The 72,089-nt window shown below is 42.9% G+C and overlaps 1 protein-coding gene across 4 annotated transcripts; it reads left to right on the plus strand.

Moving 5' to 3' along the window:
• The first annotated feature begins 6,765 nt into the window (after positions 1 to 6,765).
• On the plus strand, positions 6,766 to 37,276 carry TLE5 (TLE family member 5, transcriptional modulator). Of its 4 annotated transcripts, none has more exons than XM_063455473.1 (7): positions 6,766 to 7,100; positions 7,884 to 7,981; positions 16,752 to 16,815; positions 29,017 to 29,061; positions 34,804 to 34,866; positions 35,456 to 35,530; positions 35,889 to 37,276. In XM_063455473.1, exons 1-7 carry the CDS (start codon positions 7,053 to 7,055, stop codon positions 36,105 to 36,107), a joined length of 612 nt encoding a protein of 203 aa, XP_063311543.1. In that variant the 5' UTR covers positions 6,766 to 7,052; the 3' UTR covers positions 36,108 to 37,276. The 4 variants fall into 4 exon arrangements, with proteins under 4 accessions (XP_063311543.1, XP_063311544.1, XP_063311545.1 ...); XM_063455474.1 differs by having other exon boundaries at positions 6,768 to 7,100; positions 35,892 to 37,276; XM_063455475.1 differs by having other exon boundaries at positions 6,769 to 7,085.
• Positions 37,277 to 72,089: the final 34,813 nt, after the last annotated feature.

A 72,089-nucleotide genomic window follows, 5' to 3' on the forward strand; every position in this document is an offset into this window, starting at 1 on the left:
TTAAAAGAGCTTAGTGGTGTACTAGCAAAACAATTAACATATTTATTTAACCAATCATTGTTAACAGGAGTAGTCCCAGAAGATTGGAAGTTAGCGAATGTTGTGCCCATTCACAAGAAAGGTAATAGGGAGGAGTCAGGCAACAATAGGCCAGTAAGCCTTACTTCAGTAGTGGGGAAAATGATGGAGACCATGTTAAAGGATAGGATTGTTGAACATCTAAAAACACATGGATTTCAAGATCAGAGACAACATGGGTTTACTTCAGGGAGATCATGCCAAACTAATCTTATTGATTTTTTTGATTGGGTAACTAAAATTATAGATCAGGGTGGTGCAGTAGACATTGCTTACCTAGATTTCAGCAAGGCTTTTGACACTGTTGCACATAGAAGGCTTATCAATAAACTGCAATCTTTGAGTTTGGATTCCAATATTGTTGAATGGGTAAGGCAGTGGCTGAGTGACAGGCAACAGAGGGTTGTAGTCAATGGAGTATATTCGAAGCTTGGGCTTGTCACCAGTGGGGTACCTCAGGGATCTGTACTTGGACCCATTCTCTTTAATATTTTATTAGTGATATTGCAGAAGGTCTTGATGGTAAGGTGTGTCTTTTTGCGGATGATACTAAGATATGTAAAAGGGTTGATGTCTCAGGAGGGATAAGCCAAATGGCAAATGATTTAGGTAAACTAGAAAAATGGTCAGAGTTGTGGCAACTGACATTTAATGTGGATAAGTGCAAGATAATGCATCTTGGACGTAAAAACCCAAGGGCAGAGTACAGAATATTTGATAGAGTCCTAACCTCAACATCTGAGGAAAGGGATTTAGGGGTGATTATTTCTGATGACTTAAAGGTAGGCAGACAATGTAACAGAGCAGCAGGAAATGCTAGCAGAATGCTTGGTTGTATAGGGAGAGGTATTAGCAGTAGAAAGAGGGAAGTGCTCATGCCATTGTACAGAACACTGATGAGACCTCACTTGGAGTACTGTACACAGTACTGGAGACCATATCTTCTGAAGGATATTGATACCTTAGAGAGAGTTCAAAGAAGGGCTACTAAACTGGTTCATGGATTGCAGGATAAAACTTACCAGGAAAGGTTAAAGGATCTTAACATGTATAGCTTGGAGGAAAGACGAGACAGGGGGGATATGATAGAAACATTTAAATACATAAAGGGAATCAACACAGTAAAGGAGGAGACTATATTTAAAAGAAGAAAAACTACCACAACAAGAGGACATAGTCTTAAATTAGAGGGACAAAGGTTTAAAAATAATATCAGGAAGTATTACTTTACTGAGGGGGTAGTGGATGCATGGAATAGCCTTCCAGCTGAAGTGGTAGAGGTTAACACAGTAAAGGAGTTTAAGCATGCGTGGGATAGGCATAAGGCTATCCTAACTATAAGATAAGGGCAGGGACTAATGAAAGTATTTAGAAAACTGGGCAGACTAGATGGGCCGAATGGTTCTTATCTGCCGTCACATTCTATGTTTCTATGTTTCTATAATTAAAAAAACAAACAAACACCTAAATAATCTCAAAATGAAAAACCAGTCTGGACCTGATCAAATTCCAGCAATTGTCAAAAATCTTAGAAAAATGTGTCCATACTGAACTATGTGAGTATTACCAACAATCAAACTATCTGACCCCTGATCAATTGGGCTTTCGCCAGAATCACTCCACTACAACTGCCTTCTTAAAAGTTTGCAATGACATCCAAACTGGCATGGGACAAGGAAACCTAACTGGAGCTATTTTCCTTGATTTTGCCAAGGCCTTTGACACAGTAGACCATGACATTCTACTGCACAAACTCAAAAACTCTGGTATTGGTGAGTGTTTGCTAACCTGGTTTTGATCATATGTATCAGATCGCTCGCAATATGTGTCCATTTCTGACAGCGACTCCCTCCCTCTCCCAGTCACGTGTGGTGTTCCCCAAGGTTCCATTCTCGGCCCCCTACTATTTACATTATTTATAAATGATCTGCCTAATGTCTGTAAATCCTCAAATGTACACATGTACGCAGACGACACAGTGATCTAGGTGAGCAAATCCGAGGTACCGCAGCTTGAGGCTGTGCTCCAATACCAGTTTACAGAGGTAGAAAAGTGGATCGCAAAAAACAAACTCTTCCTAAACACTGACAAAACTGTCACAATGCTCTTTGGAACAGTACCTAAATTACACAATATCCATCAAAACAAATTCAAATGGCACACTGACTGCAGTCCACTCTTTCAAATACTTGGGTATGATGTTAGACCCAAATCAATCTTTTGGCCTCCACATACAAAAACTATGAAGCATCTAAACTTTATCCAAAACTAGGTGCCCTGTACAGAAACAAATCCTGCCTAAGCCCTACAGTAAAGGAGAAGATTGTACAGCAAATGCTGATGCCCTGATTATGGGAATGTAGTATATGCATCTGCACCGCAATCCCACATTAATAATCTCAATACATTGAATAACTCGCTCTGCCGATTTGTGCTACAATGTAATTACAGGACCCACCATTGTGACATGCTAAAAGAACTAAACTGACTGTCGCTTGGAATATATTGTGTATTAATATTGTTTTTGTATTTTATTGTACCATAATGTATCAATGCAATGTTTTGTGGACTCAGGGCATACTTGAAAACGAGAGAAATCTCAATGTATCTTTCCTGGTAAAATATTTTATAAATTAAATATTTTATAAATAAAATAACTATGTATACACACTGACACACACATACTCACAGATCCACACAGACGTTCAGATGCACGCTGACACTCACAGATACACACTGACGCACACATACTGACTGTCACGAACGCACCCTACTTCAAGAGTGTGTGTGACGTAGTTGTGGTGGTGAAAAGGTTAAAGCTCACTTTTTGTCTGCACTAGACTGGAAATAATGACAAAATCCCCCTTAGCACCACCCACAGTTAAACATATTAATATTACTATTACTATTTTAACTCTGCCACCACCAAGACAATTTATAAATGCCTTGGTCCCCCCAGGTAAATCAATAATAAAAACCCACCAAATATTACTTAGCACAATATCTATGTAATTGCAAAATACTAATTAGCCTCTTCAGGTAACGTGATTATTAACCAGACAAAGGCAGAACTTAATCAATGAAAGTTTATCATGAGCAAAAAAATAGTCACAGTGCATACACAAATATAGATGAAAAACAAATTATTTACACCAACAACAGATAAAAACAAAAAGGATAAAATAACAGAAGTCCTAATTACTCACTTAGGTTTTCAAAGTAAAACTTCTGCCAAGGAGGTCTCTGGCAAGGAAGGATGATGGTGACTTACTCAAAATTAGATCTTGGCCCCAAGCAAGTACACCAACACCCCTCCAAATCATTGGATATATACCCTGTGGATTATCAAGTCTTGCCCAGGGATGGAGGTAAGGCTTACCTATAGAAATAATAAGTGACCTCCTCCCTTGTTCCAGACCAACCTCAATCCAAATGGAAACATTTGACTATCTTCTCTTATGTACCTGCCACAGAAATAATAATTGCATCTCTGAATTTTTTATTATTCCCCCATTCTATACATATGTTGCATGCCTTACTGGCGACCCCACATGGCGGACATCACAATCCCTGCCACACGGTTTAGGTTGTGCCACTCATTCACCCAATGGGCTCCTTCATTGCAGCCCCAGCGGGCAATGCGGTCGCAGGGGTCCGCAGGGCGGCAGGGCCATCTGGGGGGAGTTGTGTGTGTGTGGGGAGGGTGCTGTGTGAAGGGGGAGGAGTGCTGTGTGTGGGGTGCAGTGAGTGTGGGGGGTAGGGGTGCTGTCTGGGGGAGAGGAGTGCTGTGTGTGTTGGGGGGGGGGGTTGCTGTGTGTGAGGGGGTGCTGCAGGCAGCAAATGTGTGTGTTTTTTTTTTCAATAATCCTGACCTATACATAAAATCTTTATCCACCCCTGCCTTCTTCTTAAGGGGGGTGGAGGGGGACACAGCCAGCTCTGGTGGACCGGTAAGTATGTGTCTGGCTGCAGCTCCCCTGTCCTCCTGCGCAATGCTGTGTGGCGCGGCAACGCTCCACACAGCCTGCTTGTGGGAGGAGCGATCTGCTTTCCAGATTCCTCCCCCTGCCTCCAGGTCCTTCCGATACGAAAGCAGAGTAGGCGCCTGCCAGCGAATTCTGACGGTGACAGTCAGGACCGTCTTTAAGGAGGGGCAAACGGGGCAGCTGCCCTGGGCCCAGTTACTCATGGGGGGCCCAAAGCAGCTGCCCCGTGGGCCCCGCTGCCTGCAATAATTTTTTAAAATATTTCCCGACCTAATGGGCCCGCGGTGCTAGTATTGCGGCTGCACCGGGGCCCGCACACTAAGGGAGCCCACCGGGTGGCCCGTACCCTTAGGGCCACCCAGTGAGCATGTTCCAGCAGGGGTCCGGTCGGCGCTGTGGCCCTTTAACAGTGTGACCGGGCCCTTGCTTAACGGCTGCATGGGAGGAAGTGACGTCCGCAAATTACTTCCTCCCACCTCACAGACATCGGGCCGCGCGGGAGGCTGCTGAGCCAGGATCCAGTGAGGAGGGGGAGCAAGCAGAGCCAGACTCCCAACTACCCCAGCCAGCACACTGGACCCCAGGGAAGGAAGCCTCTTTCAAAGGTAGGAAACTGAAGAGTGTCTGTCTGTCTGTGTGTGTGTGTGTGTGTGTGTGTTTGTCAGTATGTTTGTCTGTGTGTCAGTATGTCTGTCTGTGTGTGTCAGTATGTCTGTGTGTGTGTGTGTCAGTATGTTTGTCTGTGTGTCAGTATGTATGTCTGTGTGTGTGTGTCAGTATGTTTGTGTGTGTCAGTATGTCTGTGTGTGTGTGTGTGTGTGTCAGTATGTCTGTGTGTGTGTCAGTATGTCTGTGTCAGTATGTATGTGTGTGTCAGTATGTATGTGTGTGTGTCAGTATGTATGTGTGTGTTTCAGTATGTCTGTCTGTGTGTCAGTATGTCTGTCTGTGTGTCAGTATGTATGTGTGTGTGTCAGTATGTATGTGTGTGTGTCAGTATGTCTGTCTGTGTGTCTGTGTGTCAGTTTGTATGTCTGTGTGTGTGTCAATATGTCTGTGTGTGTGTCAGTATGTATGTCTGTGTGTGTCAGTATGTCTGTGTGTGTCAGTATGTATGCCTGTATGTATGTATGTCTGTGTGTGTGTCAGTATGTATGTGTCAGTCAGTATATGTCTGTGTGTCAGTTTGTATATCTTTGTGTGTGTCAGTATGTATGTCTGTGTGTATGTCAGTATGCCTGTGTGTGTCTGTATGTATGTCGGTGTGCCAGTCAGTATGTCTGTGTATGTGTCAGTATGTATGTCTGTCACAGTGTCAGTATGTCTGTCACAGTGTCTGTGTGTGTGTGTCAGTGTGTATCTGTATGTTGTCAGTATGTATGTATCTGTGTGTGTGCCAGTGTGTATACCTGTGCATGTACCTGTATGTAGCCAATGTGTGTATCTGCATGTGTGTCAGTGTTTGTATCTGCATTTGTCAGGTTATGTATCTGCGTGTCTGTATGTTGTCATTGTGTGTGTCTGTGTATCTGTATGTTGTCAGTGTATCTGCGTGTGTGTCAGTGTGTGCATCTGTGTGTCTGCATGTGTGCCAGGTTGTGTGTCTGTATGTGTGTGTCAGTGTGTGTAAATGTGTCTGTATAGCTGCATCTGTATGATTGTGTATATCTGTGTATCTGCAAGTGTTTCTGTGTGTGTGTGTATGTGTATCACAGTGTGTGTGTTTGTGACAGTGCATGTGTATTTGTGCATACATCTCAGCATTCAACACTACACGCAAATACACACCTGCATTCAAACTTCAACACTACATATAAACACACCTCTTTTTTTAAACAACAAAATTATATATAAACACACCAGTGTATTCATAAACCAACACTACACATAAATGCATACTTGCATTTAAATGCCATCTCCACATACAAACACACCCCTACATTCACACAAACATACTCCATACAAAAACATGCTTACACTCAAACACACAAATACTGCTCAGTGCTAAATACAACCCTGCATGCATGGGAAAATGGTAGCGCCCCAGCTGTCAAAGCATTGTTGGAGTTGCATGACAGATGGGGATCTACCTTTTGCCCCCTCTTGCCCAAAATAATTCATGCACCAGAGCCCTCTCTAATTTACGTCCGCCTCTGCGTTGGGGTGGGGGGCATGATTGCATGCCAGGGAGGGGACGACAGGGTTCAGGGGGCCCAAGCAAATGTTTGCCCAGGGTCCAATCCATATTAAAGACGGCCCTGGTGACAGTGTCGCTTTAACTCACGTCACTCCCAGTATTTTATTTCTTTACTTCTTACAAATAGTTATATTTGTTAGCAGTGTGTTATTTAAATTATAGATTGTAAACTCATTTAAGCAGGGCCTACTTTACCTCTAAATATTTTTAGATATCTATGATTGCAAAGTGCTGCAGAATATGTTGATGCTTTAAACTTTCTGCTAATAATAATAATAATAATAATTTAAACCTTGCAGAAAGTGGTTTCACTCTCATCACTTTTACTTCTGCAACAAATATTTCTTTTTTTTTTGTGCAGTTTGTTATTTAGTTTCCATGCCCCAAGGAAAGAAGGAGAGAGGCTGTATATTTAGGATAGATACAATATATTATATTATCTAGCCTTCACACTATTCTGTTCGTTTTGGTGGCGGCCAGCAGGGTGAGCTGTGGGTTTGTTTAGCTGTAACCGCCATTAAACAAAAGGATCTCGAGTGCTGTGAGCTCGTAGCCCGAAAGACATCACTGGGACAGGCCGGGGCCTGAGGGCAAGGGGAGGACCAGGATCAAGACAGGCCAAGAGCGGCCAGGGTGTGGATCAGGCCAGGGTTTGTCAACATTGAAACCGGGACAAGAATCCAAACAGGACGAGTGCCAACCCTGAGTCCGGGCACAGGATCAGGAGAGGCCGAGCCCGGGAGCACTGAGCCCGGCTAACACATCAGGAAAGACCGGGGCTCTGGTGGGATATGATGTTTCCCCAAAGCAGCAGCCGGCACTCGGTGAGGCCTAGCAGAGTGAGAAAGAGATTATACATACATATATATCGTACACAACACGAAGGCTGCATGCACTTATATAATGCTAATTGTTCAGTAGCACCAGCTTATATATTATAATATATATATATATTTTTTTTTTTTATAAACTGGATTCGCATATTCAGATTGTGGCAGTGGTAAACGCAGTTAGGAATGTGTTAAAATAATTACAATAATTAGAATTTTGAGCAAGATGCATACATTTCAGTAAATTACAATCGATCTAGTATGACTGGTATATATAGTACTGTCCTCGTCATGGTAATTGCTCCATAGCCATGCTCTCTATAGTCTGTGGGCGTTTTGGTGTTTTACACGTTTTCATGTATATACATGTCCATTATTTACAAAGTCCATCGATTTTTTTTTTTTTATATATATATCAATCTCTCTGTTTTAGTGCAATTAAAATGTGATGCAAAGGGTTGTGATAATGAAAATAGACTAGGTCCGAAGCAGACACTGCCTGCATGTTTAGAGTAGCAAACAAACACACAGCATTTTTGTTGTGTTTTTAATTCCTAGAAGCATAATCAAACCCTTTCCTCAATGTAATTGCTTTACTTCAATTTTCGCACAGTAAGTGATTCTGGTAGTCCTCTTTCCATATTACAGTTAATTTGGTACCGCTGATGTCAAAAGCCTGAATAATGCTACATGATCTCTTGTGGTGTTCCTACTAAGCTGTGAATTCAGGTTTGTATGTGTATGGGAGTGGCAAAAATGTGTTCAGTCTGACATATTCTCTTTGGTCCCTAGGGCTCTTCTCACTTGCCCCAGCAACTCAAATTCACCACCTCAGATTCTTGTGATAGAATTAAAGATGAATTCCAGCTGCTCCAAGCACAATATCACAGGTAAGACCAGATTAATTTATTTAGAAAATATTTTACCAGGAAGGATACATTGAGATTTCTCTTGTTTTCAAGGGTTCACAAAACATTGCATTGATACAATAGGGTACAATAAAATACAAAACAATATTAATACACAATATATACAAAATTTAACATAGAACAGGTAAGAAAAGTATACATTTAACATAACATATAACAACATATAAGAAACATTTACAACCTCATTATACCTTATAACAGACATACACTAATGTTCTCTCAGATCCATAATATACAGTATTGTTGCATTCTAAACTTCTGTATTGCACTAAAGCTTTTACTGCTTTCTTGCAGTTTTTATTTTCTTTTACACTCTTGTAACTTTAGGGAATTCTTACACCCCACCACTGAATTATTTTCCTAGCATCTTCTTTCTCTTATTGTTTTCCCTATGGTTTTAGTACTGCTGAAATGCAAAAAAAAAAACATTTGAAGGGACACTCCAGGCACCCAGACCACTTCTGCCCATTGGAGTGGTCTGGGTGCCAACTCCCACTACTCTTAACCCTGCAAGTGTAATTATTGCAGTTTTTTTATAAACTGCAATATTTACATTGCAGGGTTAACTCTACCTCTAGTGGCTGTCTACTAGACAGCAGGGGCGTATTAGCCGCGAGGCAAACAAGGCATTTGCCTTGGGCGGCATTTTCCAGGGGGCGGCAAAAAACGCCGCCCCCAAATGCCCAAGGCAAATGTCCTGTTAGCCTTGCGGCTAACAGACATGCTGGGCTGGTTGCTGGGCGGCCGGCGAGGGAGCTCTTCCCCTGAGCTCTCTGCTCAGCTCCCTCGCGCGCCGCCCGCAGAGTGAGACTGGGAGCCGGAATATGACGTCATATTCCGGCTCCGCCTCCCAGCCTCACTCTGCGGGCGGCGCGCGAGGGAGCGGAGCGGAGAGCTCAGGGGAAGAGCTCCCTCGCCGGCCGCCCAGCCTGCCCGCCAGTGCCGTCCTGCAGCCACTTGACCACCAGGGAATTGGAGAACCCCCCCACCCCCAGCATTCCCAAAGGTAGGGGAGGGGGAGTAAATTTTAAAAAAAAAGTGTTAATTTGTGTGTGTGTGTGTGTCTCTGACTGTGTGTGTCTGATAGTGTGTGTGTGTCTGATAGTGTGTGTGTGTCTGATAGTGTGTGTGTGTCTGATAGTGTGTGTGTGTCTGTTAGTGTGTGTGTGTGTCTGTTAGTGTGTGTGTGTGTCTGATAGTGTGTGTGTGTGTCTGATAGTGTGTGTGTGTGTCTGATAGTGTGTGTGTGTCTGATAGTGTGTGTGTGTGTCTGATAGTGTGTGTGTGTGTCTGATAGTGTGTGTGTCTGATAGTGTGTGTGTGTCTGATAGTGTGTGTGTGTCTGTTAGTGTGTGTGTGTGTCTGTTAGTGTGTGTGTGTGTCTGTTAGTGTGTGTCTGTTAGTGTGTGTGTGTGTCTGTTAGTGTGTGTGTGTGTCTGTTAGTGTGTGTGTGTGTCTGTTAGTGTGTGTGTGTGTGTGTCTGTTAGTGTGTGTGTGTGTGTGTCTGTTAGTGTGTGTGTGTGTCTGTTAGTGTGTGTGTGTGTCTGTTAGTGTGTGTGTGTGTGTCTGTTAGTGTGTGTGTGTGTCTGACTGTGTGTGTCTGACTGTGTGTGTGTCTGACTGTGTGTGTGTCTGACTGTGTGTGTGTCTGACTGTGTGTGTGTCTGACTGTGTGTGTGTCTGACTGTGTGTGTGTCTGACTGTGTGTGTGTCTGACTGTGTGTGTGTCTGACTGTGTGTGTGTCTGACTGTGTGTGTGTCTGACTGTGTGTGTGTCTGACTGTGTGTGTGTCTGACTGTGTGTGTGTCTGACTGTGTGTGTGTCTGACTGTGTGTGTGTCTGACTGTGTGTGTGTCTGACTGTGTGTGTGTCTGACTGTGTGTGTGTCTGACTGTGTGTGTGTCTGACTGTGTGTGTGTCTGACTGTGTGTGTGTCTGACTGTGTGTGTGTCTGACTGTGTGTGTGTCTGACTGTGTGTGTGTCTGACTGTGTGTGTGTCTGACTGTGTGTGTGTCTGACTGTGTGTGTGTCTGACTGTGTGTGTGTCTGACTGTGTGTGTGTCTGACTGTGTGTGTGTCTGACTGTGTGTGTGTCTGACTGTGTGTGTGTCTGACTGTGTGTGTGTCTGACTGTGTGTGTGTCTGACTGTGTGTGTGTCTGACTGTGTGTGTGTCTGACTGTGTGTGTGTCTGACTGTGTGTGTGTCTGACTGTGTGTGTGTCTGACTGTGTGTGTGTCTGACTGTGTGTGTGTCTGACTGTGTGTGTGTCTGACTGTGTGTGTGTCTGACTGTGTGTGTGTCTGACTGTGTGTGTGTCTGACTGTGTGTGTGTCTGACTGTGTGTGTGTCTGACTGTGTGTGTGTCTGACTGTGTGTGTGTCTGACTGTGTGTGTGTCTGACTGTGTGTGTGTCTGACTGTGTGTGTGTCTGACTGTGTGTGTGTCTGACTGTGTGTGTGTCTGACTGTGTGTGTGTCTGACTGTGTGTGTGTCTGACTGTGTGTGTGTCTGACTGTGTGTGTGTCTGACTGTGTGTGTGTCTGACTGTGTGTGTGTCTGACTGTGTGTGTGTCTGACTGTGTGTGTGTCTGACTGTGTGTGTGTCTGACTGTGTGTGTGTCTGACTGTGTGTGTGTCTGACTGTGTGTGTGTCTGACTGTGTGTGTGTCTGACTGTGTGTGTGTCTGACTGTGTGTGTGTCTGACTGTGTGTGTGTCTGACTGTGTGTGTGTCTGACTGTGTGTGTGTCTGACTGTGTGTGTGTCTGACTGTGTGTGTGTCTGACTGTGTGTGTGTCTGACTGTGTGTGTGTCTGACTGTGTGTGTGTCTGACTGTGTGTGTGTCTGACTGTGTGTGTGTCTGACTGTGTGTGTGTCTGACTGTGTGTGTGTCTGACTGTGTGTGTGTCTGACTGTGTGTGTGTCTGACTGTGTGTGTGTCTGACTGTGTGTGTGTCTGACTGTGTGTGTGTCTGACTGTGTGTGTGTCTGACTGTGTGTGTGTCTGACTGTGTGTGTGTCTGACTGTGTGTGTGTCTGACTGTGTGTGTGTCTGACTGTGTGTGTGTCTGACTGTGTGTGTGTCTGACTGTGTGTGTGTCTGACTGTGTGTGTGTCTGACTGTGTGTGTGTCTGACTGTGTGTGTGTCTGACTGTGTGTGTGTCTGACTGTGTGTGTGTCTGACTGTGTGTGTGTCTGACTGTGTGTGTGTCTGACTGTGTGTGTGTCTGACTGTGTGTGTGTCTGACTGTGTGTGTGTCTGACTGTGTGTGTGTCTGACTGTGTGTGTGTCTGACTGTGTGTGTGTCTGACTGTGTGTGTGTCTGACTGTGTGTGTGTCTGACTGTGTGTGTGTCTGACTGTGTGTGTGTCTGACTGTGTGTGTGTCTGACTGTGTGTGTGTCTGACTGTGTGTGTGTCTGACTGTGTGTGTGTCTGACTGTGTGTGTGTCTGACTGTGTGTGTGTCTGACTGTGTGTGTGTCTGACTGTGTGTGTGTCTGACTGTGTGTGTGTCTGACTGTGTGTGTGTCTGACTGTGTGTGTGTCTGACTGTGTGTGTGTCTGACTGTGTGTGTGTCTGACTGTGTGTGTGTCTGACTGTGTGTGTGTCTGACTGTGTGTGTGTCTGACTGTGTGTGTGTCTGACTGTGTGTGTCCGACTGTGTGTGTCTGTTAGCTAGTGTATGCGTATCTGTCAGTGAATGTGTGTGTATTTAGAATGCGGGGCAGGGGGGAAGGGTTGGGTGGGGGTGGCGCGCGTGCGCGCGGGGGGGGGAGGGGGTCTGAGTTTTGTCCTGCCTAGGGCAGCACAAAACCAAGATACACCACTGCTAGACAGCCACTAGAGGGCACTTCCTGACTCATAGCAAAGATTTTCTTTGCTAGAGCGTCGCTGGACGTCCTCACGCTGTGTTAGGACCTCCAGCGTCGCTCAATTCCCCATAGGAAAGCATGCGCGGTGGGCCGACGGAGTCAGAAGGAGGAGCAACGCGGAGGAGGAAGCAGCGACGAGGGACACTGCCTCAGGTAAGTTACTGAAGGGGATTTCACCCCTTCAGCAACTGTCTGGTGAGAGGGAACCTGCAGTGCCAAGAAAACGGATTGTTTTCCTGGCACTGGAGTTTTCCTTTAAGGGTTATGGTTCCTCTCCTCCAGTATAAGTAGTCAATCTATTTTAACATGGTTTGACTTCTTACCCAGGGATTGCTGTGTGCTGCTCCCTGCCTCCTCTCAGCTACTAGGAGAGCCAGAACCTCATGCTTAGGAGCTTCCATTACCTGTCCTGAGGGTAAGCGCTGCAGTGCAAGGCCAGTACATTGGCTGAGACTGTCAGCCAAACACCTCTCACAAATAATCTAAACCCTGCACCACCAGGCTTAGTTCTGACATAGTGCTTACGACCGTCCTGGAGGCTGCAGTAGAGGTAGTGAGCAACGCCCTTGCGGAATGCACATAATCAATGGCTGTAGAAATTGACAAAAGTTGATGGTGAAGCTCAGCCTTTTGTTAACTTTTCTCAACTTCTAGCACAATCAAAATTAGTTTTTCTTATCTGTATATTGCTGTGAGAGAGCCGCTTTAAAAGTATCTACAGGGGGGCGGAGCCTAGCTGTAGAGCTGTACAGACGTGTTCTGCTTGAGCTCCTGCGGCTGGCACACTAAACTTGACAAATATGCCAAGCCAAATACCTACCAGGCTGCAAAGTCATACCAAGCTTGTTCCTGACACGCTGGTGGTTCCGGGGATGTCTCTCACAGGACTCTCCTCCACGGGCAAATACGACTCGAGGCTTTGCGGCCTACCAGTTACCGGACCGAGGAGAGACGGCCGCTCTCCCACGGCTTTACCTGGAGGTACAAACCGACTGATGTTGCCCCCCCCCCCCCATGGACCGGCGGGGGATATCCCGGTCCTGCATGGCATGCTCGACACAATCTGGCGGCAGACACTAACCACACGGAGCAAACGGCTGTCGCATCCCACAAGCGGTCACGATCCCCATGGGCGCCCAAGATGGCGGACGCACACAGTCCACACACTACAATGCTCCCCATTAAGTGGACACTCCACTGACTGGACGAGCTGTTTGCCCGAATCTGGGCCAAGCTAGAAAAGCGGGTGACAAAAACGCAGAGACCAACACACGGGGGCACCCGAAGGGGCGTAGGTCCGAGAAAGAAGGGCCTACAAAGGAGCGCAGAACATACCCGACACGCTACCAAAACCAAGTGCAACCCGCATGGACCAGGGGACTTGGGGGTATTCACCCAGCAGCTACCCTCATGCAGATGGAGAATCATCCGCCACAGACGGCGTTCGAGCACCAGGACCCTCCGCCGCCCACGCGGCGAGTGGGACTTTGACTCACCGAGCCCCCAGACCCATGGCTCAAAGATACCGGCCCTTAAACTGGCCCAAGACCGAAAGGGCGAAGTACGTTGCCCCCTTTACTCAGAAACCCTGGAGAAGCCATCGGCCCTCAGCAAGCACTTACCAACCATGGGAGTCGGCTGATACCGGACTGACTAACTGCAGCGAGCGGCCGCTGGCGGCACCAACCACCGAGAGCCGTGCAATATATACAGGACTAAGAGTTATTTTCTTGAGTGACTCTACTGTTTTATGCAACACACTAGCAACCTTTATTGTTGGTTTTTATATGCCTCACACGCTTAGTCAGCCACTATGTCACACTAGGCTTGAGCCTGCACTCTTTTAGACCTCCTGCCTAGACCCACAGCTCAACCTGTTTTAATGTGCCAGTACAAAGGGTACTTTCCTAACACACCTCTGACAGACAGGCCAATATACATGGAAAGTGCTGGGGAATAAGGGGCCTCACAGTAAGGCTGACCAATCTTATAAGCCATACTACAAACTACCACCATTATACACATAACTAACTCGACCAGCCAGATGTGCGGTTCACCTGCTTGTTAGTCTGCCTCTCACGTACACCATGCATCACATTCACCCAGTATATACGCATATATAGTCAGCCAGTATCGCCCTAAGAACCAGTAAAAATATAGACTTCTGCCTAGCATTACTCAGAGACATAATTCTGTTGATATAATATCATATACTACAACAATGCTGTAACTCCATTAACGGTCAGCTACAATTGAGCACGGGCATATATATAACCCAATCCACTCGTTTTTTCTTCCACCATATATTGTCTAATCCAAGTATTGGTATTTTCTCCTATACAGTTGTATCCCGTGTTCCTTTCATTATACCCAGCACTGAAGGGGTTAAGCAACTTCAGTGACTGAGCCCCGCCCACTCGCTTCGTCATCACTGACGAAATGGGTACTCACCTATCAGACGATGGTCCTTTTTATCCAATAGGAATTCATGCATCTAGATTTAAACCAGACGCAGTGTACCGGCCGGTTCCCCTCTGACGAGCCAGGTCGGGCGAAACGCGCGCGTCAGGGTGTCCTTCAGTACTTCTCCTATGATTTAGAGGGAAGCACTGGCACTAGCGACCACGCTATTTTTCTAACTACATTGAATTTTGCCTTTATTTTGAAGCTCTTAGTGTGCCCATGGACCTTTATTGCAGCACACCAGTAGTTAGAATCTATTACTAGCTCCTCTTTATCTTGAGGATAGATATCTCTACCGGTGGGATTAGATTTGAGGTGCCCTCGAAGGCACAGTGTCCAGCGTTAGCAGCAGGGTTACTCTGTCCAGCAGCACTCTTGTTTTTTAACCTAGTGTTACTAGCTTCTGCACAAACTATTTTGCTCCGGTATAGGCATAGGACTCTATGTGATCGAGTGGGATTATTGTTAGGTGCCCATGAAGGCACGGGGACTAGCTTTTCCCTCTCCTCAAAGAAAACTTACTAACATTGCTTTTTTCACCGTATAAAGCAAATATATATACGAAGGTATACTTAAGAGACTTTGTTTGATCGAGTGGGATTATTGTTAGGTGCCCATGAAGGCACGGGGACTAGCTTTTTCCTTTCCAATAAGACTATTGTATTAATACTGCTCTGCTTACCGCACAAAGCAAATGGTCCTTTGAGGATTTCGTTATGGTGCAGATAGCTAACACTCTACGCTATATTTGACCATTTACGATTTCGGGCTGCCGATATCAGATGGACAGCTCTACCACTGCCACTGCTATAATATACGCTTAGACAATAGGTCACGAAGTTGCTAACTACCAGTTCATGAATAATTACTAATTCCAGTTACACTGTGACATTATACAGCCGTGACTGCCACTAACTTTCCGTATGTACGGGGAGAAAGTGCTCCTTTCTCTTTCTATCCCCACCTATATATTCTTCACTCAGGACTGAGCCTTATCATACTGGCCTGGTCCCCCTACTTTATACGCACTACCTTGTGCTGCCGCAAGAAAGGTTTTGAGATTTTCTCATACCTACCAAGCGGCCTGGGGACCACTCACCAGTCCTGATAATATTTTTACGATATAGATATATAGGTCCTGGCTGAGATTCTTTCTTTTTTCATTTTTTTTTTTTCATTTTATTTATTTATTACACCTATGTTGGGTTTTCAGGTATCACCATTTTAGGTTTACACTTTTGTACACTAGCACGTTGTGGTTTAAATATCAATTAATAAAATGTATTTGTTTTTCTTTGCTTAATTTGCTGAGCAATTGACCAAGGGTAGACGTTGTCTTACAGTTGAATACTCTGTATAGCTTACCGTAGCCCTCTCTGAATCTACGCATATTTGAGCAATGACTCAGTATACATAGGTACACTTTTTGCCCTCTTTTTGCTATGTTACTTTTGGGGTTACCCCCCGTTCTCTAAAAGTGTACTTTTCTTGTGGCTCTTTCGTTACTCCCTGTTTGTTCTAGTCAGCCAGTATAGCTTGTTCCCGCATCACATATTTTGTTGTCACACCACTGACTTTTGCTCTGTTTTTTCTTGACAATCTAAAAATAAATGTGCAACTATATCCTGTGCCACAACTGTTAAATCTTGTTTTATTTGGTACATGCTACTGCTGTAGTGGCAAGGCATGAAAGCTTGTAATAACTCTTGCACGAAAAAATAAAGAATTTAAAAGAAAAAAAGAAATACTAATGCAAAATACAACCCCCCATTTAAAAAAAAAAAAAAAAAAAAAAAGTATCTACAGGACTAGTTTTATTTATCAGTATTTTTTTATTGAGGTAATTGTATAAAAATACAGAGTAGGCTTAGCAAGAAACGTCAATGCAAAATTCAAATTGTCTCAGTTGCACAAAACCGGTCCGTAACTAATTTTTAAAATAAAAATCAGAGGCATATATAGGTGGAGTAGTTGTGCAGGACTAAACTGTAAGATATACAATCTTATAAGCGTGTAGTCAAAATGAATAAATCAGGAGGACCATGCTGGAAAAAAATAACAAAAAAATACACGAATTGTGTAAAAGTAAAGAATCAACCGCCTCCCTCTCTTTGAGTAGATAGGCCTTTGTAAGATCCAGAACAAGACCCTTTGGGTCTGCAATAAGTCAAAAAAAGAGGTACGGTAAATAATTTTAAGAGTGCTGTATGCTCTGTTTTGGTCATAGCTGAGGAGCTCCTTTAACCTGTGCCCTGCTCTATTGGTAGTCAGCCACCACCTTTTTTTTTAACCTCCTGACCATACTACTCTCTTAGCTATGTAGAGCATTTTGTAATATGAATTTTGTAATCATATGTGTGCCTGTCTTTTTTTTTTTTTACATTTTAGTTTGAAGCTGGAATGTGATAAACTGGCCAGTGAGAAATCTGAGATGCAAAGGCACTATGTCATGGTAAGTTCTGAACCTGTACACCTAATGGAGAATGTAATGGGGATATTATTTTTGTGAAGATGCAAAAGTGAGCTAATCAACAACCCCCTATCCAACCATGTTTCAACAAACACATATTCGTAGGCTTTCCATTATATTGAACCTTTACTTTAATGATCTCTATAGTTCCTCCTAAATATTTGGTATGTTAAAATTGCAGTAAAATGTAATGGCTGGAACCATCAACACACATAGAACCTCATTCTGATCGATCTGCCATTTTAAGTCAGCCTTCGACTGAGGCAGTTTTTTTTAACTTCAGATCCCCTGTTGCAGAAAAAAAAAATATTGGTGGATTAGCTCAGATCTTAGAAAGTGACTTAAGGGAACCGTCGAGCAGCATAACTTAATTGAAATAGGTTCTTGGTGCCAGCTTACCTTGAGGAGATAAATGTTCATAAATGGTTTAAACCCAGAGTCTTCTTTCCAGCACTGCTTAACTCTCCCCTTGTCCTTCTGCATACCTGAGACAATTCAAACAAGAAGCCTCAGACTCCTGCATACAGGGGATCTGCTGTTTTGCTGAGAGCATAATCTGACATTCAAAGCCAGGGGTAGGCAACATTTAGCACTCTAGATTTGTCGACTACATCTCCCCTGATGCCTTGCCACCATTATGTGTGTAAGAGCATTATGGGAGATGTAGTCTACAACATCTGGAGTGCTGAAGGTTGCCTACCCATGCTGGCATAGCCAAATGGTGCTAGAGAAAAGACTCTGGGGTTAAAATTGTTAAGGTGTCCAGATATCCAGAGTACATTTAAATAACCATATATATATATTTTTTTTTAAACATTGTAACATATATTTTTGCTTCCAGTGCTGTGTTCTGTGCTGTTTGCTAATGAAACTACCCCTTGTGCTTGGATTAATAGGGATTAAATATTAAGAATTGTGTGTTAACTTGGATGTTTGAATACTAGAAAATTTAAATATTGGTTATATCTTAGTTGCATAAACAAGTGAATATGTATGTGGATCAAAATCTGAATGGTGATTCTGTATAAACGGTTTTGGAGCAAAGTTCTGAAAGTGAAGCAGTCAGCAGTTACATTTGCTTGTTTTATTTGGTAATTGCCCAGTTTTTAGCATTTTGTCTTAGGGTTGTTCTCTATAAGTCTGTTAAGTCAAAATGATTTCTCTTTCCCCCTTTTACATTTTGACTTGGAAACTCAGAATTAACCAGTATTTTAATTTTCTAATATTCATACATTCAAGTTAACACACAATTCTTAATATTTTTTTATATATGTGTGTATGTAACCAAGGAGTTGGCCTTGACTACCAAATACCTAATAAACATTGTGGCTGGCTTATGGAATATTTGATCATATAATGTAACCAAACCCCAATTATTTAGATCTGTAAAATTTGACATCCTTGTTTAGTGTGTGTGTGTGTGTGGTAAGTGGATAGTTAATACACTACTAAACACAAATACACACACCAGTCAAGCCATAAGACTTGCTTTTCCCTCAGGAATTTCACTTTAACAGTGCTCTCACTACTGCAAGTGATTCTGGGTAGGTGTATGCAAATGAGCTCAACAAAGAACCACTTTATATATGGATTTCTTGAAGTATATGTCTGCTGTATACAACAGCTTTGAAACACAACTCAAGAAGAGGAGCAAAGCCAGTGATCCACTCATGGACAGCTGGTTCATTGTTAATGCAAATCATCAGCATGAAGTTGGTTACTGGTTTGCTGTTGAGGCTTGGTAGTGCTTGAGAAGCAAAAACCAAAAAGGTTATGGTGGGGAAAAAAATGTGATTGAAAACCCCTTCCACCTGAAGTCTGTGGATAGTCAATGCAATGTTAAACAAAAATCTGACACCAGTCAAGCCATGCGTCTTGCTTTTTCCACAGAAATCACAAACTTGCAGTGATGTTACTACCACAAAGGATTCTGAGTGGGCATATGCAAATTAGTTTAACAAAGAATCACATTTTGTATCAGAGTATTGCAGTATGCAATTATACCTTTTTTTTATTGGACTAATATAACATTCCAAAGACAAGCTTTCAAGAGTTTTCCTCTTTTTTTTTTTTCCTCAGGTCTGAAGCAATACTGATCAATTTGATAAAGTTTAACACTTAAAGGGATCCTATAGTGCCAGGAAAACAAACCTGTTTTCCTGGCACTATAGGCTCCTGGAGTTCTCCCCTCCCACAGGGCTGAAGGGGCCACTTACCTGAATTCGGCGCTGGGTCAGGCTCCGAGTCAGCCGGCGGGGGAGACCTAATGTGCATGAGTGGCAATGGCCGCACGCGCATTAGACATCCTCATAGGAAAGCATTATTCAATGCTTTCCTATGGTTAAAAATGTGACGCTGGAGGTCTGTCGGATAACGGACCAAAAGTCAGTTTGGGTTCTGGAGTCCCTCTAGTGGCTGTCTGGTAGAGAGCCACAGAGGGCAGACTTAAAGCCGCATGTAAAATTAGCTGACGTAGTCTGGGATCCTGCAGTGTCCCTTTAAAACAACTGATGTTGGACAAAAATAAAAGGGTATCATTGCATACTGCAAGACTCTGGTATTTTGGCATCCTGTCTACTGGACTAATACGTAATACGGCTAATCCAATCTACACTACTGTGGCAGATATATATACACTTCTCAAAAAAATAAAGGGAACACAAAAATAACACATCCTAGATCTGAATGAATTAAATATTCTTCTGAAATACTTTGTTCTTTACATAGTTGAATGTACTGACAACAAAATCACACACAAATAAAAAAAATGGAAATCAAATTATTCAACCCATGGAGGTCTGGATTTGGAGTCACACTCAAAATTAAAGTGGAAAAACACACTACAGGCTGATACAACTTTGATGTAATGTCCTTAAAACAAGTCAAAATAAGGCTCAGTAGTGTGTGTGGCCTCCACGTGCCAGTATTACCTCCCTACAACGCCTGTGCATGCTCCTGATGAGGTGGCGGATGGTCTCCTGAGGGATCTCCTCCCAGACCTGGACTAAAGCATCTGAAGAGCACAGGGCACCAGTTGAGAATTTGCCAATCTTGGTCCTGCACGGTGTTGGGCTGTAAGCATAACCCCCACCTGTGGACGTCGGGCCCTCATACCACCCTCATGGAGTCTGTTTCTGACCATTTGAGCAGACACATGCACATTTTGCAGGGCTCTGGCAGTGCTCCTCCTGTTCCTCCTTGCACAAAGGCGGAGGTAGCGGTCCTGCTGCTGGGTTGTTGCCCTCCTACGGCCTCCTCCACGTCTCCTGATGTACTGGCCTGTCTCCTGGTAGCACCTCTATGCTCTGGACACTACGCTGACACACAGCAAACTTTCTTGCCACAGCTCGCATTGATGTGCCATCCTGGATGAGCTGCACTACCTGAGCCACTTGTGTGGGTTCTAGACTCCGTTTCATGCTACCACTAGAGTGAAAGCACCGCCAGCATTCAAAAGTGACCAAAAGATCAGCCAGGAAGCATAGGAACTGATGAGAGGTGGTCTGTGGTCACGACCTGCAGAACCACTCCTTTATTGGGGGTGTCTTGCTAATTGCCTATAATTTCCACCTGTTGTCTATCGCATTTGCACAACAGCATGTGAAATTGATTGTCACTCAGTGTTGCTTCCTAAGTGGACAGTTTGATTTCATAGAAGTGTGATTGACTTGGAGTTACATTGTGTTTAAGTGTTCCCTATATTTTTTTTCTCGTGTGTGTGTGTGTGTGTATATATATATATAAAACAATCCGATCTCTGGCACTCACCATCAATAGGTATATTTAAATCCAATCCAAGGTGCTTCCAGTGCTCAAATAGACAACAAATAAATGGAGCACTCCGCAGGTATTTTTAAAATGTGAATTAAGCAAACATCGTTTCGACCCTCCTCGGTCTTTATCAAGATCAATAACAAGACATGAAATACCTCAATATATATCAAAAAATAAATAAATGGCTTAACAAAAAGGTGTGTGATAGTGCCCATCAGTGCTCCCGAGCCCAGAAGTGATTAACCATGTGCGCATGCACATTCTCAGAATAGCGTGATGCGTGCGTTGACGTCATCGGTAATGACCGCCTACATGCAGAAATGAATTAACCCTAATGTGCTCCAGAGACGTGAATTCTCCACCCCCTGTGGAGTGATAGACATTAAAATTTTCCACCAGAGTGTGCCCTGCTGGAGTGCTTGGTATATAATATCAGTACTGTACAAACACAATCACTGGTATACAGCCCTAATGGGTAGATGAGCAGCGTATACAGATTAGCAGGATCAGTGAATAACATATAAAACGTAAAAAAGTAATGACATCCATAGATCAAAATAGGACAGAATGTAAAATGGAGAAAGACCAAGTTGAGAAAGAATGTGTATAGAGTATGTGCAAAGTGGAAAAAGGAGAATATAAATCAGAAATCAAGTGAAGAAAAAAACAGTGAATACAGCACAGCAAACTATGCAGATCCCACCGGGCATTTGCCCGATGGCCAGTCCGGGCCTGATAGTGTTCCTCTGCCCCTTCAGCATCCACCTGCAAGACTAAAAGGGTTAAATAACCTGTTAAAAACACAACTTATTCAAGTGCCAAGTCCCTCGGCGATTGCCCTGTCTCCACCTCGTCTGGGGAACCTAATGTACGTAGGCGTTGAGCACCACTCCAGCAGGAGGGTATTGAATCGATGCTTTCCTATGGGAATTTAGAAGACACATGCAAAGTCTTAAAGGAACACTATAGTCACCAGAACAACTGTAGCTTAATGTAGCTGTTCTGTTGAGTATAATCATTCCCTTCAGGCATTTTCATGTAAACTCTGAAAAGGCAGTTTGCTCCCTAGGGACATCTCCAGTGGCCCCTTCAGAGGGCCACTGGTGGTGCTTCCTGGGGCAGTGCTGCATAGTGTGCAGCACTGCCATTCAGCATCTCCACGCTTTGCATGTAGAAGCTGAATTTTTATCATAGAGATGCGTTGATTCAGTGCATCTCTATAAAGGAGGTGCTGACTGGCCAAGCTGGCGTTTTGCCCAGCGTTCATCCCGCCTCCTTGCTTATTTCAGCCATCCAATGCTTTTCCTACGGGGACCGGCCTGCGCCAGCTGACCTGCGTGGTGCTGGAAATAAGATATATTTTCTTACCTTTTCAGGGAGGGGAGGGGGGGAGCAAGCCACCTAAATGGTGGTTTTAAAACTATAAGGTCAGGAATACATGTTTGTGTTCCTGACCCTATAGTGTTACTTTAAGGCAAAAGGTACAGTGCACTAAACTCATCAATGAAATGAAGGGTTCTGGGTACCTGTAATGCCCCTTTAAACTTGGATAGGAGTGTAATTCTTGAGCTCTTTCCCCCAAAAAAATTTCAGACGCATTATACAATGAGCGACCCCCTGCAGAACCAGCGAAAGGAGACTGGTCCATATTTAAAAGTCTCTTGTGAAGCCAAAAACCTTGCAACTAATTTAGGTATGCCTTTAGTTTATCCCCTTGGAGAATGCTCCTTTTCCACACTCCCTCCCCGAACTCCCTTTGTTCAGGGCAATTAGCTCTTTAATTATGACTGCCAAGATGTGGCTGCAGATGGTTAAGCAACCAGCAATGCTCCAGCTCTATATTAACCCCTGAGGGCATATACGGAAACCTTCTGTTTGTATACAGTTTAATGATCCTTTCCTCCTGAAATCTACCTCTGGGGACCATGGTATTTAAAGCCGAAACACTCCTTCAAGAGGCACAATTTACATTTGGAAAAAATGCCATTCATCTTATTACTTTATGATTACATTGCTTATGTTAAGGGGTTAACCTAAAAAAACTGAAACCTTTTTAATCTCTTTCCAAGACTTGGATGAAGGGAAACTGGTGGTTGAGTAGTGCATAGCTGCTTGCCAACCCCCCCTCCCCCCTTACCCCTGATCAGCCCTCCTCCCTCCTCAAGTTCCCTCAGCAGGTCTCCTGGCTTATCCCTCTCTTGTGGGGTTATCCCATTCATTTACTCTGCCAGACAGCTGCTTGTTACAAGATGGGGCGGTAAGAGTGTGTGGAAAGGGTGGGGGGCTTCAAAGGGCTAGGGCACAGTGTAAATCTGCCTAAAAATCTTTCTGGGACTTGTAAGACAAAGAGGTCAGACACAGTGGTGGAAGAGGAGGGGACCAGCTTTTCAGTCAGAGGACACAATATTTTAACTGTGTCCTACTTAACAAGCAAATACAATGTGCTGTAAGCTACAGATTGGATGCAGTTATCTCAAGGTTGAGCTTTTATCCTCAAAAAAGAAACATTAAAAGAATACTCAAGGAATTAAAAAAAAAATACTTTAGCTACACTGAACAAAGTTAAAAAAGCAACACTTTTTTGTTTTTGTCCCCATTTTTCATGAGCTGAACTCAAAGATCCAAGACTTTTTCTATGTACACAAAAGGTCTATTTCTTAAATATTGTTCACAAATCTGTCTAAATCTGGGTTAGTGAGCACTTCTTCTTTGCCGAGATAATCCATCCACCTTGCAGGTGTGGCATATCAAGATGCTGATTAGACAGCATGATTGTTGCAAAGGTGTGCCTTAGGCTGGCCACAATAAAAGGCCACTCTATAGTGTGCAGTTTTACTGTATTGGAAGCGTCTGGGGGGGGGGTCCAAAAACCGGTAAGTATGTGATGTCACCACCATTTGCCTCACGCAGGGCAACACATCTCCTTTGCATAGAGTTGATCAGGTTGTTGATTGTGGCCTGTGGAATGTTGGTCCAGTCCTCTTTAATGAACGTGCGAAGTTGCTGGATATTGGCAGGACCTGGAACACGCTGTCATATAGGCCGATCCAGAACATCCCAAACATGCTCAATGAGTGACATATCCGCTGAGTATGCTGGCCCTGCAAGAACTGGGATATTTTCAGCTTCCAGGAATTGTGTACAGATCCTTGCAACATGGGGCTGTGCATTATCATGCTGCAACATGAGTTGATGGTCGTGGATGGATGGAACAACAATGGGCCTCCAGATCTCGTCACGGTATTCTCTGTGCATTCAAAATGCCATCAATAAAATGCACCTGTGTTTGTTGTCCATAACATATGCCTGCCCATACCATAACGCCACCACCACCATGGGCCGTTCGATCCACAACGTTGACATCAGCAAATTGCTGTGAAGAGAACACCTCTCCAAAGTGCCAGACGCTATCGAATGTGAGCATTTGCCCACTCAAGTCGGTTACGACGACGAACTGCAGTCAGGTTGAGACCCCGATGGGGAGGACGAGCATGCAGATGAGCTTTGTTGAGACAGTTTCTGACAGTTTGTGCAGAGATTCTTTGGTTATGCGAACAGATTGTTGCAGCAGCTATCTAGGTGGCTGGTCTCAGACGATCTTGGAGGTGAAGATGCTGGATGTGGAGGTCTTGGGCTGGTGTGGTTACACGTGGTCTGCGAATGTGAGGCTGGTTGGATGTTCTGCCAACTTCTCTGAAACGCCTTCGGAGAAGGCTTATGGTAGAGACATTTAATTTATGGGCAACAGCTCTGGTGGACATTCCTGCAGTCAGCATGACAATTGCACGCTCCCTCAAAACTTGCGACATCTGTGGCATTGTGCTGTGATAAAACTACACATTTTAGAGTGTCCTTTTATTGTGGCCAGCCTAAGGCACACCTTTGCAATAATCATGCTGTCTAATGAGCATCTTTATATGCCACACATGTGAGGTGGATTGATTATCTTGGCAGAAAAGTGCTCACTAACCCAGATTTAGACCGATTTTGTGAACAATATTTTAGAAAAATAGGCCTTTTGTGTACATAGAAAAAGTCTTAGATCTTTGAGTTCAGCTCATGAAAAATGGGGGGGAAAAACAAGTGTTGCGTTTATACTTTTGTTCAGTGTATTAGTGTACTTTTGTATGTTAAAAGTTCTAATGACCTTTCCCTTGCTTTAAGAAAAGGGGGATATATCGTGAGTGTGTGCATATGTATGTGTTTAGGTGAAGCCTGGAATTGTGGGAGTTATTACCTGGTCTATTTAAACACAGGGCACCTTTTACTATCAGCCACCATGGTATGGTTCAGATTCATTATGGACCTTAACTTCTGGTTCTGGTCCAAGAATTGGCATCTCACAGCACACAGCTCAGCCCACTGTCACATTCACAAGATTCTGCCTACAAGATAGTGTAAAGCCAAGGTTCATCCAAACTTGTTCGGCAGCAACTAACTGTAAGTTATATCATTCGTGGAGCCAATTGAATACAGATTTACTCTGTCGCTATTTAGACCACCAGTTTGTGATATTATGCTTCCAACTAACATTCTGCCAATTTGTGTCCTAACAAGCCTAGTTTACCCACCACAAGCCAAGCTACTCCTGTTTCCCACAGATCAGAACACAAAGGCCTTAACGTATTCCCGGGTCAGTCACAGATATGTAAAAACGTAAATGCGTGTAGCTGCAGTTTCAGCATTTGTAGGTTGTTGCATGTCTGCTCCATCTACTTCAGACCGCACGCTAAATCCATGTGCCAAAATATTTTATTCCTAAAACATTGACTGACTGAAGTAAAAATTGACACCCTAGCTATCTACCTTAACACTCACCCCTCCACTCACTTTTTTCTCGTCATGGGTTTCATGGAAGGCTTTCATACTGGTCTCATTGCAGTGCCTACAGGTAACATTCAGTGTATTAACCTACAATCTGCCTTACAAGATCCAGTCACAGTGGATACACTCATACAAACATTCTTTAGCTATACTTAACTTGAATTCCCTTATTCCCTCAGAAGAATTTTCAGCCCATTATGCCACAGTCGACAATGCTATAAAAGGAATCTTGAAATCTGGGAAACCAGCCTGGCTAGCAAAAACAGACAATTCCAATGTCTTCAAGTCTCTCCCCATACATCTGTCCCTGTGATATCTACACAGTATTAAATGGAGGGAACAATACAATTTCACCAACCATCTTACAATTGGGGCTAAGAGCAGTCCTAAACTGTTCAACATCTTTGCTGCAACCCTGTGTTGGTGCCTCCTAAATGTTTGTAATTGTCCAATTGGACCTAACACCGTAGCTCAAGCATGTTGTTCGATTTTCTTTGCTAACAAAACAAAACCATAGGCCCCACCACAAAGTTAATATTCCTTGGCATATGCCTTGACTCTTTGTCGATGCAATCCTGCCTGCCCACAGAGAAGATTCAGTGTATATGAGCAGGTATAGAATCCTTCCTTACAAAAGGATATTGTTCACACACAGATCTACATAATCTTCTTGGTTATTTCACCTTTGCCATGTGGATTATTCCACAGGGTCGCTACTTTATATCAAGGCTACTCTGTCTATTGCCAGGATTACCTAAAGATGACTGCACCGTTACACTGGACATACAAATCAGAACAGGCCTGACCATGTGGCGAGACTTCCTTTCACACTGGAATGGGAAGGTCGTGTTCATCCCCCCAGCCAACGGTTCTCATGTTATCTGGACTGACATTGCAGGCCATACAGGGTTTGCACAACTATACGAGGACAGATGGTTCAGGGACCAATGACCCACAGAGACGTTACGTTTACCCTCATTTAACAAAACATAGAAACATAGAATGTGACTGCAGATAGAACCATTCTGCCCATCTAGTCTGCCCAATTTTTTTAAACTACTTTCATTATTCCCTGGCCTTATCTTATAGTTAGGATAGCCTTCTGTATATCCCACGCATGTTTATACTCCTTTACTGTGTTAACCTCTACCACTTCAGCTGGAAGGCTATTCCATGCATCCACTACCCTCTCATTAAAGTAATACTTCCGGATATTCTTTTTAAACCTTTGCCCCTCTAATTTAAGACAATGTTCTCTTGTTGTGGTAGTTTTTCGTCTTTTTAATATGTTCTCTGCCCTTTTTTGAAATTCATTCTTTTGTAGCCGTGGCACATACTTGGGTGTATTTATGGAAAGGGAAACTTGTTAAATGTTATTCTGACAACATAGCGACCTGCAAAATTATTCACAAAGAAAGTCCCTCTTCATTAATTATAGTGATACTGCACATGAAACTGACATTGCTAGCAGCAACACTTCTACCAGGTTTGCGCGTACATCCCAGGCTGCCATAATACAACAGCTGATGCCTTGTCTCGTTCTAACCTACAGCTATTCTTCTGAACTAGTCCGTCACATGGTGCATGGAAGATCATTAGCTCAAGCTGCCCTGTCAGCAAATACTAGACATTCATACGAACGAGGACTCTATATTTAATAACTTAATTACCGAATTTTAGATCAGCAACCTGTTCACCCTCGATACAATGGTGGCATTCACTTCCTATTGCCACCTCAACCTAAAATTATATTAAAATACTATAAAACAATCTCACAGGCGTACAAAATCATGTACAAAGTGTTTTTCCCAGCCCAAAAAAACTTTTATGTCCTAACCAATAAAAATGGGCCACAATTTAGGGCACTATCAAAGTTGGATACTAATCATTTTGAAACACAAATTAGCTCCATAATCAAAACCGCTATATACATAGCATTCTACGGTTTCTTACACCTCAATGAACTTGCCAATAAAAAAATTACTGGTGCATCCCAATGCCTCAAAATGAATGATCTTACAAAAACAGGGGATCATTATACACTTACCTTGCGACCGTTGAAAACAAATCAAATGGGACGGCCACCTACAGGCATACACCTACCAACAATAAATGGTGCCCAGTAAAAATAATGCATCAATTCTGTCATTCACTAACAAGTCAAATTGGGAATACACATCTGTTACTGTTACACAGTAACCCGCTTACAACATTTAAATTTATCTTGTATGTCTGGACACTATTTGTTAAACTTGGCTGCCACCCTTAATCATTTTCAGTCCAGTCATTTAGGATTGGAGCAGCATCTAATAAAAATGTCCCTGTACGCATTTTTAAAAGACTAGGACGATGGAAACCTATACCATATAACAGATATACTAGATTTGCCCTCTTTATTTACAGGCCTACCTGAATGCCTGTTTCTGCACACCACAACCGGCTTTCACTACAACAAATTAACACTCTTTCTCTGCCTTTTTCCCTGACAATAAATCTATATATATATTTTAAATTACTTTAAATTTTAATACAGCCTACAAGAAAAATGGTTTAATTTTAAATCTGATCTTACAGCATTGAATTTTTACTTTCAAAGTTCTTATCTCCTGCTCTGTTAATTGAACTTTGATCACACACGAGACTCTTGCATACACTGAATAGAGCAGGACATAAGAAACAATGCACAGTAAGGGAAGCTAAAATCTTTAGGCATCATTTTCAGGAAGTGTATAGGGAGACTGCATGTCCCTTTTAATGCATTATCTGCATAATGTTTTAAACAAATGATAGTCACTTTTAGCCTGGAGGGTCTCTGAATTTGCCACTGATTGTAACGTCTAAAGGTAAGAACTTGCTCCAGCACACATTTGCTGCTAGTGATGCTATTATTTCCCATTTAGTAGTAGTAGTAGTAGTAGTAAGCACTCTTCTTAGCTTGCCCTGGCATAGCTGATCATTATCCACAATTTTTGTGCTACCACCGTGCTTCTCACTTTATATATATATATATATATATATATATATATATATCTATATCTATATCTATATATATATATCTATATCTATATCTATATCTATATATATATATATATATCTATATCTATATCTATCTTGGCTCAACAAAAACATGTCACTCGTACGAAGAACCCCCTAATGTCGACCCTTTCTTAAGTATGCTGCCTAATATACTTTCCTACCAATTTACATAGTTTTTAAAATGTAACTGGTACTGAAGTACCCTATAGTTAATTTAGAAATATCTCATGTGGAACACCTACTGTGGGTTGAGAAATTGGATTTTAGACAGAGCAAGTACACTCAAACCAGAGAACTCATTTCAGGCACCTCTGTGGTTCTAATTTGACTCCCTTGCATTCAGACACAGATGTCCTTAATTCTTTGCCTGTTGAGGCTTCACTGAAGACCTCTGTTTTAGAGCCAGTGATCTACATATTTAAGCTTGGACATTCTGCCACTAGCAATTGTTATATGCAGACTTGTGACAACCTGGGCTGATCTGATTCACTGCCTCTTTAACATTGTCATAACTGTACTTACCTAAACTATTTTCTGTTTTCGTTTTAGTATTATGAGATGTCTTACGGCCTGAATATTGAAATGCACAAACAGGTGAGCAGCCATTAATCTTAAATAATAAAAGATGTGAGCTTTTGTTTGTTACTTGCTGTTTATTGCCAATGTTCAGACGCACTAGTTAATAGATTTATATTAAATACCCACACATGTAGATGTGTTGTGTTGTTTGCTTGTTTTATTTGCTTTTTGCTTTTCATGTACCCGACACCCAGTTATAAGCATTATGGTTTTGTTTATTTAATCACGTTCCTAGCGAATCAAAAAGGGTTAAAGGTTGGACACCATAGGTGGTTGTTCAGATAAGCTCACTCAGGTGATTTTTAACATCAATACATCTCTGACCAGAACACCATGATAAAGAATGAGAATGTGAAACAACTCAGCTAGTTAACCCCATCCTGTTAGGAGTCATCCACAGAGAGGACTTTTAACACCATTAGGACAGAATGGAACATCCTACCCAGACTGACATATGCTGTATACAGCACTCAGCGTGAGTGCTGTATGCTGCTCTTTAAATTGATATTTAGAAGGTTGTATGCTGTAATGTGGCGAGAGCAGGTTTAAACCTGTGGATAAGGTGAGAGTTAATGCTGGATTTTTATTATTGCATCAGGTAAGAGTTATAACTAAAATGGAAATATCTCTGGATATACAATATTTCAAGCTGAAACCCTGTACTTACAGATTCTTCCCACCATGACAACTTATAAAAGCAGTTGTTGTCATGGTGGTTGGAGTAAGTCTACAAGGGGTTAATTAACAGGCAACAGTACCTGTTCAACCCTCATGGTCAAACTCTCTTCATGGCTTGCTTATACCAGTGCTCCCCAACCTTTTTATCGCCGCGGACCGGTAAACGTTTGATAATTTTTCCGTGGCCCGCTTGTTTTGATTTAATAAGACAAAAAAAAAACCAAACAGTCACATATATTAAAAAAACACGCAGACACATACATAGTCAGAAAATCACAAACACAGTCACATAAAGACATAGACTCAAAATTGTGTGTATGTGTGTGTGAGGGTGGCAGTGTGTATGTGAGGGTGGCAGTGTGTGTGAGAGTTGCAGTGTGTGTGTGGGGGGCAGTGTTTGTGGGGCAGTGTGTGTAGTGTGTGTATGGGGGCAATGTTTGTGGGTCAGTGTGTGCAGTGTGTCTATGGGGGCAGTGTTTGCAGGGCAGTGTGTGTAGTGTGTGTATGGGGGCAGTGTGTGTGGGGCAGTGTGTGTAGTGTGTGTATGGGACAATGTGTGTAGTGTGTGTATGGGGCAGTGTTTGTGGGGCAGTGTGTGTATGGGGCAGTGTGTGTAGTGTGTTTATGCAGTGTGTGTATGGGGCAGTGTTTGTGGGGCAGTGTGTTTATGGGGCAATGTGTGTAGTGTGTGTATGGGGCAGTGTGTGTAGTGTGTGCATGGGGGCAGTGTTTGTGGGGCAGTGTGTGTAGTCTGTGTATGGGGCAGTGTTTGTGGGGCAGTGTGTGTAGTGTGTTTATGGGGCAATGTGTGTAGTGTGTGTATGGGGCAGTGTTTGTGGGGCAGTGTGTGTAGTGTGTGCATGGGGGCAGTGTTTGTGGGGCAGTGTGTGTAGTCTGTGTATGGGGCAGTGTTTGTGGGGCAGTGTGTGTAGTGTGTTTATGGGGCAATGTGTGTAGTGTGTGTATGGGGCAGTGTTTGTGGGGCAGTGTGTGTAGTGTGTGCATGGGGGCAGTGTGTGTAGTCTGTGTATGGGGCAGTGTTTGTGGGGCAGTGTGTGTAGTGTGTTTATGGGGCAATGTGTGTAGTGTGTGTATGGGGCAGTGTTTGTGGGGCAGTGTGTGTAGTGTGTGCATGGGGGCAGTGTTTGTGGGGCAGTGTGTGTAGTCTGTGTATGGGGCAGTGTTTGTGGGGCAGTGTGTGTAGTGTGTTTATGGGGCAATGTGTGTAGTGTGTGTATGGGGCAGTGTTTGTGGGGCAGTGTGTGTAGTGTGTGCATGGGGGCAGTGTGTGTAGTCTGTGTATGGGGCAGTGTTTGTGGGGCAGTGTGTGTAGTCTGTGTATGGGGCAGTGTTTGTGGGGCAGTGTGTGTAGTGTGTTTATGGGGCAATGTGTGTAGTGTATGTGTGGGGGCAGTGTGTGTAGTGTGTGTATGGGGCAGTGTTTGTGGGGCAGTGTGTGTAGTGTGTTTATGGGGCAATGTGTGTAGTGTGTTTATGGGGCAATGTGTGTAGTGTATGTGTGGGGGCAGTGTGTGTAGTGTGTGTATGGGGCAGTGTTTGTGGGGCAGTGTGTGTATGGGGGGTAAGGAGGGTAGGGAGGCTTTTTTTAAATTTATTTAATTAAAATTAATATATTCATGTCCCCCCTCCCTTCTTACCTTTACTGGGAGGAGGGGGGACATTTCTTAGTCCCTGGTGGTCCGGTGGTGGTGAGGTTAACTCTAGCCCAGTTACAGGGCTAGAGTTCACTCTCGCGAGATTTGGAGCGTTGCCGTGGTTACCGCGGCAACGCTCCAAATCTCGCGAGAGGAGGACCCGGAGGAGCTGCAGGTAAGAGCTCCCAGGTCCTCTCTCACTCCCTCCCCTGCCGGCTGTCAGTAATGTGCCTGCAGACCGGGGAGGGAGATCTCTGATCTCTGATCTCCCCTCCGGTCCGCAGGCACATTGCAGGGCTGGCACTTGGGCAATGCCAGCCCTGCATTAGCCGGCAGGCTCGCACACCCCACACCCCTGGGCGGCCCGGTACCGTTTGATCCACGGACCGGTACCGGTCCGCGGCCCGGGGGTTGGGGAACACTGGCTTATACCATTCATATTTTCGCGGTTGGAAAAAAACATACAGTTAAGCTATCTAAAAACATTATTTGTATCCTATAACGTGTATTTGAAAATAACTAATTCTTTGTCAATCCATCATTGTAAAATATAGTTTTTATTGACACATTTCATGCAAGCTGCCTTATATCCCATGATCCAGAGTCTGGAGTTCCAGTTTATTTTCATCACTATCCTACTGAGATATTGATAAAAAGAAAACATGAAAAAGAAACATTGGTGTGTGTTATTTTCTTGGTTCAGTGGTATTTATCATAGATTTGTGTATAGGCAGAACATGTTTCCATAATGCCAATGTGTGAAGTACTGTTGACGTGCTGTTGGAAAACTCTGTAAGAAGAGAACAAAAAGGCTGCACAAATCCATAGTCTTTTTATTTTTCATTATTTTTCATTTTTTCATCATGAGATCCAAACTTTTGATGCAATGAATTGCACTTTTGCCATGTGTTAATGCTGCCACAAAATATAGAATAGCAAGATTTTTGCAGAAAGATATACAACTTAACTTTTATTGTTAAATTTAATTTAAAACATTTTATATTAAATAATAGTTTAAAAAAAGTTGTTTACAAGTCAACTTATGGAGTTGGTGTGGAACCTTACTCTAATCAGCCGTTCATAGTATACTAAATGTCTGCATAATATTGTACTTTATGTCCTAATACCCAATTGCAAACTTAGTATCATTCAAATCCCTTAAAGGAACACTATAGTGTCAGGAATACAAACGTTAGAATGGATGATCTCAGCCAACCTAATGCTTTAAGAAAAAAAAGCATTGGGAGGCTATTTTGCGTGCGTGGCAAAACACAGCACTGCACCAATCCGCATCTCCTCATAGAGATGCATTGACTCAATGCATCTCTATGTGGAACGTTCTGTGTCTCCATGTAAAGTGTAGACGCTGAACATCAGTATGGACATTGTGCAGCACTGACCCAGGAAGCACCTCTAGAATGCCGTCTGAAATGGCAGTGTTTACATTAAAGAGCCTTCAGGGACATATTAAATACACCAGAACAACTATATTACGCTGTAGTTGTTCTGGTGACTATAGTGTCCTTCTAAACCAAGGGTTTACATTATCACCAGGCCACATTGAGTAAGGAAGAATTGTGTTGGGCTGCACATAAACCATGTAATATTAATTTATGTAATAAAACTTCAAATGCCCTTTTCTTCTGATATTTCATTTGTATAGTAGAGAACTCCCTTATTTGTTATCCTATGTGTAATTGCCATATTTAAGGATACCAAACTAGGGATCTATCTACTAAAAAATACACATAACCATAGATATATACACACACACAATCACAGACCTGTACACATAATACACAAACACTATCCCAGACCCCCACACACGCACAATTACAGACCTATGCACATAATCACAAATATAAATATAAAATCAAGGACACACAATCACAGATAAATGCAGACTTACACATAATCACAGAGCCACACAAACAATGGCATATATACGTCTTGGCCAATCACACCTCTTCATAGAGAATCAATGCATGGCTGATCAAATTTCAGGGTCTCCATGTACAGTGTAGAGATTCTGAACTGCCCCAGGAAGCACCTCCATTGGCCACTGGATTTGTCATTATGTGGCAATTGAAACACTGCCAGTGTTTGCATTAAAATGCTTACAGTGAATGATTATACTCACCAGAACTACATTAAGCTGTGGTTGTTCTGGTGACTATTGTGTCCCTTTAATTTATTTATATTCCACACCTGTTTTTATTTTGGGGAAATTAACAGACCACCCATGTTTGTATATTGCTACTGTTCTTGATTAGAGTGATATACCACACGTATACCTAAAACATCCCTAAATCCTACCCCTCCTAATCCATTTTATAATCCCACCTCAGAGGGATTCCCTTTGTTGGTGTTACTGACATCAGCAGAGGCATTTCCCAGCTCACACAGTAAAGAGGGCTTTGAGATTGCAGCATGAGCGGAGTCATTTAAAATCACCACTGCAGAGAGCGATCACAAATTAATTTAAAGGTCTATGTGCCATTCTCACTTAGAGCTCTGCACATAGCTAATCTGTCCAACAGGGGCCACTGATATTGGCTTATTTCACCTGGGAGACTCGTGTATCAGAAGGTGGCATATACTGTCATGTGGTCCTTAAGTGGTTTAAAAATTAACTTTAATAGGGATTCAAAGTTAAATTGTGTGTTACAGTTTAGTAATGGATAACTCTAAGCAAAAATCTTGATGTGTTTAGCAGCTCAAAAACAACTAATGTGCCTTCCCCTTCTTAAAAACTCACCAAGTATGTAATAAATGTGAATGGGTGGAGTGCTATAAAATTACAGTATGTACATAAATGGAACTTTGTGCATAATGTTTCAAAAAGATATGCAAACTTAAATACTTGACTACCTTTATTTACCTTGCTCTGCAATGGTTTGTGGGATAAGATCAGACCTCATAGAGCAGAATGAGATACTCTTGATAGAGCCTCTTCCAAGAGATGGAGGGGTTTGCTGTCAATAGAAATATTAAAAGGTAATTTATTTTTTTTGCATATTTGTAATTCATTATCTCTATATAATACATACGTGATGGAGTGATTTTTGACAGTACCTTCCATTTAATCATGAGCGTAACGTCGGCACACTACATTATGAGGACCTGAAGCATATTTTGTTCACAATGGTAAGTGATAGCGTAATGGAAATTCCTTCACTCAGTCAGTTGTGTTGTTGAGTACAACTACAGCCCCCAAACAAGCCAGCAGACATGTTTTCCACTTTACATTGAGATGACTGATGGTTTAACAAGTTTCTCCTTTGTAATGGATCTGGGAAAGTATTTTATAACATGACTTATATAATTTTGCTACCAGATGGCCAGTTATTTGTTTATTTGTTGCTTAACTGTAAGCTGGTTATTTTTTTCTTTTCCTTTAAACAACGTCTTTCCTGTCTGCTAGGCCGAGATTGTCAAACGGTTGAACGGAATCTGTGCACAGGTGTTGCCTTATCTCTCACAGGAGGTACGTTGCACCTCTTGGATGGAGTGGACAAAAATTCTTTACAAACATATGTTGTTGCGTAACTTGCTTTTCCAGCCTGGTCTAATTCGTTTCCCTTCCTGCCATAAAGCATAACATTTTATTTGATCAGTATATTACACTCTTGTTGCAGCTCTATTGCTTTCACAGACATTCCACTCTGAAATGCTCTTCCTTCCTGTACTTTGTGAGTCTGTCGATGTGTGTGAAGGTTTATCACATCCCTCTTTCCTGTCTCTCAATCACTGTTTATATTTTACTTATCCATTGTTTCAATTCTCACAAGCTTATATAATCCAGCAGGGCCAAGTGTTTTAATGTAAATCATGTGTTCATGGGAGGCCCACATTAGAGTGCATTTGCAGCATGTGATGCCTGGTAATACATTTAGGTATTTTGTTCTTGAATGTGTTCCATAATTTTAGAACATTGACCCAGAAACTGCTATAGTCACAACTGTTTTCCTTTTACTGCAGTTTGGTGTTTAGTGAATAAGCCTCTTTGTGTTTTGTATGGCATTGGGTTGAATGCTAGCACATATCAGTTTTTAACTCCTAACCTCTCTTCCTAGCATCAGCAACAAGTCCTGGGAGCCATAGAGCGGGCAAAGCAAGTGACTGCTCCGGAGCTGAACTCAATCATCCGTGTACGTGAGAGTGCTATAGGATTGCTGTATGGTTGAGCAAGGAGGAAGGATTGGAACCCTGCTCTAGTGAGAGGATCAGACTCCTACTTCCATATTTTTGTCAGCGTCACTGTATCACTTCTAGGAGGTTTCTACTCTGTTTCTTTAGGGATGGCAGGTGCTGACCCCATAATCTGTAGATCCCCCTTTGTCCTGGACACACCTATTTTACCATAATTCTCTTCTGCCTGTTTTGACCTTTTTAAAGTTTCTCCCAGTCCATGATATGTCACAGTGTTCCATCTCAGGCCATGCAGGAGCCACAATCCTGTCTGACATATTTTTCCTTTTGTCTTCCTTCTCTTCCCCTTCTATACAGCAGCAGCTTCAGGTGCACCAGCTCTCCCAGCTCCAGGCTCTGGCCCTCCCTCTCACACCTCTGCCAGTAGGATTGCAGGCACCCTCCTTACCAGTTAGTGCCGCCAGCGGCCTCCTCTCTCTGTCTGCGCTCGGTTCCCAAGGTCACCTCCCCAAGGAAGACAAGAATGGCCACGATGGTGATCCTCGGCCTGATGATGAGGGAGACAAATCAGATTAAACAAGAAGGGAGGTTTGATGGATAAAGGTGCAGCGCAGCAGTAAATCTAGCACAGCCATGTGGTTTGGCAAAGTGCAGCGTTATCCCAACATGCACTGGAGGAGCCTCTGGTTGCCTAGTGGTTTGTGAAAGCAGGGAACTGGCAGCCAGGGGATTAATGCATATATAACATGATAGTATATGTATATACATATATATGGATAATACTGCGAACTGTATTGTAAATCAGCTGATAATACTTTTACTGAAAGCACAAACCTCCCTGATTTTATATATAATTTTCCCTTTCCATCCTTAATTTTGGATAACAGTGTATTACATAATAGAGTAGTAGAGAATAACACCTCCCTGATCTTGTGTGAGATTTGACAAATATTAACCCTTTCATACTAGACTTGAGGGAACACATTGCGTTGCAATGCACAGCATACCTCTTTGCCGCTGAAAAGGTTAAGAGCACTTGCATAGCTCACATGCACGCTAAGCAGATATTTAGGATCAGCTGAAAAGGCTGTTGTGGGTTTGAAATGTTCAGTGTATGTGATTTAGAATTCTATATTTTCTCGCTCTTTCTGCTGATGTGAGTTACTTAAGTGTAATGCTTGTGCACGGAGTGCAAAGAATGTTTATAAACATGCCTTGCATAAAGGTAATTGGTCGTACAGATACCAAAAAAAAATAATTTCCACTCTTGCTGCCAGATGAGTGTTGCAGCTTGGTTAGCACCTGTATTTACGAAGTAGCTCCTTTACAGTAGAGCGATGGGAAGTAGAAACACACTTGTCTAACCAGAGAAGATTTGTGGTTTTTCGAAAAACTCATTAAAAAAAAACTCTTATTTCATCTCTTAGTCTCTCTGTATCACAGCGCTGCACCTTTTATCCTAATACCTGGAGGCAGAGGGAAGGTGTTAAATTGATCTTGTCTCTCTATCAAGTTACCCCCTGGAGGGTTGGGGGTCAGCACCCTTTAATATATCAATAAGGTAGCTTGTCCAAGGCCAGGTGTGTGCTCTGTATATAGTGTGTAGAGAAGCTCAAATCATTCCCCTTTTCTTTCCCATTTTTTTGTTTTTTTTCTTTTGGTCTGATTTAATGACCCTGTTGATATTCTGTGTGGAGGGTGTGACCGTGCCTTTTTCAATAAATTGTTACAATGCCTGCTAATAATCGATGCCTTTTTGTCTTTTATGTAAGTGTTTGTTTCTAAAAGCGGAAAATACAAAAGTTTAATAGAATTTGTGCAAGATATGAGATGTTTGAAAGTGGCTTAAAGTGTGTGTTCATTGCACCGTCAGATAAGCCCAAGAGGGACTTACCTAGTAAATGTGGAAGAGGAAATGAAAATGAGATAACTCTACTGGAAATGACTTGTTTATGGAAGGGTAATGGCCTAACCTGTTAATCGGATGCTTTGATTTCACCACAAATGTCACTTCCTTGTTCTAGAAATCTAGTATCTATGCAGAATTTAACCCCTTAAGGACACATGACATGTGTGACACATCATGATTCCATTTTATTCCAGAAGTTTGGTCCTTAAAGGGTTAAAGGGATTCTCCAGTGCCGCAAAAACATATTCGTTTTCCTGGCACTGCAGGACCCTGTCGTGCCCCTCTACCTCCCACCCCCCATCCCAAGTTGCTGAAGGGGTTAAAACCCCTTCAGTGACTTACTGGAGTCCAGCGCTGATGTCCCTCGGCACTGGTCAGTCTCCGCCTACTCTAAGCCTCAGCCGGCGGGGTAGACCTAATGCATACGCGCATTACACCTCCCCATAGGAAATCGTTATTCAATGCTTTCCTATGGGGATTTCGGCGACACTGGAGGTCCTCACATAGCGTGAGGACGTTCAGCGTTGCTTAAAACACTTTTCGTGTTCTATGAACACGGAAGTCCATCTAGTGGCTGTCTGATAGCCAGGACTTAACCCTGCAAGGTAAATATTGTAGTTATTGAAAACGGCAATAATTACACTTGCAGGGTTAAGGGTAGTGGGAGTTGGCACCCAGACCACTCCAATGGGCAGAAGTGGTCTGGGTGCCTGGAGTATCCATTTAATGAGCTGTTCCAGTGTCCTCTCAAAAGTTCTTTAGCTTCTGTTTTATTTTGACATGTTGCAGGAGCACGATTCATTTCTGCAACATGACAACATCCTTTTGACTATCCAGGTGCTGTCACTGTAAACTTTTCACATACAAACCATAGCAATGTCATATAGCCTCTCCAAGCCAGTGTTACCTTCAGTGGCCACTCCTCAGATGGCTACGAGAGGTGCTTCTCGGGGCAGTCACTGACATTCGGTGTCTCCACTCTCTGAATGGAGACACTGAACTTTCCTCAAAGAGATGCATTGATTCAATGCATCTCTATAATGAGATACTGATATGCCAGGGCTGTGTATTGCTTGTTCTGGCTCTGCCTCTGTTCTGCCACCTTGACAAGCTCAGCCAATCCAATGCTTTCCTATGTAAAGCATTGTGATTGGCTGAGATCAACACTTCTGATGCTGTCAGCCAACCAGGCAAGATTTTACTATTTTCAGGGGGGCTAGATAGTGTTTTTAACACTACATGGTCAGGAATACATGTTTGTGTTCTTGGTACTATAGTGTTCTTTTAAAGCAGGGGTTCTCAACCCATTCCTGAAGGACCCCATACCAGTCCAGGATTTAGGGATTGCCTTGGTGTGTCTAAGGTGTTTAGAAAAAGGGGAAGAAACACCTTAGATACACCCAAGTAATCCCTAAATCCTGGACTGGTAGGGGGTCCTTGAGGACTGGGTTGAGAACCCCTGCTTTAAAGCATTAAATCAACTTTAACTTTAAGGGCACTATAACTTTTTCTAAGCACCAAAACAATGTAGCGTAAGGGGCGCTATAACCATTTAATCTTAAATGGAAATATTGCCTGGAATACCCTGGCACTTCACCTCTATCCATTGTTAAAGGAAAACTATAGGGCCAGGAACACACACTTAATTCTAACCTTATAGTGTTAAAACCACAATTTAGGTGGTTTCGCACCCCCCCCCCCCCCCAACATAGCCCCCTTAGAAGGGGTTAAAAATCACCTTATTTCCAGTGCCGCGTGGGTGTGCTGTCCCCGCCCATGCCCTACCTTCTTGGTGACCTCAGTATTTACCATTTTTAGCCAATCCAATACTTTCCCATAGCTTGCTTAGCACCCTTAAAAGTTTAGAAAACCTGGCCTATTTCCACTGCTGGTACTGGCCCTGCCCTCTATCCGCCTCCTAGCTGACATCAGAATTTAGGATTTCAGCCAATTCGATGCTTTCCTGTAGGGACAGGGGCTAGGCCAAACCATGAATCAATGCACCTGTATGAGAAAAGTTCAGTGTGGAGATGCAGAACGGCACTGCAGCACTCCCCAAGGAAGCACCTTCAGTGGCCGTCTGAGGAGTGGTTACTGGAGGTGTCCCTAGGGGGCATGTAAACACTGCCTTTTCTCTGAAAAGCCAGTGTTTACATGAAAATGCCTGCAGGGAATAATTATACTCACCAGAAAAACTACATTAAGCTGTAGATGTTCTGGTGATTATAGTGTCCCTTTAAGCTATTATTGATCAGTTTAACACTGAATCGCCTTTGTTTATCGAAGTACATTCACCTTTGTACATCGAACATCATAAAGTGTTTAACACTGATCGAAAGAGTGGTGCCATGGGAAACCAAGACACTATGACCACTTCAATGATATGAAGCAGTTCTAATGTCTGGTTTTTGTTTTGTTTTTAAGAAGTGGTCTCATTGCTCAATTTTCAGCCATTTAGGAGATCACTTAAAGCCTTAAGGACGGCCGGCGTACTATGGACCTGGTCCTAAATGCTGGTGGGCGGGAGTACTATGCCATCCACAACAGTGCCTGCAGGGGGCCTGCCTGGAATGACAGGCCATCCCCCCTCCTCTCCCCCCCACCCCCCCCCCCCCCCAGTGCCTGTAATAAAGTTTAAAACCATGTAAAAGTAAATTATATATACTTAGATCATATATAATACAATATACATATACACTATGTCTCTGTATTTTAATATATATTAAAATACACTTAGAATTGTAAAAAATTTATAAATATAATATAAAATTGTATATACTCGAGTATAAGACGAGTTTTTAAGTACATTTTTTGTGCTGAAAAACACTCACTCGTCTTATACTCGAGTCAGTTGTCTGTAATATGGCAATTTTCATTGCCATAATACAGACAAGGACCGGGGGCTGTCAGGAAGCTGTAACTTACCTTCACCGCAGCTCCTGTCAGCTCCCTTCTCTCTCCTCCGTCCGTGCAGCTCCCAGGACAGCTTCCTCTGCAACTCTCGCGAGAGCCGCGGGGTCAGAGTGTTGCCACGGGTTACCGTGGCAACGCTCCGCGCGGCCGCGAGAATTACAGAGGGAGCTGACCTGGGAGCTGCACGGACGGAGGAGAGAGAAGGGAGCTGACAGGAGCTGCGGTGAAGGTAAGTTACAGCTTCCTGACAGCCCCCCTCCTACAGCCCATCCACTGGACCACCAGGGAGTGAGAGCCCCCCTCCCTGGCCAGCTAACAAGCAGGGAGGGGGGACGAAAAAATAAATAAAAAAAATAATAAAATAAAAATAAAATAATAATAAAAAAAATAATAACATAAAAAAAATATATATGTTACAATAATAATTAATAAAATGCCCACCCCCACCAATGCTCTGCACTCACACACACACACACACACACTGCACTCACATACACTGCATTCATACACACACTACACTGCATTCATTATACATACACACTGCACTCATACATACACACTGCATTCATACACACACTGCACTGCATTCATTATATACACACTGCACTCATATACACACACTGCACTCCATTCATTATATACACACTGCATTCATACATACACAGCATACACACTGCATTCATACATACACACTGCACTGCATTCATTATATACACACTGCACTCACACACTGCACTCATATACACACACTACACTGCACTCATACACACACACTGCACTCATACACACACACTGCACTCCATTCATTATATACACACTGCATTCATACATACACACTGCACTCATATACACACACTACACTGCATTCATTATATACACACTGCACTCATACAGACACACTGCACTCCATTCATTATATACACACTGCACTCATACATACACACTGCACTGCATTCATTATATACACACTGCACTCACACACACACACTGCACTCATATACACACACTGCACTCATATACACACACTGCACTCATATACACACACTGCACTCATATACACACACTACACTGCATTCATTATATACACACTGCACTCATACACACACACTGCACTCCATTCATTATATACACACTGCATTCATACACACACTGCATTCATACATACACACTGCACTCATACATACACACTGCATTCACACTGCACTCCATTCATTATATACACACTGCACTCACACTGCATTCATTATATACACACTGCATACATACTGCACTCATACACACACTGCACTGCATTCATTATACACACACTGCATTCATACACACACTGCACTCATATACACACACTGCACTCCATTCATTATATACACACTGCATACACACACAGCATTCATATACACACTGCATTCATACACACACACACACACTACATTCATTATATACACACACTGTAAATAAATATTCAGTTAATATAACTTTTTTAGGATCTAATTTTATTTAGAAATTTACCAGTAGCTGCTGCATTTTCCACCCTAGTCTTATACTCGAGTCAATACGTTTTCCCAGTTTTTTGGGGTAAAATTAGGGGCCTCGGCTTATATTCGGGTCGGCTTATACTCGAGTATATACGGTACATGTGTAATTTCAGTCTAACTGTATTTTGATCTTAATATATATTGATATCAAAATACAAGTAGAACTAAATTTTATATATAATATATATATATATATATATATATATATATATATATATATATATATATATATATATATATATATATATATATACACACACACACCAAAAAATCCTGCACTCCACCCAAAACAATATAATGCCCGGTGCTAAATCCAAACATAGAAATATAAAGCAAAGGTGAAGATGGAAAGCACTCCAAGGACTTCGTTAAAATATAACCTTTATTCGATCTCCAAAATAAAACGGTCAACGTTTCAGCCTGATACACTCAGGCTTTCCTCATATATATAAAATTTAGTTCTACTTGTATTTTGATATCTATATATATATATATATATATATATATATATATATATATATATATATATATAATGTGTGTGTGTGTGTGTGTGTAGTCGGGGCAATATAGCCGTATACAGAAATCTAGCATATAATAACCATAACATCAATGAGTTTGCACCAGTCGGTTGTGGTTTGCCGGAACAGACAAAGCAGTAGGCCTGTAATAAAAGTGGGCAAAAATAAAATACCATAAAACGTAATTCGGGTAACCAACTTTATTTATTTAGAGAAGTCACAGAAAGCTTGTCTTAATTCTTTAACGGGATTAGGTATGTAGAGTGTGTTGGCGGAGGATTTCCAGCGTCCCATTGCCTTGATAATGTGAGCGGGTATGTGATTAGCGGATGCTGTAGATGCTGCCCCTATACGGAAAGAGTGACCTGAAAAATGATTGGGGTTTAGGCCGAGCCTAGTCAACAGTAGTCTCACATAAAGCATGAATTTTGCTGTAGTCAGAATGTTTCCACGCAGTTCGAGCAAGGGTTGTAGTGGTTGTTTTTGGACTGAAAGGAAATAAGCGTCCAAAACTTGTTATGGGCACCACTTATTATGAGTAGGATACAAGGATATTTTAATAGTATGTCCTATGGTGCTGGTTTTTGATTGTTTTAAGAATAGTACATAATGGTCATTATGTTTTTGTAAGTCAATTTTTCTTAGGTAGTCGGGGGTTGTAATGGTCCTAGTCATAAATTAGTTGGGACAGAGGAACCCATAAAAAGCTAAATATAGGGCTGTCTTTATTACGGTATTAGTCATAGGTTCAAAAGGAGAAGAATCTAATAAATTGGTTAGTGAGTGGAATGTGTTTTTTTCTATGGGTAATCTTTGTGAGGGGATGTGTGTGTCTAATTTTTAATGCCTTTAAGTACTGTTTTAATTTGATATGAGGTCAGGAAACCTGTAGCGTTCGGTTGTCGGATAAGCATGTGGTGCTGGATGCCCGTAAGGTACAGTTTTATAGTATTGAAGGATAATTTAAGGTTGATGTGGCAAAAAGAAGTGAAACCTAATATTGATTCTAAATCAAACCTGTCGTGAATGTGAAATTCAGTGATACATTTCTTGAATACGTGAACGGCCCTATCGTATGTGTTCTTGGTGTTTAAAGAAAGTGCGAGGTGAGAAATGTGACGTGCGTGATTTAACAAAGCCTTTAATCCATTATCATGTCTCGAAAAAGTGGGTCAGGAGGCGCCAGTCTGGAAGTGGTGGGTAGTGTCAAGAAGAAAGCCTGAAAACGAAACCAAGACAAGTGATCAGCACAGGTGTTTGTGTATCCCGGAACGTGGATACATGTGATAAAGAATTGACAGGTGGCCGCCACCCATGTGAGTCGTCTGAGAAGTTGGGTAGTGATTTGACTTCAGTCGGCCATGGTCCCCAAGGCCATTGATCTCCCCAGATTGCTGCAAAGCCTGTATTTGCTGCGGCATCTGTCCACAGTTTAGGTGAAGTGTCAGAGGGTGATATGAACATGGCTTGCCCGTTCCAAGAGGTGAGAAAAACCCACATGCGTAAATCAGAGGTTGCGTGGCCATTTAACTTGATGCGTGAAGTGTCTGAGGTGAATTGTGGAAATAGGGATAGTAGATGGGAAATTAAGGATCTACCTTGTAGTATGATCCTCATGGCAAAATTGAGCAACCCCAGTAGTGATTGCAGTTCTTTCCGGTTGCAACAACCTTGTAGTAGGTAGTGTTCAATAATTGCCAGGGTACGCTCAATCTTGTCCTGAGGGAGGCTAGCCTGCATGTGTACCGTGTCTAGTTGGATCCCCAAAAATTGCATGCTAGTGTCTGGACTCAATGTCTTGTGAGGGGAGACTAGGATAGTGAGGGATTCAAACAAAGCCAACATGTGTCTCAAACTACTTAGGGGGAGTGTGTTGTTCTCAATCATGAGGAAATTGTCCAGATAGTGAATAACCAAAGGACATTTACACACATTAAGTAATAATCAACACAAAGCTTCTGCAAACGTGTGAAAAATTTGTGGGCTGCTTTTGGAGCCAAAAGTGAGATGGGTGAAGAAATAATACAATCTCTGCCATTTAATGCCATGAAGATGCCATAGGGATGGGTGGTAATTTGAAGGCATTTACCACATCAGTTTTGCTTAGCCATGCCCCTGTTCCCGCTTTAAGAATGGCCCCTATGGCATGATCAATAGTGGCGTAGTGTAGTGAAAATTCTTCGGAAGGTATGAGTGAATTAAGGCTGGGGACAGTGGAGGAATGTGGTGCAGATAAATCAATGATCAGTCTAGGTTTGAGTGAAGTCTTCCCCGTGACAACCCCAATGGGGTTGGTTCTCCAAGATGTGAAGGGTGGTGAAAAGAATGGGCCCAACAAAAACCCTTGTTTCACCTCGGTCATAAGTGTGTGTACCAACTGTGGATCATCTAATGTGGATTGTAGGTTGTCACATTCCAGCGTGCCGGTAGGTAAATGTACCAACCCAGTGTGAAATCCCTCAGTCCCATGATAAGGTAGTCAATGAAATGTCGTGATGGGTGTTGTCGTAATAGTGTGGTTAATAATGTAAGTTTCACGCACGTGTAATACGGTTTAGGAAAAGCTTTATTTGGGCACTTTGTCTTGGAATGGGCCCTGAAACAGTGGGAACATACATGCATCAACCTGCAAGAGTTGAAACCACAATTACCGCATTAAAATTGTTGCAAACTTGGGATTTGTCTAGAAATACAATATCCCTACCCAGTTTGTCTTTTAATCCTCGAGCAGGTCTTGGGAAGTTAGAGGCAGTTTGGTTTTGTTCAATTTCTGCCGTGTTTGGGCAGAAATTGGTGCTATGCGCTGTAGATGCACACACTGCACAAGCTGGGGGCCTGAGGCCTGCAAAGTGCCTGCAGAATAACTCGGTGTCCAATTTGCTCCAATTTATGCTTAAATTGAACTGAGTCAGAGCTGCAGCCACCTTTGCAGAAAAGGAACGGTGGTAATCGTAAAAAGCGGTACCACCGTATTTGTGCCCCAGATCCACCATCTTATATATATATAATCTATCCAATACACCATAAAACCGGTATGCGGGGGGGTACTGTTTTACTCGGGAGACTTCACTGAAAACAAATGTTAGTGTTTCAAAACAGTAAAATGTATTCCAACAATGATGAAAGTGCAATTTTTGGCATTTTTCACACACAAACGGCACTTTCACTGGCGATATCATTGTTGTGATACTTTTACGGATTTGAAACACTAATATTGCTGAAGTGATCTGGTTGCCTATAGTGTCCCTTTAACTCTGTCATTCTACATTAACCCCGTAACGGCTTGCAGCCCCAGTAGGTGAGCTGTACTCACCTCCGCTGCGATCCTCTTCTGGGGGGCTGCCTGAGAGCCCAGGCAGCCCCCCTCCGGCAAATGAGGCCACCGGGGGCCATGTGATCGCTCTCAAAGAGTGATCACATGGCCCCCTATAGCTGGCTGTGGATCTGCCAGCAGGGGGACTGTTTGAAATATCAGACAGTCCCCCTGCTGGTAGGAAGAATAAAAAAATAAAAAATAAACGTGTAAAAATAAATTAAATATATTTTTATATATATTTATATATATAATATGTATATACATATGATATATATATATATATATGTAACGTCATACAAAGTGTATTTTAATAATATAAGTATATATTAATATTAAAATACACTTAGAATGACGTTACATATATATAATATGTATATATAATAGATGTACATATATATAATATATAAATACGTATAATTAAAATAATAAATAAATAAAATATTGAAACAAAATGTAATATAAATTATATATGCATATGTAATTTCATTCTAACTGTATTTTGTTATTAATATATATATATATATCGGTAACAAAATACACTTAGAATTACATTCTATATATATCTATATATATATGTATGTATATATATATAGATAAATACATATAATTACATAAAAGATTACATTAGTATACACGTAGAATTTAAATACCTATAAATGCATATATATTAAAATTCTACGTGTATATTTAAATAATCTTTTAACGTAATTATGTGATTTGATTAATAAAAATTTGATTGACGTGCCTGACAACACAGGGAGAAAGTGCAGAGAATTTAATTTGCAAGCACTATATTTGACCCTGTAACTCTCCAAGACACCATAAAACCTGTACATATGGGGTACTGTTTTACTCGGGAGACTTCGCTGAACTCAAATATTAGTGTTTCAAACTGGTAAATTGTATTACAACGATGATATTTTAAGTAAAAGTGACGTTTTTTGGAATTTTTTACAAGCGAACGGCACTTTTATGGTCTATATTATTGTTGTAATATGTTTTACTGTTTTAAAACACGAATATTTGTGTTTAGTGAAGTCTCCCGAGAATAACCGTACCCCCAATGTACAGGTTTTATGGTGTTTTGGAAAGTTAGAGAGTCACATATAAGGCTTGCATTTAATTTTTTTCACATTGAAATTTGCCAGATTGGTTATGTTGCCTTTGAGAGCGTATGGTAGCCCAGGAATGAGAATTACCCCCATGACGGCATACCATTTGCAAAAGTAGACAACCCGAGGTATTGCAAGTGGGGTATGTCCAGTCTTTCTTAGTAGCCACTTAGTCACAAACACTGGCCAAATATTAGTTTTTTGCTTTTTTCACAGAAAAACAAATATGAACGCTAACTTTGGCCAGTGTTTGTGACTAAGTGGCTACTAAAAAAGACTAAACATACCCCACTTTCAATACCTTGGCTTGTCTACTTTTTCAAATGCTATGCCATTATGGGGGTAATTCTCATTCCTGGGCTACCACACCGTCTCAAAGGTAACATTACTAATCTGGAAAATTTCAATTTAAAAATGGAATGTTCTATATTTTACCCTGTAACTTTCCAAAACAACATAAAACCTGTTAATGGGGGGTACTGTTGTACTCGTGAGACATCGCTGATTACAAATATGTGCATTTTTTTTTGCAGTAAAACCTAACAGTGTTATGACATTCACAGTTAAAATCTCAGACGGAAATGCAAATTTAAAAAAAATCTTATTTTCACACATTTTTTTTTATTTTATTCATAATAAATTATGTTCCATATATGAATAGTTAATGATAGATTAAAGCCCTGTTTCTCCTGAACAAAATTATATATAATAAGTGTCGGTGCATATAATTTGAAAGAGGGGAACTACGGGTGAACAGACATATAGCGCAAATTCCAGTTTTTTTTACGTTTTGTTTTGATCAGAACGTGCACTATTGACTCCGTTCTGAAGGGGTTAATGGCAAGGTTTACATTGCAATGTTTCCTGTTGCAGGTTTAAAAAGGGGGAGGGCACATGGCACCCAGACCACTTAATTGAGATGAAGTGGTCTGGGGGCCATATAGTTTTCTTTTAAGAATTCATCAAGGAACTGTTTTAACCTAAATTGTACAGTGGGTAACACTGGAATTTTATTAAAGACACGGAGGCTCATATTATGCATAACTCTTTCTTTATTTCCTCAGCAGCAAAGATAGAGGAATATAAATATTGTCAAAAAATGAAAGAAAAACTGTATAGGCATAACGGGTAGCCAATCACATGGTAGAGGAAGTGGCTATATAAGTCCTGTGTCTCCCACAATCCCCCTCTTTCTTTGCTGCTTCCTCAGACAGATAAGTGCTTTTGCTTCTCTCTGACTAAGTTTTGATAATCGTTTACTTGTATTGATTTTTCGTTGTGTACTGTTTATAACTTGTACGTTTTTTTACCTGTTACCGCTAGCGTTCCCCCTGGGACCCCTTAGTGCTCTTCTCCCTCCCGGGGAGTCCTGTAGCCTGCCCTTCCCTCCTCGTGCTTCCGCACGGTTCCCGGCTCTGTGCCTTGCCGCGACCGCTCTATTTTCGGCCGCAGCTGCGCACGCATTCTTCCCCGCTCGCAGGCGGGCTCGGCGGGTCGGGTGCACGAGCCCCTTCCCCCGCCGAGTGCCCGGTCGCGTGCGCCTTCCCTCACGTGCGGCGGCCATCTTGGGCGGACCTCGATCCTTCCCCTGTGCTGCCGTGCGGTCACCTTTGCTTTGCCGGGTCCCCTGGGAACGCTAGACGGTCTGTGTGTATCGCTTTCTGTGGGTTACTCAACCCTTTGCTATCCTTTATTCACCTTAGTGTCATTTAGCGGTTTATTTTCTTTAGCTGCCCACTACAGATTTACATCATGCAGGATGGGGAGGATGGGCCTACAGGTCCCCCTGGGGATTTTCACTCAGACAGTGCTGAGGGTGCTATGGCCTCCCAAGAGTTTCAGGCCATGCTGGAAGCCACTATGGCCTCCTCCATTCAGAAGGCTATTGCCTCGGCCATGGGGGCTGTTACTACCTCCTTTTCGCAATCCATGCACTCCCTAGTTTTGCCTGCTCTGGCCTCCCCCGCCCCTACGGGTGTGGGGTCCCCCTCCCCTGCTCAGACTGTGCCTGGAGCCCGTAAGGCAAAGGCCAAGTCCAAACATGTCGGCTCCCACTCCTCGATGCAGGTTCTACCTGCCATGACTGACACGCTTGAGGCGGTCACAGATGGCGCGCACCTCACGCGCAAAAGAGCCCCTGGCCGGGCTAAAAAGGCTAGATTATGGAAACGGGCTAGAGCCCTTGATGATGGGTCGGATACCGACCGGAGTGTGGAGGAGGAATCCGACTATATGGAGTATGACTCCTTTGATGATGATGAGGTATCTGGGGAGGATTTGCCCCTTACGGGCGTTAACCCATCAGAATCCTCCGCCAAGGCCCGGGTCCAGTATTAGGCCCCCGTGGGGATGACAAAACGATCCTTGATCCTCAGGGTAATCCCCTGTTCGACCCAGACGACCTGCGTCACCCCCGGTCCGCTGAATGGGTTCCCCCGGATCATATTGCCCAATATGTGGCCAAACGTATCCGCACACCCCTTTCCAGAGAAGGCCGCAATAAGCTACGGGCCGAATGCCCACGCCCTTCTCTCCCGGGCGCTGCGGGCAAAACCCCAGATATTGACCCACAGATTGCCCAGTTCCTGGGTAAGTCGGGCTGGAAGCCCAAAAAGGGTCTTGACAATTCCCTGAAGGGATGCCAGGACAAGATCCTGGATACACTGGGACCCCTCTCGAAGCTCTATGAGCTTCTAGATGCTGCTAAAGCTGGGGATTCAGTTTTGGACGTAGACGTGGCCATAGGTTGGGTCCAACGGGCCATATGCTTGCTGGGGAACGCCAATACGGCGATGTCTGCGGAAAGGCGCAAGGCGATACTATTAAAACTAGACCCTAAGCTGGCCACTATGACTGTGGCGGAACCTGACCCGACAGAAGAGGGTTTACTGTTTGGTACCTCCTTCGTGAAAGACATGGGCTCGTATGTCAAGACCTTCACGGCAATTGACAAGGCGCAGGCGAGCATGAAACGCGTGTTCGCGCCTAAGGTTTTCGGAGGGGCCGGGCGTAGCAGGAACCGTCCACCCGGCCGGGGTTTCCGAGGCGCATTCCGCGCCACCAGAGGTTCCTTTTTTCCCTCCCGGGGATTCCAAGACCAAAGAACCCCTCCCTTCTTCCCAGCCAGAGGTCGAGCTTGGGGCTCCAGATACCCCCGCAGTGGTACCACCAGCAGACGTCCTTACGGTGAGTACCCTTTCTTTCCCTCCCGTTCAGGTAGCAGGGAGGCTGGCCTTATTTTACCGAGAGTGGGTGAAGCTCACCTCGGATGCTTGGGTTCTGCAGTGTGTAAAGGGGTATCGCCTAGATTTTGTTTCAGTGCCTGTACAGTTTTATTCCCCCAGAGAACTGTCCCTTCCACGGGAACAAGACGAGATGATCTCCGCGGAGGTCGGAGAGATGCTCTCCAAGGGCGCTATAGAGGAACTGCCGTTCGCCGCCAAGGGCTTTACGAGCAATCTGTTCCTGGTGCCCAAGAAAGGAGGCGGAGTTCGCCCTGTAATAAATCTTCGTCCCCTCAACGCCTTCCTGCGTTACCAGCACTTCCAGATGGAAGGTATACACTGCCTCAGGGACCTTCTGCGCCAGTCGGACTGGCTAGCCAAACTAGACCTGAAGGACGCTTACTTCACGGTCCCCATTGCTCTAGAATTCAGAGGTTATCTCCATTTCACATGGCACGGGCGGCGTTGGCGTTTCACCTGCCTGCCTTTCGGTCTCTCTTCGGCCCCCTGGTGCTTCACCAAGCTTCTGAAGCCTGTGGTGGCGTTCCTCCGTACCCGAGGGGTTCGCCTCATTGTTTACCTGGACGACATTCTGATTTTGTCCCAATCGAAGGAGGATCTCCTTCTACACCTGGAATGGACTACCGCCCTGCTACAGAAGTTGGGTTTTCTGATCAACTGGGACAAATCGGTCCTGGATCCCGCCCAGTCCATAGAGTTCCTGGGGTTCAGAGTGGACTCCGTCCAACAGTTCCTGTTTCTACCGAGTTCCAAGGTGAAGGCCATTCAGAAGGAGATTCGAAGAGCTCTGCGTGTCGCAGACCTGTCCATCAGACAGCTGGCGAGAATAATTGGCCTTCTCGCGGCCTCTATTCAGGCGATCTTCCCGGGCCCACTACACTACCGGGCCCTCCAGCGACTCAAAGGGTCACACCTTCGGTCAGGTCACTCCTACGAGTCTCGGATACGCTTGGACGCAGAGTCCAGAGACGAGCTGGTGTGGTGGTTAGCACACATGGAGGCGTGGAATGGGAGAGCCATCTTCGGCTCCATCCCGGACGTGGTGATCGAATCAGATGCCAGCTTGCACGGCTGGGGTGCTCGTTGTGGCGACGTTTCCACAGGAGGCAGATGGTCCGACGTGGAGAAATCGTTGCACATCAACTGCCTGGAACTCCTGGCTGGGGCTTTCGCGATCCGCAGCCTTACCCCAGGACGTTCTCCTCAAGATGGACAACGTATCAGCGGTCCGCTACATAAACCACCTGGGGGGTACGAAGTCCAAGATGTTGGCAATTCTGGCGAAAGATTTCTGGCAATTCTGCCTCTTCAACAACGTTTCGGTAACAGCGGAACACATTCCGGGGCTAGACAATTCGGGAGCGGATTGGAATTCCAGACACTTAAGAGACTCTGGAGATTGGCGTCTACACACTTCGGTGTTCCAGAGCCTGGACATGTTGTGGGGAAAGTTCCAGATGGATCTGTTCGCATCTCGACTGAACACTCAACTGCCGAAGTTCTTCAGCTGGAGGCCGGATCCGGCAGCGGTGGCGACCGATGCCTTCCTTCAAGAATGGCCGCGGGGTCTGCTATACGCATTCCCTCCATTCAACATGATAGCGCGCACGATCTCGAAACTGGTTCGCCACGACTGTCGTGTAGCGCTAATCACCCCGCTTTGGAGATCTCGACCATGGTTTCCCCGCTTGATGGAGTTGTCGATCGATTATCCTCGGTTGATTCCAATCTTCCAGGACCTCCTTCTAGACCCGGATGGGAACCCACACGGGCTAGTATTACAACACCAGCTACCCCTGATAGCGTGGTTCCTTTCAGGGGACCTTGGATTGTCCCAGACGTTCCGCAGACAACTCTCCTACTCCTCGATAATGCCTGGGCCCCAGGCACACGAACTGCCTATCGAACTTCATGGAGATCGTGGTCTTTGATCCTGGAATTCCTCACGTCCCTGTTTGACTCAGGCAAGGCGTACCGCACGATTAACCTCTCCCGCTCGGCTATCTCGGCCGGACACAGGGGTTTGGATGGTTCCCCTGTCGGCAGGCATCCTTTTGTATGTCGTCTTCTCAAGGGTATCCGCCTTGCTCGTCCTCCTCGGCCTCGCTTCTCTGCCTTTTGGGACGTTAACATGATGTTGCAGTTCCTCTCCTCATGGTACCCTAATCAGGAGCTGACTTTGAAACGACTGTCATCCAAGTTGGTGATGTTACTCTGTTTGGTCTCTGACGTCAGGGCCATGGATTGGGACGCCATTGCATTCACCCCAGAAGGTGTTACTTTTGATATATCCAGGAGGACTAAATCTGCATCCAAGTCTTTTTCGTATCCCAGGTTCCCTGGCTGTCCGGCGCTCTGTCTGGTGGATTGCCTCAGAGTTTATCTGGATGTCACGAGTTCCCTTCGCTCTGCCGATCTACACGATTTGTTCATATCTTTCAAGTCGCCTCATCGACCGGTTTCTACACCTACCCTGGCACGTTGGATACGTGAACTATTATCCTCTGCGGGTATAGACACCTCTGTGTTTACGCCCCATTCTGTACGAGGAGCGATGGCTTCTAAAGCCTCCTCAGTCGGGTGTCGTCTGGAGGATATCATGCGGGCGGCAGATTGGTCCAGAGAATCGACTTTTAGAGACTTCTATTTCAGACCTATTGAACACATCGCATCTCGAGTAGTTGCACAGCTTTGAACTTGCATAATATGAGCCTCCGTGTCTTTAATAAAATTCCCAGATTTTACTAGTAACATGACGTAAAGTCATGATTTTATTAAAGACACGGAGGCGAGTATTATTCCCTCCCGCCCTCCCGGTGTGGAATGGGGATACGAGATGCTTGAGACTCTACGGGTTTTTACTGTTCAATTAGGTATGTATTGATTATATATGTTTATTTATATGATTGGATGGTTTGGTACGTCTTATTATGTTTACTAATTATTTATCTTTTGTATTTCAGAATCCAGTTTATTGTTTGTGACTCCTTATGATGCTGTTTGGTAAGTCTACAGTTTTGAGTCTGGAAATTACCATATTTCTCTGTCTTTTTTAGCTTGATGTTGTCGCATTGTTCCTGTTTCCTGTGCTGATCAAGTAGGACATCGTTCTTCTTACCTGGTCTTCGGTTTTCGCAAGAAAGAGGGGGATTGTGGGAGACACAGGACTTATATAGCCACTTCCTCTACCATGTGATTGGCTACCCGTTATGCCTATACAGTTTTTCTTTCATTTTTTGACAATATTTATATTCCTCTATCTTTGCTGCTGAGGAAATAAAGAAAGAGTTATGCATAATACTCGCCTCCGTGTCTTTAATAAAATCATGACTTTACGTCATGTTACTAGTAAAATCTGGGAATTTATATCTATTCTCAAATCTTCACAAAGTGTACTCCTTCTTCCTCCTTATTCACACAACTCCTGCTAGGGGAATCTTAAATTCTGCCCAGCTCACACAGTTCTTGTTGGCACTGCAAAGCCATTAAACCACTACTCTGTGCCAAGAATCCTTTGAGTGCTGGCATTAATGGTCCAGGCTGTCTGATAAAAAAACTGGCAAAGAGAGTGCATGCATCTTAACACTTTCATTAACAATTACAATATCGTGGGCAAGGTTAAACTTAAACCCTTGTAAAGATGTATGCAGAGTGCTATTGCCTGTAGGGTAAGGGTCTCAAACTCAATTTACATGAGGATATATAAACACCCCCCACACAAAGATCCACACATACATTGTGTGGACACCTAACCATCACATCTGCATGCATTTGCTACCATTCCAAAACCTGTGATTACATTTCCTCCCCTCTTTGCCGCTTTAACACCACCACTTTTCAGTGAAGGATTTCCACAAGATTATGGACAATGTCTATGGGAATTTGTGGCAATCAGCCAAAATAATATTTGTCAGGTCAGGCACTGATACTGGACGAGAAGGTATTGAGGCTCTCCTAGCATGGCCAAGCAGTGTCCTGAGGGGAAGAGTCAGGGGAAGACATTGTGTTGCCTGGGTTCAAGGATAAAATGCTGCCCCCCCTCACCTTGCACCAAAAGCACGCCAACATCCACTGCAGAGGGTGCTGTCCAGGAGGAGCACAGCATGTAAACTGCTAACAGTCCCAGGCCGAAGGTTGTTCTAAACAATGTATTTGGTGAGACCATTTTCTAAGACCACTATTCTGGCTTTATATGAAACCATGCAATATCTAGTGAATTCACATTTTTGCTGAATATAAACTATTCAAAAAAAAATAAAATAGTGACAGAGCTGTCAACAGTCATAGGCTGGGGCAGCTTTGTTAGAGATCTTTAGGAATGATTACTCCTACCACGAACACCAGCAGTAGCCTTCCAAGAAAATGTGTATGAGTTTTTTTACTTGAAGCCAAAAGGACATCCCCTCTGTGTTAGTCACTCCACCTCTTCAATGGAACAGGCCCTAGGTTTACTGGTCTAAATGATCTCGACTGTTTTTCTTCAGATGATAACAAAATCAAAATATTCCCCCATAGGCAAGATAAAACCCCTCTCTTACGAGAGGTTGCGTCAGACATCTTGCAACTGATTTAGCAGGGTTACTGAAGAGCATCCACATCATGTAGAAAAACAAACTACATTATGAGCAATCCGTTCTACCAGTAATCTCAGTCTTATGGTAATATGCCAGCTTTACTTAAAGTGATACTATAGTCACCAAAACAACTTTAGCTTAATGAAGCGATTGTTGTGTATAGATCATGCCCCTGCAATCTCACTACTCAATTATCTGCCATTTAGGAGATAAATCACTTTTATTTCTGTTTATGAAGTCCTGGCCATACCTTCTCTGGCTGTGACTGACACAGCCTGCATGAAAAGAAAATGGTTTTGGAAATTTAATTTATACGGTTTTTTTTTAGTTTTTTTTTTTTAATCTCCTGCTCTGTATATTGAACTTTAATTATATGCAGGGGACTCCTGCAGGGTCTAGCAAGCTATTAACAGACCAAGAGATTATAAATTAAATCGAATCTGCAATAAAGGAAGAGTAAACATGATGACTTTACAGGCCGTGCATAGGAAGTCTGTGTAAGTCACATGCTGGGAGGCATGCCTAGGGCTGCATAAACAAAGTGATTTAATTCTTAAATAACAGAAATGAGCAGTGAGACTGCAGGGGCTTGATCTATACACCAAAATGCTTCATTAAGCTAAAGTTGTTTTTAATGACTATAGACTGTCCTTTTAATTAATTACATATAGAAAAACAAGCAGTAAAAGGTAAAATTCAGGTTTCTGCTGTAGGCACTATAATCAATTAATTGAATTGATTATAGTGAAATTTCTCTGGTTGTACCTGGTTATGTGCTGAGAGTGAAGCACGGGAGACCATGGAGACGAATTGTAAGTTTTCAAACACTGTCTGACCCAAGGTGCAAATATATACTAAATGTAGGGATACTTTTTTTTTGTTTGTTTTACATAATTAATTTATTAACTAAGAATATTTCCTTTCAAAACTGGAAGGATTATTAAAAAAAAAAAAAGTTTTTAGGTGACAGTTGTCCTTTCAGGAATTAACCACACTTCCTTCTAGCAATACCAATTAATACTAGCAGTATTATTATATTGGCATTTACACAGCGCTTTACAATTATAAAATGGGAATATTTGGCAACAAGTAATTCGCATACCGAATATAACAGAGTAGCAGCAGTGATAGGCAGAAAGCGGTCAACTGACATATTCACCCAATCACAACCATCCATTTCTTCTCAGGCTAATGCTTTCTTATTATTCTAAACAGCACAGAGATGATGGGTTACTTGGGACTCTTGTTTAGCATTTAAATTAAGTAAATTATTACAGTGTACCTTTGAAGCTATTTCTAGTTGGATACAAATGTTGTACTTTGAATGACAAAAGACAAAGAAATGTCAAATAAAAAAAGTTTCATAGGTCATTGAAATTACATTGCAACTGTGTTTTGATGAAAATGAATACCATTAACCCCTTAAGGACCAAACTTCTGGAATAAAAGGGAATCATGACATGTCATACATGTCATGTGTCCTTAAGGGGTTAAATTGGGTAATAGTAAAAACCCCTGAATGTTGGGTAAAATAGCATTGCCAGGACTATTTGAAAACCAGAGTAATCTGAATGTACCTTTCCTGGTTAAATAGTTTTTTATTATTATTATTATTATTATACACTCCTCCACAGAGCGCTATAATTACATGGCTAAACTCAAACTATAAATTTTCATATTTTAGGAGGGAAAATGCCAAAATGAGTAGAGAGCATGTCTAACCTTTTACCTGCATTCACTTTTGCTGGAAATTCAAAAAAGAATATCAAAAACTCACCCTTTTTAAGTTTGATTCTAACAGAGTTATATACTAAAGCGAGTCCGCATAGCTGACAGAATATTTTTCAAGTTTGACCTTAAGTTTAAAATCACTTTGAATTCTTACTTTAGTGAATAATGTAAGTCTACAGATCACAGTCAAATACTTTTAAAAAGATAACCCAAATGCCATAGGATTATCCCAGATCTACAGCCTATTCCATTGTTTAATCAAATCAAACCTTACCACCCCACAATTTTCTTTCATGGTTGCCCTACACATGCTACTAGAGTTCTTTTGTTCTTCTAGAATACTTTCCAGTGTGTTTATGGCTATTTTCTTATTTAGAGAAAGGTAGAGGATGATCACTCTAAATAGGTTTCCTCCATTTATACTTTATGTTGGTTTGAACAATAAAAAAAAAAACATTAAATCTTTCTGAATTTACGTTAATTATGGCGAATGCTCGATTTAAATTCTATAATTATGTTAAAAAAAATTTAAACAAAGCTTTCTGACTCTAGACTGTATGCAATACATACCTTGAAATAACGGATTTGCTACACAGGCACCCTAATTGGGAAACCACAAAAAATAGCTTATTTTATATTTTAGGATCATATGGACACATGACTCCTAAAGAACAGTATCTCCCCCTCTAGATACATAGATAAGTAGGCTTGGTATTAATTTTTTTTAGATGAACTGGTAGGAGGATAAAGATCCCAATGTTACTTAGTTACATAGCTGAAAAGAGACTTGCGTCCATCAAGTTCAGCCTTCCTCACATTTGTTTTTTGCTGTTGATCCAAAAGAAGGCAAAAAAACCCAGTTTGAAGCACTTCCAATTTTTCAACAAGCTAGGAAAAGAATTCCTTCTTGACCCCAGAATGGCAGTCAGATTTATCCTTGGATCAAGCAGTTATTACCCTACATTGAAATATTATATCCTTCAATATTCTGTTTTTGCAAGTATACATCTAGTAGTTGTTTGAATATCTGTATGGACTCTGATAAAACCACTTCTTCAGGCAGAGAATTCCATATCCTTATTGTTCTTAAAGTAAAAAAAACCTTTCCTTTGCCTTAGACGAAATCTTCTTTCTTCCAGTCTAAACACATGACCTCATGTCCTATGTAAAGTCTGGTTTCTGAATAGATTTCCACACAATGGTTTGTATTGGCCCTGAAAATATTTGTAGAATGTTATCATATCCCTTCTCGGGCAACATTTTTATAAACTAAATAGGTTTAAATTTGTTAACCTTTCTTCATAGCTGATATGTTCAATTCCTTTTCTTTATTTTGTAGCCAGCCTCTGCACTTTTTCTAGTGCCATAATATCCTTCTTTAGAACAGGTGCCCAAAATTGCACAGCATATTCAATTTGTGGTCTTACCAGTGATTTATAAAGAGGCAAAATGATATTCTCATCCCGAGAATGAATGCCCTTTTTCATGCATGACTGTACCTTACTGGCCTTAGCAACTGCTGATTGACATTGCACATTGTTGCATAGTTTGTTGTCGCTTCCATTAAGGGTATACGTTGTATTCTTTAAGCCAAAGTGCATAACTTTGCATTTTTCAACATTAAATTTAATCTGCCATTTGAGTGCCCAGTCCCCCAGTCTATCTAAATCCCTCTGCATCAAAGTAGTATCTTGCTCACATTGTATTATTTTACAGAGTTTTGTGTCATCTGCAAACACTGAAACATGACTTTCAATGCTTTTTTCAAGATCATTTATAAACATGTTAATAAAAAGGGTCCCAGAACAGAACCTTGAGGGACACCACTTGCCACCTCTGTCCAGCTTGAAAATGTACCATTAATGACCACTCTTTGTACTCTATTTTTTTTTTTTAAAATCTTTATTTTTTCTGTGCAAGAAAGTTACAGGCATATATGAGGTGCCACAACAGCACGCAAAGGGTAAGCAGCAAGCATTCAATTTGGCACTTGAAATCTGCAAATTTTTGTATTTGTGTTGAAACAAGCTAGACATAGTTTTAGACATAGTCAGGAGATGATGTGATAAGCATATATCAGCAAGCAGTGAAAAAACAATATGTTGAGCTCTAAATGTTCTAGCTGCCAGCGTGAGAGTTAGTCGCCTAGGTGAGTATCCGGTATGTGTATGCATGTTAAGGTGTGGTAGGTAATTGGTAATGTAAACAGAAGTATAGTGCGATCGCACACATCTTTATGTAAGTAGCTGGGTTGCAAGCTATTCATGTACGACCAATGTTATATTACTCTAGATTCTACTTTCAGTGTGGATTGGCTAGACATTTGAGTGGTAAGTAGTGATGTCCCGAACGGTTCGCAGGCGAATAGTTCCTGGCGAACATAGCGTGTTCGCGTTCGCCACGGATGGCGAACATATGCGATGTTCGGTCCGCCCCCTATTCGTCATCATTGAGTAAACTTTGACCCTGTACCTAACAGTCAGCAGACACATTCCAGCCAATCAGCAGCAGACCATCCCTCCCAGATCCTCCCACCTCCTAGATGTGGTTAGACAGCATACAATTTAGATTAATTCTGAAGCTGCATTCATTTTTCTTTTTTATTTTTGTGTTTGTGTTTATTATACATTATCCTCCATAGCCAGTAACCTGTGTTTATTATACATTATCCCCCCATAGCCAGTAACCTGTGTTTATTATACATTATCTCCCCCATAGCCAGTAACCTGTGCTTATTATACATTATCTCCCCCATAGCCAGTAACCTGTGTTTATTATACATTATCCTCCCATAGCCAGTAACCTGTGTTTATTATACATTATCCCCCACAACCAGTAACCTGTGTTTATTATACATTATCCCCCCCACAACCAGTAACCTGTATTTATTATACATTATCCCCCCATAGCCAGTAACCGGTGTTTATTATACATTATCCCCTATAGCCAGTAACCTGTGTTTATTATACATTATCCCTCCATAGCCAGTAACCTGTGTTTATTATAAATGATCCCTCCCATAGCCAGTAACCTGTGTTTATTATACATTATCCCTCCCATAGCCAGTAACCTGTGTTTATTATACATTATCCCCCCCCATAGCCAGTAACCTGTGTTTATTATACATTATCCTCCCATAGCCAGTAACCTGTGTTTATTATACATTATCCCCCATAGTCATTTATCGTTTGACCTAGGCAGCATGATGTCTTAGGCCGGCCCAGAGAGTGAGTGAATAATATAATATATATGTTCAGAAACATATTAGTAATATATGTAAATCGGGTTCATGCAAAGAGGGTGAAAAGGTATTAAAGAAAAAACACACTTATTGCATCAAATTTACATTTTAAAAGCTTTCCTCATTTCTTTCTCGGGATGAGGAATATATCGGTTGTGGGATGAGGAATATATCGGTTGTAGACTGAGGATTTCCATCTGCCCAATCTTTTAATAATATGCACTGGAGTGTCAGAGTTGAAGGAGACCGAAGCTGCCCCTATTTTAAATGAAAGACCTGAGACATGGATACAACCCAATCTTAGGAGTAGTGTTCTGATGTAGAAGATGAATTTAGCCGTAGTCAGAGGGATTCAGTGAGAGTAGTGGTGAAATGTGTGTGGCATGACTGAGTGTGGGTAAGTAAGAGTCAAGTATTTTAACTGGGCACTAGTTCTAGGTGGGATAAAGTGGTATAGCGGATGGATGAGTAGTTTGGTTCGTTTTAGAGGTTTGTAGAGAAAGTATATAGTGAAAGTATATAGCGATATCCAATATTTTTAAGGTGGTCCCAGTGCCACCACTCATATCTGGTGTCACAATAGCTTGCATTTAAAAAACAACAACTTTTATGACTGTAATATAATAGCAGTCAGTTTCCTTCACACGTGTGCGTTTCAGGGCCTGCCAGGGCACAGTGTCACACCAGTGCAACTCATATCTGGTGTAACAGTAGTGTACATTTAAAAAAAAAAAAATACAGGGGGCTTGTTGTCACCTTTCGGGGACCCTTGGTGTTGTACGTGGCTGGGTGGAGGAAGAGACCTTCCATGACATCAGTGAGGACAAGGAACGGGACATGGCTAGCTTGGTATCCAACCTTGTGCAAATGGGGAGTTTGCGGTTGTGCAAATGGACTGTTTGCGGTGCGTTAAACGGGGAGTTTGGTCTGTCACTGTGTAACCCTTACACTACCTGATCGATACAATATCATACCTGATGTTTTAAAGCACGTTATTCCAAATAATTTAGGAATGTTAGGTGATTTCTGCCCTTTATGGATTAAAACCAGATTCTGCATCAACTATGTAATTTTCCATGGGAGTTTTGCCATGGATCCCCCTCCAGCATGCCACAGTCCAGGTGTTAGTCCCCTTGAAACAACTTTTCCATCACTATTGTGGCCAGAAAGAGTCCCTGTGGGTTTTAATATTCGCCTGCCTATTGAAGTCTATGGCGGTTCGCTGGGTTCGCCAACATTTGCGGGCGTTAGCCGTTCGCGAACGGAAAATGTTATGTTCGCGACATCACTAGTGGTAAGTAAAAACAGGGTTAACTGCATGTTTTAATAATACGAGTTGGGGGGCGGAGCCAGCAGCCAACCTAAGCAGACGTATTTCAGCAGAGCTCCGCCGAAACGAGCCTAAAATAAGCACTATATTTACCTACAACACGCTGAGTTCAGCCTACACCAGGTCATAACGAGATGGGGAAGAGGTCCAAGCACCAAGGAACCCCAAGACCGATAGGGGCCCGCGACATCGGAGACCTTCTCCTCCGGCCCACACAGGCCTCAAACTACACCGCGTCAAAAAAAAAAAAAAGCATGGCGACGCGGCCTCTGCCTACTCCGAGGACCAAGTAATGGACGAACTGGACGAGTTCCCTAGCGCAGGGGGACTACACCTCCCTTCCTCCGACGAGGACAGCGAGCTGCCCTCCACAAAAGGAGATATCAAAGCCCTGCTCCGCAAGCTCCGCAGGCTGTTTGCCGCAGATGTAGCTACACAGGCAGTGGAAGGGCGCGTCAAGACAACAGAAGGGGACACAAAAGGCCTGGCTGCCCGATGTGTACAACTGGAAGCCCAAAACACAGAGCTCCAGCGCAGCCAGTCTCAAGTCACCGCTCACCTAGACGCACTTGAAGACCGTCACAGGAGCAGGAACGTAAAAATCCGGGGGATCCCGGAGACTGTGGTCTCGAGCGACCTAACTCACTACATCGGGAGACTACTTACCTCCCTGCTCACAATACTACAAGCACGTCAGGCAGAGATAGATGGAGCGTACTGCATCCCGAGAGCCACCAAAGCTCCAGCAGATACCCCACGGGATGTCATACTACAGCTGAGAACTCGGACAGCACAACAGACCTTCATGACAGCAGTAAGAAGCAAAGCCAACCACCCATTTGACAATGCCACCTTGTCCTTCTATCAGGACCTGTCTAAGCCCACAGTACTATGGAGAAGCCGGCTCAAGCCACTCACAGCCACGCTCCGCCAACACTCCATCCCGTATCGCTGGGCATTCCCCAGGAGCCTGATCATAACCCATGGGGGTGCAGCAACCCGTCTGACAGACGCAGCGGAAATGGACTCGGTGCTGACCGCACTGGGATTACCGACAAACCCGGTGAATACCACCACCCAAGCCCCGAAACAGCGGCCTCCACAACCTTGGGATATGGCCAAAGTGCAATCGTTCACACCATCCGGGGCCCCCACTTCGTCCTTCACTGCATTCAGAGGGCCGACCGTCCCACAACGGACACCTGAGACCAGGGGGGACAAGGAAGAATAAGCCAAAAAGACTGCCCGATCATACTACCGCTAAGTTCCTAGTTTTCACCTGTGATTTTTACTGTACTATCCCATTTTAAATCTTCATTACTGTTGACATTATTTACATGATTATACATCTTAAGTTTAGCTAGCAACGCACTGTGGGAAGCCACAAGCACTGACAGAGGGGCTGAAACCATAAGGCAACTCACACAGCTACACAAGCTTCACTAGCCCTAACACACACACACCGACTCCCGAACACACAGGCCAGACCAAACCACTAAAACACACGCACTGACATATGAACCACTAAGCTGCAGAACACGACAACAAGGACAGGAAAGTGAAGTGCACCATCAACACAAGACCTAAGCCTACCCACATTAAAGCGGGTATACACCTGCCTCCTTACGACATTAGCGACCCTCTCAATAGCATGCAACACTGTCATACATACTATAGACAGTCGGAAAAGCCCGCATCTCACACAACGCTGTGCCTCTCCACTGTCAAAACTTTATTACTTAATTACTTATACTTTATTTCATTATAAAAATAAAAATGTGCCGCCTCCTCACATGCCACGCCAAACCCGACTTGTCTATACTAATTATGCTACTTGCAACTCCCATTGTGACTGGACAGGTTAAAGGTTACTCACACTGTTAATTCATCCTTTTACTGCAAACTTGCAAATGTGCCGCCTACTGATATGCTGTATCAGACTGATAATATATGTGATCGATACTCAGCTTGCAACAGCTATTGTGGCTGAACAAGCGTACTGTTCCCTGTGCACAATAAAAATAAATAACCCCACTGCAGAGCATACTCACACCTGCTGCTAGGGGACGAGCAAAAGAATCTTAATGGCCCACCCATCACTCTCACCCGGTTTGCCCGCTGATAAAGGAGCTACCCCAGGGTCCTGTTGCCTGACTTGCGAGTCTTTTTGCTCCGCCTTCAGCGGCCACACAAGGAACACAGACAATACAGGACCACACTTAATCTCAGTGGACATTATGCTTTCATTTTCATACTAACTTTTATACTCGATATAATATGCGATATGACCGGTCGCACTAATCTAACATGTTACCCACTGCACACGACCGACTAAAACCATACCATATCCTGTTTATGGGTGAAAAGTAATTTCCTATATAGTCATACAATACGTACCCAGTGGACCCCCCACTTACAAGTTAAGCGCTGTTTAGCATGTTATAAAACTATTTTTACATGATAAAGTTGAATCACTTCCATTAATCTGTGAAATGCATTCTACTATGCTTAATCTGCTTAATATGTTATATCACATAAAGCAATGTTTCTCAACCTGTTAGTGCATGATTATCTAAAAATGTGCCGATTACAATGCCACAATCTTGAAATGTCTTGTAAACGCGAGTAGATGCTGTTGTGGCTCTGCACGCTTGTTATTATCATATGCACAAGAAAAATAAAGAATTAAAAAAAAAAAAGAATACGAGTTGAGACATAAGGTCACACTGTCTGCGCTTACGGAGTAAAGTGACCACTTGTACTCTATGCCGGAATATGACGTCATGTGAGTGTGTGTGTCTGTCAGTGTGTGTTTGTCAATGAATCTGTCAGTGTTTGTGTGTCTGTCAGTGTGCGTGTGAGTGTCTGTCAATGAATGAGTATTTCAGATAAGTGAGTCTGGCTGTCAGAGACGTCTGTGTGTTTGTCATTGTGTGTGTGTGACTGTAGCGTGGCCAAGCGGAGTGTACCGTGGTACAGGAACTTCTGTTTCCTGTACCTGGCAGGACTGACAGGAAAAGCTCACTGTACTGGGATTCGCTCCGCTCAGCCACGCTACAAGAAAGGTAGGAGGCACACCAGGAAGGGGAGGGGACCACTATGGGGGTGGGTGGCACACCAAGGGACAGGGAGAGGAGGGGAGAGATACCCTAAGGTACAGGAAAAGGAGGGAGGGGGGGGAGAGGAACACTAAGCGACAGGGAACAGAGGGGGGAGGGGAGAGGAACACTAAGGGACAGGGAAAGGAGGGAGGAAGGGAAAGGAACACTGAGGGACAGGGAAAGGAGGGAGGAAGGGAAAGGAGGGAGGAAGGGAAAGGAACACTGAGGGACAGGGAAAGGAGGGGAGAGGACCATTAAGGGACCGGAAGCGGGGCTTGAGAAGGAAAGAGACACACACAAGGGAGCTTGGAAGAGTAAAAGACACAAAGGGACTGGGACAAAAGGAGTCACACAAAGGGACAGGGAGGAGTAAGACACACAAAATGTGGGAGGATGTAAGAGTCATAAAAAGAGGAGAGAGAGGAGACACGCAAAGGCAAAAATAGGAGATAAAATACACTAAAGGGAGTCAGATATTTAAAAGACGGGATAAGAAACACAAAAGGGAGGTTAAGAGGCACACAAGTGAAGATGTTTTTGGGGTGGGCGGAAAAATGCATCTTTGCCTATGTACCCAAAATTATTTGCACCGGCCCTGAACGCAATCAAGTTAGTTTGACATGACCTGTGCTTCATAAAACCATGCTGATTTTAACCAGCAAGGAATTCTTGAATATTATCCCTTAATAACCTTTCAAATATTTTCCCAGCCACAGACGTTAAGCTCACAGGTCTATAATTTCCAGGCAAGGATTTTTAACCCTTTTTGAATACAGGAACCACATCTACCTTCCTCCAATCCTCCGGAACACTTCCTGAAAGAAAAGAATCTTGAAAGATTAAAAACAGAGGTTAATTTATTTCTACACTTAGTTCCTTAAGTACACGTGGATGGATACCGTCAGGCCCTGGAGCTTTGTTTATATTAACTTTATTTAGTTGCTGCAGCACCGTGTCTTGAGTTAACCAATTACAATTATTCTGCAAGTTTTTAGTAGCAATCATTTGCACATCTATTGCCATGGGTTCTTCCTTAACCCCTTAAGGACACAACTTCTGGAATAAAAGGTAATCATGACGGAATATATCCGTCATCTGTCCTTAAGCGGTTAATATACATATACGGAGGAGAAATAGTTATTTAAAATCCCTGCCTTTTCCTGGTCTTCATTAACATCCCCATTTCAGTTTTTAGTGTACCTTCACTATCATTTTTTGTTCTTTTAGAATTTATGTACTTAAGTAATGCTTTGGGGTTGGTTTTGTTCTCTTTGGCTATCATTTTTTCATTTTGAAGTTTAGCAAATCTAATCACCTTTTTGTACGCATTATTGGCTTCCTTATATCTTCTATAGCATGCATCTTATTTGTCCGATGTAAATGTTTTAAATGCCCTTTTCTTATTTTTAATCTCTTGTTTTACTTCTCTACTAAGCCACATTGGTTTTAATTTGTTTCTTTTATATTTATTACCCAATGGTACATACTGAGAAATGTACCGTTCTAATATATTTTTTGGAAGATGTTCTATTTATCCTCAGTGTTCTTTTCACTAAAGAGTTTATGCCAGTCAATATATTGTAAAGCTGCCCTTAACTTGTATAAATTGGCCTTTTTAAAATTATATGTTTTAGTATACCCCATGTGCTTTTGTTTTTTTGAGTTTATTTCAAAGGACACTATCTTGTGTTTTTTTTTTTTTTTATTTAAATGTAAAAGCTATAAGGTTGAAAGATTCAGATGGGGGAATGACTTGCGAACGTGCTGACGTGCATGCGTTGTGAGGAGGGGACTGATTCGGGAAGCGGAATGGCGGATAGAGGAGCCTCAAGCCACATGCTGCATGTATAGCGGCTTAATTAAATTGACCAAGCGAACGACTTTGAAAGTTGTCAGTTGGTGTTGCGGAGTATTGTGGAGTTGGGACCAGAATTGCACAGAGGAGAGACGAGCAGAGAATTAGTGGCTGGCGTTCCCCAGTAAGATGCTGGGGTAAATGTTGAGAATGGCAGCGTCTGGCTGGACTAGCAGCTCCAGGAGAACGGCAAGGCTGATTGTGGCATAAACCAGAAAACAAGATACAGGATAAGCAAAATAATTATTCTCTTCCTGCAGGATTTAATATTTACAACTAACCTATTTAGATCATATTGTGCTTCTTGCTGACTAAAAAAAAAAAAGAGCGAAGTTACAGGTGTGGGCAGGGCCACACCTTCAGAAATTTTGGGGGCCCTGACAAAGCACAAGGTCTGCAGAGTGTGTATTAGTGTGTAGTGAATGCAGTGTGCCAGTGTAATGAATGTAGTGTGTGTGTAAATGTGTAGTAAATGCAGAGTGTGTGTCAGTATAGTGGATGCAGTTAGTCTGTAGTGTATGCAGAGTGTGTGTGTTGTGTTAGTGTATGCAGAGTGTGTGTTGTGTTGTGTTAGTGTATGCAGTGTGTGTGTGTTGTGTTAGTGTATGCAGTGTGTGTGTGTTGTGTTAGTGTATGCAAAGTGGGTGTTGTGTTAGTGTATGCAAAGTGGGTGTTGTGTTAGTGTATGCAAAGTGGGTGTTGTGTTAGTATATTCAGTGTGTGTGTTAGTGTATGCAGAGTTTGTGTTGTTAGTGTATGCAGTGTGTGTGTTGTGTTAGTGTATGAAGTGTGTGTAGTGTTAGTGTATGCCATGTGTGTGTAAATGTGCAATCGGGGGGGAGAGGGGGGAGGAAGGGGCATTTTCACAGTAATCTTTTATTAAATTAGATTAAATGTTTCTCCCCCCTCCCTGCTTACCTGTGTCCAGGGAGGGGGGAGATTCCATCCCTGGTGGTCCGGTGGCATGGGGGGCTGGCTCCCTGTTACCGCAGAGGGGGCCCAGGCAGCACACAGCTTCTCCTCTCTTCTAATAACTCTCGCGAGACCCGCGGAGCGTTGCCATGGTAACTGGGTCTCGCGAGAGTTATTAGAAGAGAGTAGAAGCTGTGTGCTGGGGGGCCCACGGCTGCACACATAGATAGTGACATTCGCTATCTATGTGTGCAGAGAAAGAAAGTGGGGCCCGGGACTGCCAGAGCAGTCCGGGCCGCCGGGCCCATGACAACCATCATGGTTGTCACCCCTGATGGCGGCCCTGGGTGTGGGGGGTGCAGATAAAGTAAAGGAAGGAGAAATAAGGGGGAGATTAAATAAAGAGAAAGGGGGGCGGGGCCTGACCGTAGAGCCAGAAGGACGTTAGCTTCAAAAGCTCCGGCCAAAGGCGGCAGAAAAAAACACTACGCAATGAAAACGGCAACCAAATGGCAAATAAAGGCTACCAGGCGAAGGGGGACACCGGGACTCACTCAACAATACCCTCCAAGCGACTATTGCTCTGGCATACACCTGAAACCCTGGTGAGGCCTCCCAGCATGGCTGGAACCTCCTGCCACCGGGAATGGCTGGAAATTTGCCACGGAACCCTCGTTCCCCCCCTCTAGTCCGGCAGGGGTTATCCCGGACCACCCCCACATGATCCCCCTGACAAGAGGAAGCCCGACAACCTGAACAGGCAATATGGAGGCCGCGGGTGGGGACTACAAAATGGCGGACGGCACACACAATGCAGTCCTAAACAAAGTCTGGAGGGACACAGAGCTCCGACTAAACAACATATTCTGCTCCTTTTGGGGAAGCTAGAGAGGCTCATGTGGCCCCCGGAATCAAAGAACCTGGCCGATGGCACACCACAAGGCCCGCCATGGGAGACCCAAAAGAGAGACACGACACACTCAGACCCCCACCCCAGGCTAAGCAAGCACTGGAGAAGGACCACCCGGTTGACAGATGCCTAGAACCATGCCAACAGCAGAGGCCACCAGACAAAGGCGAGGAAAATCAACGAGACCCCCACGATGCAGTGCCAAACACCACCTAGCTTGCCAGCAGCGTCTCAGCACAAGAAGGGCAAAGGCCACCACAACCGACCAAGAAAGAGGCGGCCCATGAGGCCCAAAATGGCGTCAGCAGCAAACCGACTTCACCGCTACAGCTGCAGCCGGCGACCACACCAAAAGGCGGGACCCACAACCGGGACTATACTTTACTTGCCAAGAGGGCCACCTCATCGTGCAAAGATACCATGATCCCACATTATCAGACCGCATTGAAGCGTGCAACAGCACAAGAGGCCCACAAGACTCCGCAAGGGATCGGCTGACGGACATGATAAAGGGGCAGTCACATGAACTCTAGGACTGCTGCCTCCATCACAGATGCAAATTACACAAGCTCTTACAGGTCCACCACACATATACCCGCAAACCCACAGCAGAGTGTAGGCTCTACCCATCAAAGCTCCAACAATTAGATACATACACCAGCTACACCAGGGAGCGGTAACCTTATTATACCAAATTGTGTCAGTATAGCATACACAGACAATCTAATGTTTAAACGCTCATCTCTATGCTACAGACCACTAAAAATTTATATATTAACTGATATATCACTTTGCCTCTTACATTGCTTTAATCAATATGTGGGCCATTACGCTAGTCTCATTAACTCATTGTTCATAATAGTGCAGTATCATCTTGAGAGAGGGGTCTGCCGACACTTAAATGCTACAGCCTCTTTACTTACTGCCGTTAAAAAGTTTGATTGCATGGAGGGCGCTATAGGCGTGGGGCTACCTAAGCCTGCTTAGTTATAATCGTTAAACGCATAACCTGGACAGAGTGTATTACAAATGCTAAAGACAACACTTGCATCTTATATGTTATGTTTTCCCACTGTCTAACCCTCATACCATCAAAACCAAAAATGTGTGCGGTCTATTCAAATGCCATATCAAGCTTATCATACCTGTTATCATTCTGCTTGCGACGGCTATTGTGGCTGAGTAAGCTTACTGTTACTGCATGCACAACAAAAAATAAAGAATTAAAAAAAAATAAAGAGAAAGGGAAGCGTTAAAAAGAAATAGAAGAAGTGAAAGGGAACAAAAGAAGAAAAGGAGGCTGATATGACTACAAAAAAAAAGTGCAATAACAAAAATGTAGCTCTAAAAGAGAAAAAAAAATCCTAAACAGGATAAGAGTCTCTCAACTTACTTCTCTCCCCACACTAAAGATTTAACAGATACATCTACCAGAGAATTACTGTCTAACTTGGATTTGTCACTAGTGAACATGAGAAAAAAAAAAATGAAGAAGTTACGGTTAAAGTCCTTAAAGGAACACTATAGTCACCTAAATTACTTTAGCTAAATAAAGCAGTTTTAGTGTATAGATCATTCCCCTGCAATTTCACTGCTCAATTCACTGTCATTTAGGAGTTAAATCACTTTGTTTCGGTTTATGCAGCCCTAGCCACACCTCCCCTGGCTATGATTGACAGAGCCTGCATGAAAAAAAAAACTGGTTTCACTTTCAAACAGATGCAATTTACCTTAAATAATTGTATCTCAATCTCTAAATTGAACTTTAAGCACATACATGAGGCTCTTGCAGGGTCTAGCAAGCTATTAACATAGCAGGGGATAAGAAAATCTTAATTAAACAGAACTTGCAATAAAGAAAGCCTAAATAGGGCTCTCTTTACAGGAAGTGTTTATGGAAGGCTGTGCAAGTCACATGCAGGGAGGTGTGACTAGGGTTCATAAACAAAGGGATTTAACTCCTAAATGGCAGAGGATTGAGCAGTGAGGCTGCAGGGGCATGTTTTATACACCATAACTGCTTCATTAAGCTAAAGTTGTTCAGGTGACTATAGTGTCCCTTTAATGCAAATCTACAGAATATTTTAGAAGGAGCAAGAAATTAAAAATTATATAACAAAATTGACCAACAAGATTCAAACTATGGAAGATCTCGTCGGAAATATGGATTTTCATATAAGATCTCTAAAAGATTAATCTATAAGAATGACAACAAAAATATCTTACCTTGAAAACAAAATGAATGATCTTGAAGACCGTTCTCACAGGAGAAATGTAAGATTCCTACATTTTAAATAAACAGCCAAACAAGAAGATTTGAGACAAATATTGAATGATTATTTAAAATCCCTGGGTTTCAGCTTTAACGGCTTTGATGAGAAAATTGCCGATGCCATAGGTTAAATGAACTGCTTAACATTGTACCCGAAATACCTAGAGACATTATCGTCCGTTTCCATTCCTATGAATTCAAGGAGACAGTTTTTAAAGCCAACAGAGAAAAAAAAACTATAAAAGACGGTCCATACTCAAATATTGTGGCACTTCCTGTCTTATCATACATTGCATAAGCCTGCCACAATGTGAAAATATATAAAAGAATGACATGTAGCCCAGATCATAAGAAGACAAATAGGTGTCTTCTTATGATCTGTGCTACATGTCATTCTTTTATATATTTAGATTTGGGTATTTACTATCAACTATATATGAATTTCATAAACATCCTCCTAGTTGGTTTTATTCTATCCACGTAAAGCACGATTCACGATTACTCATACTATTGAAATCCAGCATCACCATAGTAACCAGATGCTTTTTCACGACCTTTTCCGGTCGAATCAATATGACGTCATAACGTCTTCACGAATTTCACACGCGATCACCTGACCACTTCACCGCGTCCACACACGGATCTGGGGCTTTGCCATAACCATTCCTCAGTGGGTATACGTTTTATGGGGATAGAACATATCCCTCAGCCCCCACGGAAAGGTGGTTGGGATACTAAACTCCGTCAGAGGGAGGCGTACTGGATCTTTAAACTTCAAACCTTGTCGCCACAAGGATTGAATGAGGGGTTTTCGTATACCCCTTTTATTTAACTGGTGATCGCTATTTGGTAACTATGTGGGTTTTTTCAAATGTAAATTGAGATCAATTATCATTATCTAATTATTATTTTTAAGCTATTATTAATTCACTATTTTTTGTTTAGTGCTTATTATTTTGGGAGTAGCCACGTTGACGTCTTCGTATATAACTTCAGCGATGCCATATGGGTTACTACCAGTCATCTGACAGTTACATTATGGGACTTTTTCATGCTTTATCCTCACTATATTTTGGGATTCCATTCAATTTCTTCCAACTCATAAGTAGTGTGGGTTATGGCTAGGTAGGGTTTAACCAGTAGCACCCTTGCGTCTATCCTTTGACACTGCCTCTAGTTACCCTAAGTGATGGGTGAATATTAGTGTCATGGACCTTAATATACCCATATTTATATATTGTGTATGAAAGAGGTTCTCTTATTACTTGTTGATGGATCCCACATTTATGTGCTGTGAATAAATACTATTGGATATAAGCTGGTACCAAGTATCAGTGAATAAGCGTCAATATCTGGACACCCATAGACCCATCGTAACGGTGGGTCGGATTAGGGATGATTAGCAACAGCATGTATGTTCCGTTTTAAACCCCCTTTTTTGTGTACTGTATTTACATGTTGCAGTAACTCCGCCCATTTAGTGATGTCGTTATGACTCACTCGTGTTGGCAGAGAGGGGAGTGTGGTAGTAGCGGCTGATTCCCGCCCTCCTCCGCGCACGTGATCCGGCTGATACCGCCCCTAGTAGTGAAGTACTTGATAGGTAGGATACACGGAGGTAATGGGCGGTTCTTCGGCCTGACCAACGGTATGGGAGGATTCTTTATGGGAACCGGCTGATACCAATATGGCCAATTACATATTGGGTATTTAAGGAAGTTGGAGATGTGGCTAGTTTGTTTGCTTTTGTCCCTGACGACGGCGTCTTGATACGCCGAAACGCGCGTCGGGCATTCTTTATTTTATTCTCTTCACCATGCGCTTGGGTTGTGGGTGTTAGCACTTTTTTGTTTATTTAGCTCTACTGTAGGATTAGTGGTTTTAGTAGGAATTAGCTTTATGCTATACCGAGGTAACAGGGATTGATTTAAGGTAGCATTAAGTTTTCAGAATGGGGGAATAGGTAGAGAGGTCTCTAGATCCCTTACTGGTGTATTCTATATGGATGGAGAGCTTTATGCCTGCCTGATACATATTATAGGGTTCTCTTGACATTCTACTAACCTCATTTAGTGCAGGTTATATAC

The sequence above is a fragment of the Pelobates fuscus genome, chromosome 5 (genome assembly GCF_036172605.1).
Source record: "Pelobates fuscus isolate aPelFus1 chromosome 5, aPelFus1.pri, whole genome shotgun sequence".
NCBI lineage: Eukaryota > Metazoa > Chordata > Amphibia > Anura > Pelobatidae > Pelobates > Pelobates fuscus.

Coding starts and splice junctions, on each gene's coding strand:
- TLE5 (XM_063455473.1), top strand. CDS start 7,053: ATGATGTTTCCCCAAAGCAGCAGCCGGCACTCGGTGAGGCCTAGCAGA. Junction 7,101..7,883: donor ACTCGGTGAGGCCTAGCAGA/GTGAGAAAGAGA, acceptor TTTGGTCCCTAG/GGCTCTTCTCACTTGCCCCA. Junction 35,531..35,888: donor AGCTGAACTCAATCATCCGT/GTACGTGAGAGT, acceptor CCTTCTATACAG/CAGCAGCTTCAGGTGCACCA.